Genomic DNA, 72,089 nt, shown 5'->3' with positions numbered 1-72,089 from the left:
TAGTTCTGTTCAGATTTGAATTAATTGTTAGTTTCTACATTACTCGGGACAACTAATGTATTAATTCAGGTCAATTGGGCATATTTTTATATTGATTTCAATATTTTCAATATTGCAATGCATCACAAACTTCTTGTGAATAAATAAATTGTATGTATGTAGGATAGGTGTGTACAAAGGTGGGATACTTTCTAGGTAGTTCACAGCAGGGGTGGGTTCCTGCCAGTTCTAACCTCTTCTATAGAAGAGGTTCCACAAATCTAAAGTGCTGTTTAGAACCGGTTCCAGCTCCCTTCCCCCGGCCGTTCACACATCATCAAGATGAAGAGCAAGAGGAGGAATTCTGGGAGTTGAAGTCCACAAGTCTTAAAGCTGTCAAGTTTGAACACCCCTGGGTTTTTTTTCTAAAGGGTTAGGGATGCAAGGGTCTTGTAACTTGACAGCTTTAAGACTTGTGTGCTTCACATGCCAGGGTTTCTGAGCCAACATTTTGGTTGCTAAGCAAGAGCGTTGGTAAGTGAGTTTCACCACATTTTACAAGTTGGCCACACCCACCCAGTCACATGGCTGGCAAGCCATTCCCACCCAGTCACATGGCCAGCAAGCCACTCCCACCCAGCCACATGGCTGGCAAGCCACTCCCACAAAGCAGGCCATACCTACAGAAGAGGTTCTAAAAAATTTTGAAACCCACCACTGGTTCACAGGGTTAACTGGCCATTGTGTATATTCACTGCAGTTCTCATTATTTATAACATATTGCTCAGTGGTGGGATTCAACTGGTGGTAACAACTGGTTTGCTGACCACATGTAGTACATTTACCTTCTACTGCAGCAGCGGTGCAAAACAGCTGAGGCACAGCAATCCACTCTGCCACGCCTATCAGCTGGGCTTCAGAAAAGGGAATATAGGTTAGTATAGTGCAGGATCAGGTGGGCGAGCCCAGCTGAAAGTCGGAGTGAACGGATCCACTCCCAGCTGATCATCGGAGCTATTGGTTTGCCCAAACCTGTCCGAACCAGTAGAACCCAACTCCTGATATTGCTTTGCTTTTCAGTAACCAAGCACTGCCATATTTTTCCAACTAGGTTATTGTATGTTTTTAGAACTCATTTGCATATAAGTTATTTCTGTTCCATCCTTCAGATTATAATTAATTCTATTTTTTGATCATCATAGAAAAATCATTAATGGCAGTATTTCTTTTAGTTCCTGTAGGATTGTTTTTGAAATGCACCATTTGTTGTTGTTAAAGGCGTACAATGATAGTTCAGCAACAATCTGGGATATGTGACAGAAGCAGTAAAAGCAATTCTAATGGAGTAAATTTGACCAAACACCTTCCCCCTTAATGGAGATTAGAAATGTAGTTATTTATGCAATACATTTTTTTGAGATCTAAACAAATCTGTTGGGGAAAAAAAATCATTGCCTTTTCACACAACTGAGTCTACTATCAGTGTGATAGGGTAAATGTGGCACAATAAATGTTTAATTGTTTAATTCAGCAATTAATTACAAGGGGAAACAGTTTTGCCCTGCTTAGCTACTGAAGCCAACACTTTAGTTGTGTGGATTGTCTCATAATGTCATAGAGCCAGCTGTTAATCTGTAAGATTTTTACCAATTTAACATGCAGATATGAAAAGTGAGAAATCAATATTACAGATGAATGCTATTGCTAAAAACTGTTCTTCTACACAAATGTTTCCCAACTATGACAACACCTGGATGTATGGCTTCTGGTGCCTAGAATTCTCCAATCAGAATAGTCATTGCTGAGAATTGGGTGTATTTAGATCTAATGTGAAAGTTGACAATCTTGGCCCAAAGATGCTTTTTCTTGCATCATTGAGAGGTTGGAGCTATGCTTTCTGCAGGATATTTTCTCCCCTATGTCCCTTCCCTGTGGAACAGAGGTACAGGCCATTGGAGATGAGTCTCTGCTATCTGCCTCTCAAACCGAAGTGCAAATGGTTCCTGCAGTATGCAATTTTTCTGGAAATCTTGGTACTCCTGCACCATTTGAGTGGGTTAATCCAAAGTGCATAGCCAAATGTCTATGGAGATTCTCAGTCATCTGGGTCATGGTTGCCCCAAAGGTGATTTTTTTCAACAGGCATCATGACCTGGATGACTGAAAATCTCTGTAGACATTGACAATGTTGGGAAAAAGTGCTCTTCATATATACTGCTTTATATAAGGGAGTAGGATACCCTGTGGCAGAGGTGTCAAACTCAATTTCATTGAGGGTCACAAGTGTGTTGTGTTTGACCTTGGGCATGCCGGGGTGGGCTTGGCCAGTTCAATATCACTCATGTTGGCGGTATGTTTGGTGGCCGGGCATGGGTAGGTGCTTACTCCTTCTCCACGCAAGGAGACTGGTTTTATAACCAAAGCATCCTCAGCTATAGGATGGGAGACCACCAGGAGAGGTCAGGAGTAAATAAGGGGATAGCAAAAGGGCATCAGGACTGCTGGTGGCCAAGTACTAAGGGAGGACTTAACTGAGACCCTTCCTTCCTCTCATAATTTATTTCCTTCCTGCCTGCCTGCTTCTGTCCCTTCCTTTTTCCTGTACTTCTTTTTCCTTCCCTCTTCATTCTCCTTTCTCCTTCCTTTGCATCTTCCCTTCTTTTTCTTTTTCTTTTTCTTTTTCTTTTTCTTTTTCTTTTTCTTTTTCTTTTTCTTTTTCTTTTTCTTTTTCTTTTTCTTTTTCTTTTTCTTTTTCTTTTTCTTTTTCTTTTTCTTTCTCCTTTCCCTTTCTCCTTTCCTGTCCCTTCCTGGATGCTCAAATGCAAAAGGGGAAATATTTCTTGATGTCTCCTTGCCTTGTGATCAAATACCATTTTTGCTAGTAGTTTCTTTTGCTAGCACTCTGCCAGTGAAAACAGAGCTCGGGGGGGATGTGACCCTCTCGGTCTCCATTTTCAGCCCGATGGCCTCCTGCATCCCTCCACCAGTGAAAACAAAGCTGTTTTTGCTGGCAAAGGGCAACAGGAAGTAGTCGTAGCTGAAAATGTTGCAGCCTCCCCCCAAACTCTGTTTTTGCTGGCAGAGGCACCACAGACCAGTCTTTCACTGTTTTCAGGGCAGCCCCACTGGCCAGATTTAAGCAGTCCGTGGGTCAGATCCAACCTTCAGGCCTTGAGTTTGACACCCCTGCCCCGTGAGGATAGCATGTCTAACATATTGTCATGTTTTTTTCCCCACAAGTGTTTCAATCTGCTGGAAGGGCAAGCATAGCTATTGCTTGGAAGTCTGTTTTAATGGCTAAGTAAAAGGGAGGCAGTCTTCTGATCCATGCTTTGAAGGAGAATGTCACTTCAATTTGGCATTTTTCTATGAAATGGTGCTTTACTATCTCTTTCATTGAAGTGAAGCTTTATTCAACTTTAATCTAACTCTAATCAACATAATGTTGTTATAATATTGAAGAGATTTGGGTCTTACACATAGGAAGACATTACATTCTGGTATTTAAAGTCTCCTTCCCCGTCACTTATTCAGTGAAACTGCATTAGCAATGAGGGTTTTAATATTCTTGGAACATGATACACTTTTCCCTTGTTCAGTTATTAATGGTGCTGAACTGGATACACTCCTGTACAGATTTAATCATATATATTCATCTCTATCTTGGTAAATTGGTACTATTCTATAATTTGAATGGAATGGTTGCCTTGTCTTCAAAACGTGTTTTTTTAAGGTCTTTACATTTTTACAGCTTTGATTTGTGGGAAAGAAATTGAACCTTTCCCTGACATTCAATCTTCTCTTGTTTCTCAAGCCCCAAACTCACAGCTACTTCCAGGGCGAAAGCTAAGAAATTACTGTAAAATAAAAGGTAACAAACTTGACAAAAGAGATTGAAATTGGTCAACAGTGGTAGCCTATTCAGGGAAAGTTTTTTATGATGCCAGAGATTCCACCCATGAATAAACAAAAGATCATTTCCTCCATGAGACTGCCACTTCTATCTTTAATGCTAATTGAGCAGGAAATGAATTGAAAACTACAATTAAACAGGATATCTGACCTTAGAGTGTCCCCTTTTAGGGAGCAGGTCAATTATATGTTCTATGTATTTCTAACGGGTTGCCTTTTTCTGGCATCTTTAGAAAACAAAGACAAGGTTTTTCCTATATAAGGGAATTGTGGGAAAGGGATCAGGGTGTCTAGCTTCAGTAGTTGATTTGGTACTGTGTCTGTATTGTACTCTAAGAAATAAACTTCTTTCTGCTTCAAGCAACTACCTATGTTCTGCATTCTTTTTATTGTCTCAGTTTGGAACAAACTGATTTCTTTCTAACAGATTGATTATGTTGTTTTTAAAATAGATGTTTTAAGTATTCTTAATTCCATTGTATCTCCACTGGGGGATTGCCAAGGAAAAAAAATGAAATATAATAGAAGTGGAAACAATATAAGGTGAGCGATATCAATTGGCAATTGCTATTAGAAAGAACAGGAAGCTCCTGTTCATATTGTATTGTGTAAATGTGCTGTACGTCTAAGTTTTGTGTGTGTGTGTGTGTGTATTTTACATGTTTGTAAATAAAATTTAAAACTATTGAAAAAATGAAAATATCAGAGGTGGTATTCAGCCAGTTCTGACAGGTTCTGGAGAACTGGGAGCAGAAATTTTGAGTAGTTCAGAGAACCAGCAAATACCACCCCTGGTTGGCCCCATCCCCAATCTAGTTGCTGCCTCCTGAGTCCCATCTGATTGGATGGGTCTTCTTTTGTTGCCCTGCACAGAAGAACGGAGCTGGAAAGCAGGTTGGTGGGGTGGGGAGGGAATGGAGATTTTGCAGTATCCTTCCCTTGCCACGCCCACCAAGCCATGCCCACAGAACCAGTAGTAATTGTTTTTGAATCCCACCACTGATGTATATGCAAAATCCTAATATTTTCACCCAGAACTTTCAGAGGAACTTTTTTTGTAGAACTGTTTGCAGAGTTGATCGTACTAGAATTGATGAACATTACCTATCCAAGTATAACTTTCAGAGTGAAACTTTTTGCCAAGTGCAATCTTGTGCTATCCTATTTACAGAAGAATACAAAGAGTGGTTTCTAAGCAGCTGAACTTAAGCCAAACTGGAAGAGAAAGCTGTGCTTTACAAAGAAGACAATTGTACTCTCATAAGTTGCTAAATTTAAGAAAAATTGGATACAGATGTTTTTAAACAATTATGTGCTGTTCCTATAGTCTGAATGTATAATTATACAGTAGCACACTAGGAAATAAATAACTGTTAAGACGTTTTTTGTAAATTTCTGTATTGACTTTGTTATATTAATTTTATTGCAGAACTATTTGTCTATAAATTGTGAAATGATTGTGCCTTTCCTTCTTTTCTCCCTCATTAGCTTTTGTCTCTATATGCACACACACACACGCACACACACACACACACACACACACACGGGAGAGAGAGGGAGTGTGAGAGAGAGAGGGAGGGAGTGAGGGAGGACAAAGGAATGAAGATTAAGTTCCTTCTTTAATTTTTACATTCATATGTAAAAATATCCATAAGTCTAAAGCTATCTATATATATAGGGACCACAACTTTGGCCATGCTGGCTGAAGGGGAGTCGAAGTTGTTTATATATGTATTTAGAAAAGATATATGGCTTCCCAATTCACTCTGGATACTAATGGAAGAAGAACAAGTAAAGGAAACTGTGATAGTGTGGGCTAAAAACTTTGGCTAGTCAATAGAATTAGACAAATGGAAAAAGCTGTGAGGGAGAAATTATACATTAACAATGTCAACAGCATACAAAGAAAACCTATATAAAATGTTTTACAGATGCAACTTTCCACCAGCAAGACTAGCCAAGATGTTTAAGGACAGGTCAGCTAAGTGCTGGAAATGTAACCTGATACCGAGCTCGTATTACCACATGTGGTGGATGTGTCCTAAGGCAAAAAAATACTGGACAAAAATATACACTTGGATAGAAAAAAATGACAAAAGAACACACAGACTTAAAACCGGAAATATTTCTGTTGAGTATTATACCAGAAAGGAAGCATGTATTTAATATTACATGTATTAATGGTGGCTAAAATTACATTTTCACAACACTGAAAGAGTATATAGATCCTTACAGAAGAGAATATTAGTATTAGAATGTGCATAAATTAATAGACTAACACTTAAAGACAAGGAAGACACTAAATATTTCTTAATTTGGGATTCATTTTACCAATGGTTAATGAGTAAAAACAGAAGTTAGGGGTGTTTTTTTTTTTAAAAAGGAAGTGAATGACTAAATTTGTAAAAATGGTTTATCAAATGTATAATTAAGCATTACTGTCATTATATGTTTATTATTAAAGTTATGATGAGACATTACTGCAATGATATGATTATGACTAATATGAATACTATTGTTATTCTGATGACTATTATTACTCAAAATATCTGTACCCAGACAACATACTGTTTATATAGCCATTGAAATTTTTGCTCTTTCTATATTTAAGAAAAATAAAAAACATTTACAAAAAAAATCCACTCTGGAAACTTACCAACATGTAACTAAAACAATACCCAATAAATCTAAATCCCCTTGGAAATAAAAATCAACCAAATCACTTAATGGACTCCCTAATACCTGGGACCCCTACACCAAATGGCAAAATCCTGCCTTCAGAACTTCTTGAAAGGGTATCATGGTGTGGTTGAGAGCAGTATTATCTCTGCAAGGATTATGTTCTATCATATGTTTCACCAGGTTACCACAATGTAGAAGTTCCTTCATCTTGATTCCACTAGATGAATCTCTTTATTAGAGGGGACCCATAACATACCCTGCCTCCTCACTCTGATGGGTCAGGTAGGTATAACTAGGAAAGTTCTTTGGATAATCTGGTTTTAGGCCATGTAGAGGTGACAAATAATACTTTAAATTCAACCCAGAAGCAAAGTGGCAACCAATGCAGACTACACAAGAGAGGTAACATGCAAATCTAGACTTGCACAAAACCATGTGAGTCACCATATTTTGAACTAATTAAAGTTTCCTGACATTTTTAAATGTTAGCTACATATATATAGAGCATTATCTAATCAATAAGCCATCGTGTATGGTGAAGACAGTTTGTTGATCTAGAAAAGCTCATAACTTGTGCATATTCTACAGTTGCACAAAGACCCTCCTAGCCATGATTGATACCTGTTCATTGAGAAGGAATAGGCTAGAAGAATCTCGAGATTATGCCCTGGGTCTCTATATGGCAGTACAATCCCATTCAAGAAAAAGATGGCAATTTCCCATGGACTAAAATCCCCCAAATATGAACTTTTTCATCTTGTTGGAGTTCAGCTTCAACCCATTGCTTCTCATCAAATTCTTAACAGTATCACTGTGGGATGGAGGTCACTCACCATAGACTAAGACATACAACTGGGTACCATCAGCATATTTATGATATCTCAGCCTATGGTTACAAATGATCTCACCCATTGGCTTCATGCAAATGTTATACAGAAGCAGAGAAACTACCAACTCCTGTGGGACCAAAAAAAAAGATGTGTGGAAGGAATGAACCTCTTGATTCCTGTCAATACCAACTGAGAAAGGTAGCATAAAAAGGAGATAAATAAGGACAACACAGCACCACCCCCATTCTCAACCCCCAAAACCATTCTAGATACCATAGTCAATTGCATTGAAGACCACCAGGAAGTCAAGTAGAGCAGGGATGGATGCAATACCCCTATCCCACTCCTACCAAAGATCAGTGAAAAGCGCAACCAAAGCTGTTTCCATCCTATATCCAAGCCTGAACGTCTACAGATAATATTTTAATCCAGGAATCTTGGAGGCTCACCACAACCATCTTCTCAACCACTTTCCCCAGAAAGTGAATGTTGGAAACAGGACAAAATATTTAGTAAGGTGGAAACTAGCTATGGCCTCTTAAGAAGAGGGTAGGGGCTGGGATGCAATGCAACTGATGTAGGTATAAGCTGCTCTCTCTTTCCTTTCTTGCAAACAATAGAAGTGTAGGCTAATATGTAAGAATTGCTTAATTTATCAAATGAGTCTTATTAGAATTGGATTGGATAGATTCTTTTATTTTAAAATTGGATTATTCCATAAAGGTAATGTTTAATTTACTGGCAGACATTTTGAATAAAATAATAACATAAGGTCTATATAACACGACTATATTCATAATTAGCATGGCAAGGTGAATGGCAGCACAATCATAAATTACTAGTCAGGATATTAACAGGATGAATACTTTTGTCACAAATAGTCTTTCCCCATAAATTCAGTACAGCATATAGGAGAGAGGGAGGAGGAGGAGGAGGAAGAGGAGGAGGAGGAGGAGGAGGAGGAGGAGGAGGAGGAGGAGGAGGAGGAGGAGGAGGAGGAGGAGGGAGATGAGGGGAAGGGGAAGGAAGGAAGGAAGGAAGTAATTGAGAAAACCAATAAGCATAGTTGCAAGTGACTAAAGTGCATATGTGATTGAAGTGTCATGTATCTGCACTGCCTGCAATTATGGCCATCCACCATCAAAGAAAGGAAGTACATTCTGAGATACATTTTCCCACATATTTTTAATTCCCATGCATTTGAACTTCTGGAACTTAGGAAAAATATCTGTTGTGATTATACTTCTAAATGTCTTTATTCTTATGATGAAGCACCAGCTGCAAATATGTAGACTGTATAAAAATATTGCGTAGGAGGTTATCTAACAAACATTTACCAGAAGCAAATTGCTTTTCAAGGGAACAAATTAAGTGTACTGCAGGGATGTCAACGATTTATATGGCAGGTTCAGAGTATTGGGGAGCTGCCACCCATTAAACATTGAAGGAAATTACATTTTTAGAGAAACATTAGACATTAACCTTCAAACGCTAAAATAAATGTTGTAGAAAACATTTTTAGTCTCTTCATTTTATTTTATTTTAATTTGTAGACAACAATATAAAGGTGCTTAATGGCTTTGTTCATGAAAAGGTTAGCAGAGTAATAAATATCAGGGCTTGAGTCAATGGTTAATTAATACCACATAAATAGAGGCTGATACCTAAGCAACCTTGTTTAATTCCATTCTTGGGAGAAAATGAGACAAATGCCTTTCAATGCAGGCTGCCATTTGACTAAATTCAAGGGTCATTAATACTCATGTCTATGAAAAGAAGAGTCATTACATACATAGGTTAGCAAATGATAGCTTCGGTGTCTATTGGAATTATGGATGCCATTACTTTATTACTTAACACTTGTCATATTGTCTTTAGTAAGGTTATATTTTGAGTACTCTAAGTCAAGTGATAACATAATTCTATTTATTTAGAATTCCAACCTTTTCAAGTTAGTCTTAAGTCAAGTAAAAATGTGCTAAAGCAGATCTGTTCACTCAAACATGCAGATTTTCCCATTTATGTGTGTACAGACATGCTGCGACAATTCTCTACTTGAAGTTTCATGGGATCATATTTGATTTATGCACTATATTTCAGTGAATGAGCTAAGACGTACAACAAATGCCAAAAATGGGGGGGGGGGTCTTTTAATATTGAAAGAACAAGAGGAAAATCAAGATAATAGTTGGTCCACTAGTGGGGGAAGATGGCAAGAAGGTGACAGGCAGCAGGGGGAAAGCAGAATTGCTAATTCGTTTTCTGCATCCGTCTTCACACAAAAGGAAAATATTGTCAAAAGCAGCTCCATGGGAGACTGAAGGGCAATGCATGACAAAATAGGGAGGAATTGGTTAGAGAACATCTAGCTCCTCTGAATGAGTTCAAGTTTCCTGGATCATATGGTCTACTGAAGGAGCTGGCAGATGTGATTTTTTTAATTGCATGCCACGCAGAGCCACATACTTGAGATGGACTGCTAAATAAACAATAGTGTTTTGTAATACTACAGCAATGTAATAATCCAATGCCACTTTCTAAAATCATCCACATAGATGGGAGTTGAACTACTGAAGTACAGTGCTCGACAAATATTGTCCATGAGAATAACCACGGTTGCTTCTTTATCATAGCATTGATAGTTACAAATTTTGGCTCCAGCTACACAATTGTCAGTCTTATCTTCTTTCTGTGAGTACCAGAGACATCAGTTGCTGTGCTTTATGAAAAACAGCAATGAAAAATAGCAAATAGAAGCTGGATAATGAAGCTATCACCTTAGCCTACTGGAAAGTGACCTTGGTTTTCGAATGTCTTTTTAGTCTGCTCAGGTTCATGATAGGCAGCCCTACCTTCTATCACTCACTGTAATAAAATCATTAATGAAGAAAATTGCTAAACTACCGTGATTACCCAAAAATAAGACAGGGATATTCTGTTTTGACCCCTGAAATAAGCACTTGGCCTTATTTTGGGGGCGGTCTTATTTTTGAGGTGCAGGAGGCAGGGAGAGTGGTCACCTCATGGCTGCTGCTGTGTTGCAATATTTTCAGGGAGGGCTTATTTTGGCGGGAGGGCTTATTTTAGTGCATGGGCTCAAAAGCCCGATTGGGCTTATTCTCTGGGGAGGTCTTATTTTCTGGAAAACAGGGTAGTAGTATGGGAGGTTTTTTTGTCTTTTTGGGTCCTGGGTAGGCAAGCCAGAGCACCCAGAGTCCACCAAGTTTATAATAAAAAGATTTGGCAAAAATTAGCAGCACAATTTCTCACTGTAGAAATAAAGTGTATAAGTTAAGCCTTTTGTGGGGTTTTATTTGTGATACAAAAGAAACAAAATCCAAGTAGCCAAATGGGAAAAGTAGGTTGGAAAATCTTGTCTTCTTCCTCCTGGGAGGTATGCTTGTTGCCTTGAGTTATTCCTAAACATAGTAAAAGTGAGATAAAAATAAGAATAAATAAAACAAAAATAAATAAATACATCTCAGAAATAGAACTGACTACTTTCATGTGTGTGTGCATGCACGTGTGCGGCTGTGTACACATAGGGAGGGGGGATCTTTCCACAGTCAACTCTGCCCTCAGTTATTTTTTCATGATTCAGATCTCTTTTGATTTTGCTTTGTTGTCCAGCAGCTGGTTCTACTTGTGGATTTAATGTCTGGAAAAGTATTGTTTTCCCAGCTTTGAATCCAGTTGCATATGCCAACATAGGAGGGAAAATTATATTCATAGCACACAAGAAAGAAATCAATGCTATTAAAGGTGTTTAGAATTGTTACACTGCACTGGCAGCACTGAATAGGGATAAATCAGTCTGATTTCAGTCCCAGGGAAAGGAAAGTTTGGGTGGGGTTTTGCGCTGAGTACATCTAACAGTTTAGTAGTTTGTTTTGCACTGGATTATAGGATGCCACCCTTTCCCTTATGGTTAGGGTTTATAATCTTCCTGGATATGTTTTTGTGTAGAAGGAGCTTCAATGAGCAATAAAGCTGCAGTTATGGTTGCATCCCTAATGTCAAGAATACTGTTGTTCCTGACAGTTTAGAGTCAGTTGTCAAGAAAGAAAGAAAGAGAGAGAGAGAGAGAGAGAGAGAGAGAGAGAGAGAGAGGGAGAGAGAGAAAGAAAGAAAGAAAGAAAGAAAGAAAGAAAGAAAGAAAGAAAGAAAGAATGAATGAATATAAGGAGGAAGGGAGGGAAGGCAGGCAGGCAGGCAGGCTGAATATCTATTCTAATATAGGCTTCATAGTATATTGGATCAAGTGAGCTGGATGTCCAAATCATATAAAAACTGATGTCCATAGACATACTCATACATCTGGTTTTCTTCAACAAGAAGACAATATCTGATGCATTATACATTCTTATGGTGATGAATAACATGTAATAGCTCCCAATGACTTCATAAAATTGCTGGGAATAAGACATTATTGAATAGCATTAATGTGCATTGATTTGTCTCAGATATGTTTATCTTTTCAATCTTTAAATTACCACCCTACTATGTCTTTCAAATATTAAAAAATTGCAGGTAGTGTGCTATTTTTCAAATTAAAATGTCCAAATCAGGCCAGTTAAAGATACAATTTAGATGGTAGGAGGAAACATACAGTACATAAACTTAGGAAGGGATATCTATTAGGAGAAAATATATATTAGCAATCATATATTAACAAACATATCTTAGTTCTGCTGTCTTGATTGAGACTACCAGAGCTACTTCTCTGATTACTATTTTGTGCCTGGTACCAGTGACACTATTAGAAGGTTAGAATGAGAGTAGCCAGTAGTTTATATTGAAGTTTTGGTTACAGAAAACACTAAAAATCATCTGGAATCTGGAATTTGAGGGTGGAGGATGTGTTTCTGAAGTAAAAGGTGTTCCCAAAGTAAATGGTAGATACTATATCTAAGATATTAAAGCAATATGATTTAATGATAACTCTTGCAGAAAATATTTTTATGTCTATAACAAAGAGCATATAAATAGTCTTAAAGAAGACATTAGAACTTCTTAAGGTCATATATTTTTTAAAGATGTCTACTTGCTTGGGCTAAATCAAAAGTCCACCTCCATTTTCCTTCCCTAGTCTGACATGAATAAATGGATGTTCAAATACCTTCTTTAATTCTATAACAGGAAGGAAGGAAGGAAGGGAGGGAGGGAGGGAGGGAGGGAGGGAGGGAGGGAGGGAGGGAGGAAGGAAGGAAGATTTTTCAATATTTGGCTGCTGGCAGCCATTATATTCTTCCAGAAGCCACTGATGCACAGCACAATGTGCCAAGTCAAAGATTAATTTCACACATGACAGTAAGTATGATTATGTATGTAATAATGCATATTAAATAAGTTACAGTACCAAGGTTCAATCAGGCTAAACATTAAACCAGATTTTACCAACCCTAATTGCAATGCACTGAGGAGGGGACCCTACATTTTGCTTAGAATTCAAAGAAAAAAAGAGCAGGTTTTAACTTGACCAGCAAGAAATCATGGTCAATAAGACAGTTATATTAAATGGGAAATAACCCCAAAAGGTTTTTATCCACCTCAATTCTGTATCTATCTGTCTGTCTATCTGTCTGTCTGTCTACCTATCTATCCCAAATTACCTCCAATTATGGTGCCTTTTCTTGTCATTTAAACTAATGTTCAGCACAACCCATCTCTAGTAGCTCTTACAGAAACCAACAAAGGGAGAATCTAAAGTATCTATCTATTTTATCCCTGCCAATCTTCCTTATGTGAATTTCATCAGCAATTACTGAATTTCAGAACTTATTAAGCATCAGAGCTGAATATTTTCATATTCACGTTGTCCTCTTATACAAATATCTCCTTGTCCTGTCACAAAATGAATTAAATTAGAACTGGTTAAGGGGAATCTTCAAATCCTCCTGACTTCTCAAGTAGTAAATCCTTTAGAAGCCTTCCTGAGAAATAAGGCATGTATAGAATTCTATTGTGAAGAGTTTTAAAAGAACATTACAGTAAGGGAATTGACTTCCTCTGAAGGCTGTCTGACCAATGAAGTTTCTTTTTCTTATGGTTAGCCACTCTGACAACAGACTCCTGGCTAAATGGGCCAAGGATCTGATCCAGCAGGACACTATTTATATTCTTATGATATTTATATAATGAACGTAATTTTGTGTAAAGCACAAAATATCCCCCCGTTTAAAAAATAAATACATTGATATTAATTTTAGAAAGTTATTTAAAATAAAAAACAACCTCCTGAAATTGAACATTATCTCCCCATTTTCTAAATCTATATACCGTGTTTCAAAACAGCCTAATTTGATCAGTAGAGAAATAAAATATAACTATCATATAAAACCTATATAATAGGTCAAATGATCAATTCTCAAAATGCCTTTCAGCCTCCTGGCTCACTTTCTAGAAAAGCCAATGTGGTTTCAGTCATTCTACCCAGTGTTTTGCCTAAACAACAGAAAGTTAAACAGTAAAAACTCAACATTTGGCTGCTAAAATATGCAATGAAATCTGTCTACAGCAACTGCTCAGGAGATTAACAAAAATAACATTTGAAGGCATATCGCCTCCTATTGTGGTTGGAACTGAAATGCAGCCAGTAATCTTGGGGCTATATAAAACAGCAGATTGTTAAGGTTGGAATATTATAGGTTTCATTAGTTTTAAAATAAATCATTTAAAAGTTTTGTCTACAATTTCCTTTCATCCTCAAAGCAGCAAATCTCATATATGTTTATTAATTTATTCAAAAGTCGCAAGGGGACTGTGGCCTAAAGCCACTCATTATCTCCCATTATTAAATTGAGACAACAAGATTATCAAATTAACAGACATTGGTTGTGTGTACAATAAACACATCTTAAAAACTGCAAGCTACAAAAATGGAAAGATATAAGGCTGAAGATATCAGTACACATTTTTAGATTCAAGTAAAGTTGGTTGATGGACGTAGGGGAAAATCTGGAGAGGTATAGCTGAACAATAGTCAGATTATTAATCAGGAGAAGTGATAAATGGAAATCAAGCTCTCTGCTGGGTTTTCTTGAATTTCTGTTATGTCTTAAATATAGAGTGAGTAAAAGTCATCTGGGATTCCCTATAGAAAAGCTACAGGATTATGTTACTCAAGGACTATCTCCATGTATATATAGAGGTAGGGAAGCAATCCACCTTGTGATGGATTGTGGGTATGGGGACAAAATCATGGCCTTTTAACTGGGTAGAATTCTGATGTCATTTCCAGTATTGGGATTCCATAGCATGATGCCAACAAGTCTGTCTTATTAAATTGGAACTTTAAGGATAGTTTTGCCTTGGTCTCTGATTTAATTCTGCATGATATTTGGAACGCTGACAAGTGGCTTCCCCTGACAATGTTGGTCTGTATTGGTAAGTAAACAATACCCCAATTTCTCTCCTCACACACACACACACATTTAATAAAACACACACACACACACACACACACACACACACACACACACACACACACATATCACTCCATGCAATTGAATTCCCTTCTTTTGTCTATTTACATAAGGACAGTCAAAGAATTGCAAAACCAGAAAGTTCATTCAAATCTTTGAATTGTTTTAGAACTCAATTTGACACTTTGGATTTGTTTGAAGACTTGAGTCAAAGATTTGAATCAGAAAGCAATTACCCCTTTGAATTAAATCAACATTTTTTTTTGGCTTTGCACACTCATAGAAAATATATTAAAAGCAAAGGAGTAATTGAGTCCCATGTCTTCTACCACATTCATCCAATGGTGTTAGGTATATTCTCTTTAAACATATTAAAGAAAAGTAGAGTTTAGGAAGAGTCAGATAATATGAGATGTACAAATCTTCATGCAAGTTGATCTAATTTGCATGTCTTGTACTAAACATAAACTGTGTCATTAGTATCATTGGATTTCATAATTCTATAACATTTTAAAACTTCATTATCTCTTCATTATTTATAATTTGAGTTAAATATATTTGGAAGTACAGTTTATCTTTAAATCGGTATCTTTACATACCTCCTTTCCCTAAGTCACACATTAAAGTGAAAATGGGAAAAATGTCAAGCACTTTTTAAAAAAACTCCCAGGAAACATCAGAGTCAATCTATGGAGAGGCAGAATTTTCAATTTTAGCTACTGTATCCTGACAACTAAGAAATGATTTAAAATAAATTATTTTGTGTAAGACTATAGTTATAAAAAGGAAAAAAAATAATTATGTTCCTGCTCTGAGTAACAAGCTGAACAAACAAATCAATGTAGTAACATTAATAATTTTGATTATGTTTCTCTTTTATTGAACTGTACATTAACATGAAAGCATATGTGCTTTGATTAACCTTATAAATATAGAAAGACATTGATTATTTAAATGAAACTGTTTGATATTTTTCCCCCATGTTGGGCCAATGCTTCTTGTACAATATATATTTTCTACTACTGACATGCCAATGAATCCAGATATGTACTGGTTGTACATGTGCCCGCTATTGAGACTATATTGGTGGAAATTTACAGATATGAGCATAATTATCAGCTGCTCCCATTACTCTGTGAGAAAGTGGAAATGAACTAAAAGCATAAGCGACATTTAAAGTCCTAAACCTTGGGAAATTCTACAAGGTTAGAATAAATTCTTATACTAAACTAGATTTTTAAATTTTTTTTATCTTTTCTTCCCTTTAATCTGAAAAGTTATTTCTCTTGGAAATTTTATTACTCCCCTTTGGGTCATGTGAATCTACTTCCAGTCACAGATATCTTCTAAACCTTAAAAGTCCTACCTCTTTGGCTTTTAAACTTAAACCTGGAAAATTGCTAAATGATGAACCCACCTTATAACTCCCCTGGAAATGTTCACTGCAGAGAATCCTTTACAAATAATGTATTTTTTTTATTATTCATTGCTGACCCAGGATATTTTTCATCTCTTAGGAATATAGTAAGGAATTGCTGGAAATAAAATGTGGTATTAGCAAAACTGCACTCTCTAATACTTAAATAAGATTGCCATTAAATTCCATGATTGCCACATATTCATTTAATATTGGAATTTGACATTCAATCCCTTAAGAAAACATAACAGAAAAAACAGATGCTTTAGAATTATATTTCTTGGAAATTGAATGCATAGATATATCATAGATGTTCTTTCACCTTAGAGGAAAGAGATGGTGCTCATCATACACTGGGTAATATTTTTGGATATTATAGAAAATGTATAAGAGAGTATAATGTTTTCTGCTTATAATATTTTTATTTTGCTTTGCTTTTTTGTTGGAGAAAGCAGTGGGTTTTCAGCTATAGAGAGTCCTAAGGGAAACATATTTTCTAGATACCCTTTAGTTGAGATAAAAATTCCATTAGTTCAAAGGTATCTGATCTTTGTTAGGATCTGGGTGAAAGAAGTATACTACGTACAATGCTACTAGGCCTGTAATCAATATTTGATATCATTGATCATGGTATCCTTCTAGGCAATGTATAAGGAAAGAGAACTGGAAATACTGTTCTTCAGTAGCCTTTTGTTTTCTTAAGGGTCACCTGTTGTGACTCAGCAGAAGTTTGCTGTGAGTTGAGTCGGGATGCAGGAATAACAATGCAGCTGGGGCTCGTTAGTGTGGTCTTCTGGAGATAAAAGGACTGATGGTGCCACGCCCTGGTTGCAGAAGTCAACGTTCGTCGTTCGTTCGTGGTTCATGGTTCATCGGTCGTGGTTTGTTTGTGAGAGGCACTTGGATAAGTGATTTGCTTTCTGTAACCCTGATTCAAAGAGACACTTGGAGAAGTGCTTTGCTTTCTTTCTGTACACCTGGTTTTGCTGTAAGAGATCTTTGTTTTCCATTCTGTTATCTTCTTGCCAGAGACTTTATTTATGTTTATTTTGGGCTTACAGCCAGCGGGAGCCAGGATTGATAAAGTTATTTCCTTTTAAGTCTGTCTGACTGTCATCTTTGAACCAGTGAAGAAGGGGGGTCAGAACAGATACCTATGGTATAATTGGGGCTTCAGTTCTTTTTTCCATGCTGTTGAACATCTACATGAAAATATATAGGAAAGGTCAAAAATTGGTTTGACTGAGGTTTTTCAGTATATGATATCACTTAGTTATAGATTACACCCCAAAGTATGCCAGAGATGGTATACAACTCATGACCTGGGATTGTAAACTGAATAAATCAAAATAAGCCCAGCTAAAAACCCTCTCAAACTACCATCTCTTTGAGATAGTTGAGACAGATCAGGAAAACTATGAGCACTAATAGCATTTTTTTTGTAAAGTTACAGGAACAGAATTTTGAAAATCTGAAAGCACATCCTCCTTTCTTCTACCCCTTTGAGACCATTCCTGGATACCCCATTCTCCTTTGGATTGTTGTCTAAGCTGTATCTATTCCTATTGTTCCCAAGGTAATTCTCACAGCCCATTACAAGGACATACTGTTGGAGATAAATCTAGCTTGATCCCAGGTCTAGTTTTAGCTGTGGATGAGACCTCATTCTCTTATAGGAACTAATCTATGATTTACAGGTCTTCTTTTACTCAGAGGTTCTTTTGTGAAAGTTATGCTCTATTTTCAAGCTCCTGTTGAAAGAAATGTCCTTCTGGGTTTGGCTCCAAGTGGGGAAAAAGACACTGGAGACATGGAGGCTTCTTGGAAAGATGGTTTAATGGTGGACAGGACCACATGGCTTGAACAGAAAAGTTGATCACATGCTTCAATGTTGATGGAGAAAAGAGAAGGGTCGAGGGAGGGGCTTGCTAGGCTTTTTATAACCTGTTCAGTCCCACTTCTCTGTTTCCTGTTCCTGTGTAAGAAATGTATTCTGATTGGTTGTCAGACTCCCTTGGGACCATGCAGAGGCAATTCTCTAGACTGCGTTTTGAATCCAGGTTTGGTTGAGTTTTCAGATGCCATGTGGTGAGTTGGGTAAAGGGCCAATATTATCATGCCTTACTGAAGGGGAGAACTCTTTATTATGTAAAGGGGCTTTGCCATCTTAATGGCCCATTGACAAAGTGGGTGGGGGCAGGAAGCTGCAGGGAGCTACTCTGTCTTTTTTTAAAACATGTTGCTTCCTTTTCACATCCAGGGAAATGTAATATTCTGCCTTTTCAATATTTTCTAGGATATTTCATTTTTCTGGGAGAGGGCTTGGTGATAACTTCCCATAATAAACCTGATAAAAGTGATTGATGCCTTCATCACCTCACAATTAAATTCTTGCAGTACACTCTACATGGTTCTGCTAGTTTCAGATGACCCAAAATGGATGGCAGATTCAGAAATGTATCATTAATTCTGTAATCAGTGATTTTGTTGTTAATTGTGTCCTGGACTAATGCAAAAAGCTGATTCTTTCAATAGATAGTTTGGCTCCTGGGTATCTTCAGGACTATATTTCCTAAAATATCTGGCCCAACCACTGAGTTTTTGAAAAGTGGGTTTGCTGTGGATTCTTACTCCAAGGAGTAAGAATTTAATCTCACTCAAAAAGACAGTCAAATATACACTGGCTTATATAGTTTAGCATATGGATATAGCACATACTTTGAAGTTACAAGTTTTAAGATTCAGTCTCTTGCGTCTCCAGTTTAAATAAGTCATGGGTAACAGTTATATATATGAAAACATATACTAGATGGTCAAATTATAGGAGGCCAGTGTGAACCCTGAAGCTGGCTTGACGGAGGCCATTTTGAAACTTCAGTGCCAACACACTGGAGACGAGAGATAGGGAGGGGGGATAGAAATAGTTGGGGTGTTGTAGTCAAAACAACATACTTTCTCTTGGGAACCAAGGACATTCCTGTAAGTACTCGGAAGGAGGGGACGGGAGTCACCTAGCAACTGGACAGTATCCTGATTGGACCATGTGACTGATTGTTTTGAGAAAGTGAAAAACTTTTATTTTTAATTAAGTGAAAACTGTGGGAATAATCAGAGTCAGTTTTTACCAGCCTATGCCAATATGACATATCCAATAAACCTATGCTTTGAGAAATCTACCTCCCTTTGAGTCTTGTTTGCTATAGGTATGTTACTTGGAACCCTGACAGCCAGGATATTTTGCCATCAATTATGATCTCTATATTATGACAACATATAAAATACTTTTTATGCATTTTCAGTCCTTTATCAGGACTGCAAGTCTATGTCGATTTTCATTAGAAGCCAATCTTTAAGATGAAAACTACAATTCTAATATAAATCTTGGCCAACTTTTTCCAGTGACAAATTTAAGCTAATGAGATTTACATCCATGTCAACAGTGACAAAAATAAGTTCTGATTATACTTTTCCTGAAAAAGAAATTGAAAGCATTTAATTTAGCAGCATTGGTGAGAGCAATGGATTTATTACTATTATAATTGATTGACTTCTATAAAATTCATGGGATTTTCTATCTTGCCTGCTCCAAGACCGTCTATGTAAATACCGTCAAATACTTATGAGTGAGTATTCTTCAAATTGTCAGCTTGATACATACAAAACTGAGTCTCCCATCTTAGTCAAACTCTTATATGTGATTTATCTTCCATTGGAATCATATTGTGAAGTTCTTAAGATCTTTTCCTACAACTTAAACTTAATCTACGTAGTACAGTAGTTCCCAAAGTGGAGCCCAGGCGCACAGGGGGGCAATTTGATTTTTAATGGGGACAATTTGAACCTTGTTTAAACCAAGTTAATGATCTTTTAGGCTTCCTCTGCATGAATAGAGTTCACTTTTTGACTAAATTAAGAATTATTTTCAGAGGGGGCGCATCAGCATTTTATAAATGCTTAGGTGGGACATGGCCAAAAAAAGGTGTATTCTGTACACCTTTATAAACTGTATTCTTCATTACTCAATCAAACCTCTTTTTAAGTGATTGTTTCATATGAGTTTTGGCAGCTTGAATAATTTAATTTTCATATAAAGTTTGGTGTTGAAGTCAGCATTTTAATTAACACAACAGACCTTTAAGATATTTCCCCAAATTTTAGAATGTTTGCTAATTATCTGAAAGGTTATCAGGATTTTTTAATAATAAATCTGGAACATTAACTGCTTTCAGTATTTAAGTATTTCAAAACACTCTGCTAGTTGGCTTGGGTTATACCACTAAGGTTAAATGAAAACTTACCCCAATGACTAATCTATAAATTACCAAAGCATATTAAGAAGAAAAAACAACAATGGAAAACTAGTTAGAATCAAGTGGATTAAATATTTGACAGAATGTACAATCATCAACAACAGTTTAGAAATGTGTGTAATTTTTACTTCTCAATACTCAATGCTCCATTAATCTTGGACAGTGGGTATGCATGCATGTATGTATGTATGTATATGTGTATGCACATACATACAAACATTTAAAACTTAGTTTAGGGTTGCCTTTTTTTTACAAAAAACAGAGCTAACAAATGTCCCTATTGTTGGCACTTTTTCAATTGCTAATTTCCACGCCAGTTTTACTTATCAAATATTTCAATGCCCACTGCCAAAGAAAGAAGTTATCTTATGAAAAAACATTTTGACCTACCAAATGTCAGGATGAAGCGAGAAATGGTCCTGAATTAATTTGACTGATCTATAGCGTATATAGTTACCAAAAGCATGACAAAATGTGATAGTATATCTTATTTTATTTATTTGTTAGAAACAGTATTAATAAAAAATAGGATGCAGAGTTCAGAATCAGGAATGTGTAGTTGCTTATGGTGAAGAAACAGATAATGCAGTTTTATTAATTCTCTTCTTAATTCTAGTGAGATGAAGGATTCTCTAGGAATCTGTGGTGAAGGAGAACTTCAAGGGAATCAGATAATAAATTATTCACTTTGTTCCACTAGAAGCCTCAGCTTGATCCCAGCTCTTTTCTGTAAACAGCCCCTCCCTTTACAAAGGAAGAAACCTGGATTCATTCAAGTTTTCATTAGTTTGTACACTGCTGATCTGGCCCTATTTTTAAAAGCTTAGGATGCACGAGTTTCCCATTTTATAATGTGGAGAAAATAGGTTCATAAAATAGCCATGTTTGGAAGATACATTTCTAAATCAGCAAATTGGAATTGGACTTAAAAAACAATCCTAAACAGACATACTGTAGCCACAAAGAAATGTAAGGTATCATACCTTAAAATTAATAGAACTGTTAACATTTTATTGCTTTGCTGACTATTGACATATTTTTCCAGTGATGCATCCATTTTATGCTGTAGAATAGTGAAATATGTATTAGTTCATAAAGAGGCAACTCTAGCATTTCTACAATAAATAAAGTCATGCTAGTGATACACTGGAACTGATGGATGGAAGATCTAGATACAATTAAAATGAGAGTTCAGTAATACATTAAAAAGAAGTTTAAATTTTATTTTGGCTTTACAACCCTTAAATCTGGTATCAATTTAAATTGAACATCTCATATTTTTAAACCAACTTTAGCTTTCCTTGTTTCAAATAAAATAAAGCTACAATTTTGATAAATCAAAGGACAAATAAAAGAAACAAAGAGTGATTGGGTCAGAATGCTTTTTCATATTTAATAGTTCAGTAAATATAAATCTGCTAGTCATATTGTATAGGAAGATAATTACATTGAAGGTTCCTTTCTTTTCCTCGAAACTACTTTTTTTGTGTTCTTCTAGATTTTCTGCCTATCTAGAATATTTTTGGGTAGAATACTATGAGCACTCTCACAAGATAAAATGTGGAAGGATACATATATAACCTGATCGGATTTGAGACAGTATCCATGTTAGAGCAGAAAATGATATTTGAACCAATTAACAATGTTTATTTATTACTTTATTTATTTATCATAGTTGTATAGTTGCCTATTTAAAAGTGATTCTAAGTGGTGTACGACATTTAATTTAAAAAATTCCAAGTAAATATATAAAATAATATACAGTTATTTACCCTGTAAATGATAACACTGATCTACAATATTTTTTTTGGAAATTATTGACCTCCAAGATAAATGTGTTAATTTTACATATTTTTATTAGATGAATTAGAAAACAAAGTGATAAAGGTGCTGGTTGGTTAAAGTTTTCAAGATATTTCACAATAAAGATTTATACACAGGCCTCCAAGGAGGGAGGCGTATAATGATCATGATGCCTTGGAACTTCTCGACAAAATACAGTAGAACAATGAAAATGGTACCATATGGAAGTATATAAATTTATCTTCACTTTGAGAACAGCAAGGAAGATGACTATGAAAAACATGTGGAAAATTTGCTTTTTACACTTGCATTTAGACTGTTTCCATTTGAACTGTGAAGCAGTGAGTGTTGAGCATGGGAGAGATTCCACCAGGATATTGCAGGCATGGAGAAAAAAATGGAGTCTGTCCATGCTTGCCAATTACTGCTGGAATCTCAGGGATGATCCTACTGCAGTTCACAAGAGACAAGCCAAAAAATGCAGTTTAGATACTTAATAAATATGGAACCTTGTCGTTTAATCCAATGTTAGAGCTTATCGGTTTTTCATGCAAAAAGCATGAAAACATTACATGAAAAACAAATAAATGAATGGAAAGTTATTTTATCAGTATCAATAAAAAGATACATTTATGATGATTGGTGTGGCATCATTCTCATTGCTATGTCACAGTTTGCAGAAACATTATGGAGCATAAGCATACTTTCCCCTCGTAATTTTGAATTATTTTGCTGCAATTTCGAACTGAAGCTGTACTTTGGAAAGTGGAGCCAATTAATACTCAGGACTTAAATTTCCTTTCTTAGTGACCTAATTCTGGTAAAATTAAGCTTCTTTCATTTCCTTGTAAACCAGTATAACCAATCATGAAAAAATAATGCTAGAAGAATTTGTTTGGAAACATGACTAATGAAAAAAATCATGCCAGAGGGAGCAAAAACTATTCTCCAGCTATTAACATCTTCTCATCACTTTATGTCATAGCAGGGAGCAGCTGGCGTGCCCCCCAGCTTTCTTACACCTGAACCTGAGAAAAAATTACCCAACACTATCTAATCCTTCTTGAATAGAAGTAATTAGGCAGGAAAATCAGGATTATAAATCTGATTTTATTTATAGATATAGCCTATAACAAAAGTAACTATTATAAAGATTGTGTCACTATAAGCAAATTTGAGAGTAGCAGTAATATCAATTATTATTTTAAATCAAGCTGAGAGCTTCCTTCCCTGTAGCTTGATCCTCCCAAAAAATCTGTAGGGTAACTATGGTTTTGAGACCATATTTGATATAGAAAGAACTTAAGAAAAAAGATGGTGGCAATTCCATTAGCCATAATAGAAAATTATAGAGAGATCATAGACTAAAAGGTGTGATTAATTGTAATAATTATAATAATAATAGAGAATGCATACCCCATTGTATACATCATTTTAGACATTTTTTTTACCTAAACAGAGAAAAAGAAAATCAATGGGTGGGCAAAAAAGCAGTGAGAGCAGGATTAACTTCCAATTTCCTACCAGCTTCCCCATTGAATTCCTTGTAGTAAGTAGCAGAGAGTATTGGAAATCAATCTTCCTTCCTTCCTTCCTTCCTTCCTTCCTTCCTTCCTTCCTTCCTTCCTTATTTCCTCCCTCCCTCCTTTCTTCCTTCCATTATCTTATTAGCCATTATGATAAACACAAATAAATATATTTCTTAACAATGTAAGTAACCTAGAATCATGAAAGTGAGTGGGTAGCCATCTAAATTCTCTAAATGAAAATAAAACAAAGAACATTCTTTAATACTGATCTTTTTTAATACTTCACAAATATAATTTGTGCACATACAACTTCATTATTTAAAAAAGGATAAAATGAAAAGAAAAAAAATAGAATGATCTGAATTTGCATCCAAGGCAAGTAAAACAGTAGTCAATTTATAACAATAGGAACTGGAAAAGGTGGTTGTTAAGCAAAACATTGTGTGACTGCAACTTGTGTCCACCACTAATACCTTCCCCTTGACTTTGCTTGTAAGAAGTTAGCTGGGAATGTTACAAATGGCAATCCTGTGACTGCAGGATACTGTAGCTATTATAAATGCAAACTAGTTGTGAATCCCAACCTTTGGTCATTGGAATTCTGTGATGGTAAATTTGAGGACCACGTGTCCCCTTTTTCAGCTGATGTAACTTTGAACAGTTGCTAAATGAAATTTGTAAGTCGTAGACTACCTATGATTAGGGTAATATCTGGTCTACAGTAGAAGACCTGAAACTTCTTTCATGTGTGGTGATCTATTCTTCTCCAAATCTGATTCTGAGAATTCAGTTTTCAGTCTTGATATTCCTCTCTGACAGCATCATATTTGCCTTGGTTCTTGCTCTGACATTACACAGGTATAGAGATGGCATGTTTGCAGCATTGAAATTTCTACACAAGTTTTTGGCTTTGATCCGTTGACCTCATAAACTCCAGTTACTTGTGTTTGCTCTGTGCTCTTCCTTAGGAATTATTTGGATGCCTTCAGACCCAGATGGTTTATCTTTCAGTAATGTGTTGTCATTGTCCTCATTTCACAATGTTATTTGGGTTTGAGTGGGCCTTGATGCTGTCCAAGCTGGTGGTTTTCTTACAGATGGTCCATTACCCAAGCTAAGTGACATCATAAGCACTTCTAACAAACAGAAGTATTTTTCATGAAATGAGTCTGGTTATATTTATAGACTTTTAACATGGGAGTCTGCTTATATGATCTACAATCTTATAAACTTTTAAGCAATTTTAATAAACATAATTCAGGATCAAGTGTAATGTACAGCCCTAATAACCCAGTATTAAATATTTCTATTTCAGCTAGGAGGTCCCAGTGAATTAATGGAAAAGAAGCACATTTATAGTTGTAGCCAAGGCCATAAAAATATATTAGAAGGTAATTTAAGCATATATTACCTGTGACCTCCAAGGCTGCATACAATGCCCTTGGGAACATCTCCCAAGGCCATTCAAAAACTTGCCAAATTGAAAATGCTTGTTTGGTGGAATTGGAAAATTATTAAGTACATTGAAATAAATTATAATTAACAGCTCTCTGAAGATACCATCCACAGTTTCTGGTAACTTTGGATATGTATCCCCTCCAAATAAAATCATGTTTAAAGGAAGAATATGTGCAGTTGAAGAATCTCGTAGCATTCAAAGAATTATCCATTTATATGTCTAGATGAAACTACAGCCATCCATTTATCTGTCAAACTCTTGGTATCACTAGATATTTTGCAATGAAATTATAAGAATGACAGTCATATTCACAATTTTATTTAGGATATTAGCATGTGGTACATTCCCTTTAGGAATATCACTAATCAAATTAATTCAGTGAGCTTGAACATGAACTGTCACATGAGCCAAAGACTTGCTAATATAAATAAAAAGAATAATCTCTTGGGAGCAATTTCAGTAGACTGAGAATGAAGAACAAGCTGTAGTATATTTCAAATTTTGCCATTACACAAATGCAAAATTCAAAAAAGAGGGTTCAAAAATGTGATAATTCTATTTACTGAATATTACCAATGAAATGGGATAAATATTAAAGCCAAATTCTCACAATTATGGTTTGACTCTTTTTGGACAATAATATTTTTGAAACAAATGGAGGCTCCACCAAATATTTTCTATGTTCTAGCAAAGGGAAGCATCCTTGCATCTAGAACAAGCACGGAAGGAGAAACACATATGATTGCATATAACTATATGCAACTACATGGTGTAACAAGTAGGAATGTGTGACACTTCAGATTCAGTTTCCAAAAGCTACTTTGAAGGACATCAAGATGTATGTCCATTTTTTTTACAAATTATTATGTAATCTCATTTTTTTTCCAAGACCATGGTGACATATTCCTGTTCCTCAAAGCCCTTTCTGGAATCATATCTGAAGCCCTGCAAGCTTATCTACTGATATTTTAGAACCTCATTCCATCACAATTTGTTGCAATGAAAGTGTTTCAAGAGATTTCTAGGGATACGGAAGCACTAAATGAGGTTTCCAAGTTGGAACAAATTGCATCTAGAATCAGGAACAACAATGAGGAATAGCTATTGTTTTCTAGCTCTGGTTGAGAACAATTGCACTTGAGGTTTACCTCTTCAAGGAGACAACCCGATAACCTAGAACTAAGGAGAAGTTTCTTGACAGTGAGAACAAGTAACCTGTGCAACAACTTGCTTCCAGAAGTTGTATGTGCTCCAACACTAGAAGTTTTTAAGAAGAAATTGGACAACCATTTGCCTGAAATGGTATAGGGTCTGAGAAAGGGTCCAACTCTGTTATTCTGTTATAATGTCTCTTGTATTTATGCTTCGTACAGCCTGGCTAACCCTCACAGTGACCTATATCAGTGCTTATATAATTACTTTGCCTTGAGTAATCCTGACTCACAGCCAAATGGTATTGATTTGCTGTAGCTAAAGCTACTGTATAGAAGTCCTGGACTGTGCTGCTATAAAAAATACAGCATGACTACTACATGGCTGTCTAACTCAGCTCTTTTGATTAACAAAAGTTCTCACTTGATTTCCAGGTGAAATCAAGGGAGATATTTTTTAAAAAAATATTGCATATTTGTTTCTGTCCCAGCTTTCTTCCCTGATATTAGCCTGTTGTACCAAAATCAAGCAGTAGCTGAAAAAGGATATCTTCGAATGACACTGGAGTTAAGAAAAGGGTCAACAATTGATTGTTGACATTTGTTTTGCCAATATTATTCATTTAAATAAAGTAAATGGTAACAAATTGGAAAATAGAGACTGCGATATTTATATTAGTGTGTTCGTGTATGCAGATGAATATTTCTATATAAGGGACAAGTGCATTTTTTATTTTATAAAAATCAACTTATATTTTGGATATGAACAAAGAACAGTTGCAGGAACTGGATATTCTAGTCTTATGAAAAGAAGGACTAGTGGATATATGATAGCAGTGTTCCAATATTTAGGAGGGCCTACAAAGTTCAGTAACACCAAAAGACAAGACAAGAAACAATGGATAGAAACTATCTAAGGACAGAAGCATCCTAGAACTAAGGAGTTCTCTCATCTAATAATGAGAGCAATCAACCAATGGACCAGCTTGCCTTCAGGAGATGTGGGTGCTCCATCACTGGAGGCTTTCAAAAAGAGACTGGACAATCATATATCTGAAATGGTATAGCATCTCCTGCTCAAGCAGAGGATTGGCCTAGAAGACCTCCAAGGTCCTTCCAACTCTATTATTCTATGCTTCAATGTTTTTTCAATGCATGTGCACTCTCACTCTTTCAGACAGCCTTGTTAAGAGCATGGTTTACCCAAAACACTTGACCGCAAATAGATCAGTTGTGTTAAAAATAATTATTGCTATTTTCTTGTGAATTCTAGAGCTATTACAGCCTGCCCACCCACCCTTGTTTACCATCACTAGTCTAAATCGCTGGCATTAATCTTCAAGTGCAAAGCAAATATATGAGGCAAAAGTGACGGCTATTTCCAGCAAAGCAGAGGGAAGTTCAAAACTGCTTCAAGGAAAAGAGTCAATGGAGCAGCAGACCTGAAAGATACAGTAATATTCTTAAAAAGCTCACTTAATCACATGAAATTATTCACTTCAGCAAATGATTACTTTGGCATGTGAGGTCAGCTTGAAAGCAGCTTGATACATGTCACTAAAAGACACTCAGACCTTACAGGAGTTTGTGATAAGTTTATGGTGGTAAAAAACAACAACAGAGCTCTGGTTTTCCAAATAGCACATTTCATTAAAAGAAATCAGCTTTCGTGAACTGCAATTCAGTACATCAAATGGGACTGGATCATTTTTTTAGAAGCCTAAGGGCCCCTCATAGCAACCTAGGTAAGAGAACTAAATAAATTATCTGCTAGGATCTGATTGAGGCTTTTAAGCAAAGGGACAGTAGGAGGGATGTGAATAAATCATACAATAGTCACAATTTATTACTGACATAATAGAACATTCAGTTTCAAAATTAAACTTCTTCATTTTTGCCCTATCGATATAATTCATTCACCTTCTATATTTAAGATCATAGTTAATTGGGATCTTGACAGTCATCTGCCATTGCAACCATGTTACTGCAGTTCCTAGGCACCCAAAAATTTGTTGATCGTATCCTCACTGCTGGGTCTGCAGGTGCCATGGTCCCTGATGTCCACATTGACTGCTAGTCCTCCATATGATATGCAGGCCCTGCTGGAGTTGGAGTTACACAAGATATACAATCATATCAGTAGATTCAGCCCTCAGCTCCTCCATTTCACAGAAGGAGTCTAACCCCAGCTCTATCTTCAGGCCCGTTTTAGGGTACCACAACATAATAAACACAAAAATATACACAAAAAAACAGCAGTCTCACCAAGTCCCTCAGTAACGTCCAATTGTTATGTTATTTGTAAAGTATATTTGTCTATTCGCAACATTGTTTTTAAAATATTCACTATGAATAGACAGCATGCTAGATCAGATAACCCATACTGAATTTACCTGAATTTAACCCATACTGAATTTATAATTGGTTTTAATAATTACAGCTTAACTATAGTGTTGTACAGTATCAATTTATGTCTTATCCACATGGTTATTCTGTCATTAATCTTTGTTTTGCTTTCAAAACTCCTGGTTAGAGTATGGTAGTTTAAAAAAAGATTTTAAAAATCTATATTTGTTTTCTTTGCAACTTTCCTTATTCATCTTGCCCTCATCTACATAACTTGTGTGATGCATTCAAACCATTTCTATTGTAATGAAATCCATGTTGATTTTTTTCTCATCCTTATTCATAAATTGGCTACTGTTGAAAATGGGATAATCCAGGCTGAAAACCTTCCTTACAGGCCTAATAAAATATATTTCAAGTTCAAGATAATATTATTTTGATGGCAATTTGATTCAGTCAATTGTGTGACACATTATCCTACAATTATTGTGGATAATAGAATAAAATAAACAACAGAATAAACATAATCTAGAAAAGAGTTGCACATGCTTTAATTCACTATAAAGTATTCTTTTATATCCTTAATATTTGATTGTGTCCACCAGAGATGAAAACTAATTTCCACCACAATAGATAGTCTTGGCTTACCAACTCCTTCATTTAATAATTGTTGAAAGTTGGGGTGGTGTAAAATCCTCGCATTTATGACCATCACACCATCCCATGGTCACGTTATTACCATTTGGGTGCTTGCAAACTATCTTGTGACAAGCAGAGTTAATAGAGAAGACAGAAGTAAAATTGTAATTCATATTGCTTAAAAATGGTGGTCATTTCCTCAGCAACTGAAGCATTTATCAAAGATAAATTAAATGAAATAATTAAGATGAGTCTTAGATCCCAGGGCTTCATATATGCTACAGTTGGGTCACAGTTCTTTGTGGTTTTTTGTTTGTTTGTTTGAACTACTGTTGCTTGTCCAGGTTTAATGGGAGCACTGTTAAAGTTTCCTCTGAGATTTGCTTCCTACTTTGGCCAATCAGAGCAGCTCTCGGCTTTCCCAGGGTAAATGGAAGCCAAGTTTTGACAGCGCTCCCCTTTTGCCTGTGCTAGCCTACAGCAAGCAACAATAATTATGCAAAGTTGGAGAAATCCTGTGAGAGATACATTGCAATTTAATGATTAAATGTAAGGGGTATATTTCTTTCCTGCCCGACTCTAGGTTTATTCCTTTGGGAAAGAATGTCACATAAATTTATTTATCACTTTAGAAGGTCACAACGACCATGTTAAGATATATGTTCCTGCCCCAGAAGCAAATTAGTAGTCTTCAGGCAATCAAATGATAACAATACTTTATTTTTTTATCTATTCTTTATAAGACCTAGTTCACAGGCTCATTTTTATATTAGTTGGCTTTAATGAGAAAGCGTATGACAGCATACCTGAAAAAAAGCCATGCAAATCTGCTTAACAAGAGGACTGACCTTCAAAACTTGAGCATTGGACATTCTATGCAGTAATCAAAATGTTCAAGATACATTTTCTCCACTGAGATACTTTAATGGGAAAAGCATCTCTTTCTCTCTCTCTCTCTCTCTCTCTCTCTCTCTCTCCCTCTCTCTCTCTCTCTCTCTCTCCCTGTCTCCCTGTCTCCCTGTCTCCCCCCTCTGTGTGTGTGTGTGTTGTGAGTTTGTGTGTGTGTTACTTTATAATATATAAAGTAATATATACAATTATAATGAATAATGCATATACATTATTTTATGTATCAATCAAAATACTCTATGGAAAGACAAATATTCTGGTGCGGAATTTATATATACATATATTCTGCATCAGAATATTTATCTTCCATGTAGTATTTTGATTGATAGATAAAGTAATGCATATACATTATTCAAACCATTTCCTAACTACTTTTGAAATCATTAAGAGGCTAATAATATTACTTTTACTAATACCATTCTATACATTAAACTTTCATCTCAGGATACATACAAACGATAGATATAATATGGTGTAATCCACAGTTTATTGAAAGGGGCAATGCTTGGCTCTTTTATAATCTCTGTACTCCTGAACAATCATAACAAATGTTGTGACACTACAGGCAGGGATGTTAATGTGGCTGACAGATGGGATGGGGATCAGACAAAAGGAAAAAAAATGGAATTGGGATTTGTATCTTTGGGGCAGTACGGTACATGTGAGTGAGAAAATGAAAGAGAAAATAATTTCTGAAAGTTACAGAAATGAGTGACTAGTTTCATTGCATCTACTGTGCTGGTACATTCATCTATGATGGAAATGTGACATAAAAGTGACAGAATTCCATGCTCACATTCCTCTCTTACCAACTTATATTCCTGAACAAAAAACATGTCCTAACTGAATAGATGGATCTGAGATATTTTCTATCAATCAAATTAAACTGAATCATTGATATTTCATGGGGCTACAGACTTAAAGGCATGCTCTGCAGCATGCTGGGAGTGAATGGGACACATTGGCACAGCCAATTCACTTCAGCCAACTCACCACAACCAACTCACTATGGGATAACTAACCATGGCCAACTCGCCACAGACAAAGGTGGGTTGCTCCCGATTTGGCCCAGATTGGTAGAAGTAGCAGCGGGAGAAGTAGCAGCGGGAGACTCCACCCACCCATCCGTATCCTTCTGTGCATGCGCAGAAGCATTGCAATCATGTGCGAGTACACCCAAACAGTAGTAAAAAAATTGGCAACCCACCACTGACCACAGGACAACTCACCGTAGGGCAATTCAACAATTCAATTTAATTATTTAAAATAATTAAAAGGTTATTTTAAAGTTTGTCATTCACATTTCATTTTATTTCTCCTTTTGCATCTTTTCTTTAATTATACTATTCCACCATTTTTCCAATATTAGTATAACCCTTGTCCCAGGCAAAACCGGGAGCAACCCACCTTTGTCTGTGGTGAGTTGGCCATGGCAAGCTGTCCTAGACCCTGATGAGAATGTGAAAGTATCTGATTACAGTTCCTGCAAACCAACATGTCTCCTGTTGAATTCACAAAAAGGCTGCAGATTCAGAAACAAATCTCCAAACCACATTTGGAATTGGAAGTGTGATATGGTCCTAGGATCTCTTTTAAGATTAAAGCTAAAATTCATTGGGCTATTGCCTTTTCCTAATATGAGTGCTTATCAATGAAAATAAATTTTGTAGATGGATAATCTATGATGTTTTTATAGTCATGAGCAACAAATCATATTATCTGTATCCATGATTTAAAACAAATACAAGAGTATCTATTTTGAGCTTTTGCCTGTTTTATTAAAATCAGACTATTACATTTTTTTTAGTATTGTTTGGGAACATTTGCTCTCCCATCTTGACTGTTAAATGGTATCAAATTCCTTATTTTCATCTGAGGACAAATTCCCTTCCCTCTCATTGGCCCCTATTCTCTGTACAGCCACTTTTGGCTCAAATGCTCCACTTCCTAAATGAAATTAATTCCCAGAATCTATTCCTCAAGGACATTCTTGAGATGCATAACCTGAAATAAAATAATATCTGCTCTACAAACTGTATTCCCTGAGAAAAGATAAGTACTTTCTAATCAATGTAACTGAGGTTTTAATCATACTAACAAGTATCTTAATGTATACTAATTGTTGCAATACAGTAGTAATACTACATTAGTCCTACAGTGTTCTGAAATACCCTTTTCTCCCATTCCATTCAATTGTGTCTGATTCTTGCAGACTGCCTGGACAAGTCCATGAAGTTGGTTCCTGACCTTTGGAACATTTGGAACATCTTGGTCTCCAGGGAGAGATCAACATCCACTGCCCTGAACTTCTTTAAGGGCTTGAAGATCTGGCTCTGTTGGTTGTCTTGGAGCCCTAACAGAGAAATATTCCACTGGAGATGATTGATGGACCAAAAGCAGATTTCATCTCACCTCCTGCATGCCCTATTCCCTTCTGATCATCTTTTTAATCACAATCTATATTTTTATTGCAACTAGAAATATGTGTGTGTGTGTGTGTGTGTGTGTGTGTATGTGTATGTGTGTGTGTGTGTGTGTGTTTTAATTTGTGCTGATAAATAAATAAAGGGAGACTAGTATAGATCTATTTCAAGCTATTTAGCTCTCATCAGCTAGCCATACCCTTATTGGGATTCGAACCTGTGCTGTATTGCATCTTAGGCAAACGTCTTAGCCATCAAGCCACAGGTCTCCTCCTTATCAGCTGAAGCCAGGGAAGAAGGTATATATTAGTGTTACAACCCCTGGTAAGCCCCAATCATGGGAGGAAGCTAACTGCTTCCAACATCTGTCAATCGGCTCGTCACAAGAGTCCATCACGACAGAAACCCAATATTTTTACTGTTGCCTTTTGTTATATTTGTGTTTTTTTATTTGTGCTGATAAATAAATAAAGGGAGACTAGTATAGATCTATTTCAAGCTATTTAGCTCTCATCAGCTAAATGTATATATATGGATGTGGTGGTTCAGTAGTTAAGATACTGAACTTGTCAATCAGAATGTTGGCAGTTCAGCGGTTCAAATCCCTAGTGCTGCATAACAGAGTGAGCTCCTATTATTTGTCCCAGCTTTTGTCAACCTAGCAGTTTGAAAGCATGTAAAAAATTGAAGCATAAAAATAGGGACCACTTTGTGGGAAGGTTACAGAGCTCCGTGCACCTTCAGCATTAATCATGCTGGCTACATGACCATGGAGATGTCTTTGGACAGCACTGGCTCTTCAGCTTAGAAACAGTGATGAGGCAACCTCTACAGCTGGAAGCAACCAATACACATGTGCGGTGGAACCTTTACCTTTATATGTATTAGTTTTATTGCTTTTAAACTTGTAAATTGCCCAAATTCATCTTGTGGCAGGACAAGCAGAAAATAAATGCATGAAATGATACGTTTCTTTGGCAAGATTTTTTTTTCAAAAGTGATTTGCCCTTGCTTTCTTCCTAGGACTGAAAGAAAATGCCCAAGTCCATCCCACTGGCTTTCTGCCTAACATGGGACTAGAACTGGTGGTTTTCCAGTTTCTAGCTCAGTGTGCTAACCAGTAGACCAACTGATGATCTTTCAGCTTAATATTATAAAGCAAACATATCTAAATTACATTGTTACAGTATAATAAATCTAGCTCAGTTTGCTATACTTAACCAAGAAATCTGTGGTTGCTTTAAATCTCTGGCTTTTCTATTCCATGGAAAGAAAGCTATTTATTTTAGAGCTCTATTCATTAGTTTTTCATGATTTCTTTTTTCAAGCAACCCTGAATTTAAAAGAACCTTCTCAAAAAAGCAATGACTGGATGAGGATAAAATTACACCTCCAATATTATCTTCAGTGAACCTGTTTTTACAGGTAAATTATTAAAGAAAGAACTATTTTAGGTAAATATAGAATGAATGTCTTAAGAAGACATACAAAACTTGTATGAAGACCATCTAAAGATCCCTTAGAAATGACAACACTTCTGCATTTGTTGAAAACGTATCTCAAACTAGAAGCTCCCTCCTCCCCCCCCCCCAACTCCCAGATATGTCATATAAAATTTGTGTGCTATTATTGCTTTTGCTGGAAATGAAACTCAAAATGATACAATTTGTTTTAGCTATATATTTAGAAAATCCTCAAATACAGAGACCTATAGCTTTTTAATTCCTGAATTCCTCAAAATGAATTCTCCAAAATTGCTACCTTGGAACTAATGAAATTGCTTTTTCTTTCCATTTCCTATGGTAGTAAAACTAAGTATAAACTGAAGGGAAGGGGGATAAGGAAAAAGGCAGACAGCTTTTGCTCTGACTATAGAAAGACATTTGAGTCCTCACTTCTTATTATTGCTTTTCCAATTGTTCTCTTATTATTCCTAAACTATTTTTAATTTTCAAATTAATGTACAGGTAGCCCTCGACTTACAACAGTTTGTTTAGTGACAATTAAAAGTTACAATGGCAGTGAAAAAAGTGACTTACGACTGTGGCGGTATCCCTATGATCATGTGATCAAAATCCATACTCTTGGCAACTGACTCATATTTATGGCGGTTGCAGAGACCTGAGATTATGTGATCACCTTTTACAACCTTCTGACAAGAAAAGCCAATAGGGAAGCCAGATTCACTTAACAACCATGTTACTAATTTAACAACTGCAGTGATTCTCTTAACAGCTGTGGCAGGAAAGGTCATGAAATGTGGCAAAAACCGCTTAGCAACAGAAAATTTGGGTTCAATTGTAGCGTAAATCAGGACTACCTATATATTAATGACTTATTTTTGACTGACAGACAACTGTTAAGCCTTGCATCTTTTAAGACCATCAAGCAAACAAATAAGCAGAACTTAAAGGTGGCTTTAAGCGTTAAGAGGTTTGGTTTGGTTTGGTTTGGTTTATTAGATTTATAAGCCACCCTTCTCCCAAGGACTCAGGGCGGCATACAACATTAAAAGAAACACATAATACAAAAGTTAAAAAAGAAATTAAATAGAATATCTCAAACCCAAGAGGTACATTTAGACCTAAACAATAGCAGGGGTGGTTTTAGGCTCCTTTCCTGCAGTGTCTTATTCACATACTAGGAGAATATGGTACCTAGTGTTTCAGTATAAACTAGTCTTGCTTTCTCTCATTACCTACAACCTACAGAATAAGGCAAAACTGCCTTTCCGTAATAAGGCTAAGTACTACAATAGATCATTGTAGCCATCACTTATTAATAAGTTAGAAATTGTAATTAAACTTTCCAGATTTACTTTGCCAAATAAAAAATGAAACTGTATCTTAGGTGGAAAGGAAGAGAATTGTGAATCCAGGCATAAATCCAGGATATATATTGAAACAACATATTAGTGGAAAATATGTATCTCTAGCCTTCACATGTTTTGATTTATTTTTGTGCAGTTTGGAGGAGAAGGAGGAGGAGGTGGGATAGAAGGAGTTGTGCTTTGGTAGCTCTAATAGGGGGAGAAACTGTACTCTGATATTTTATGTAGAGAAAGCAAAGCCTGTAGAATTGAAAGGAAGTCACTATTTTTAATAGTATAGGGAGACACTGACAGATGCAATATGAAGAATGGACTTTGATGTCAAAAAGAAATAGTTGCATGTCTTTTGCTTGTAAAATTCTGTAATGTTTTATCATCCAAACTGATCAGTGAGAGAGAGACGAGGGAGGAAAAAGCTTCAGATAATCTTTCCATAGATTTGGTGGAGTTACAACTACCAGAATTCCTAACCAGCATTGGGAATGGTGCCAACTATCAACTCCCAATTATTACTATTGAGGCCACTAGTGTGAAGTTTGGAACTGACAATGAAAGAAATACAGAACCTGCAATCCGCAAGACATATACCAAGGATGCCATCAACAGCTGAGCATTGTGGCTGCCAGGCAGTCATTAAAAAAAAAAACACTAAAAATGCAATTAAAAGATATTTAAAAGACAGATCCAAAGTCTGAGAAAATAAAAAGATCTTCACCTGGTGCTCAAACAATACTAATGTGGATGCCAGGAAAGTTACTCTGGGGAGTGAATTCCATCCATAGGGTGTCACCAGTGGTGAGATTCAAATAATTTAACAACCAGTTATCTGCCCTAATGACTAGCTGGGTAGTCATGGCTCAGTGGTCATGTAACTGGGTGGGCGTGGCCAACTCAACATCAGTCACATCAATGGGCGCGTCACCTTAGCTGTTACAATGTAATAAGGGTTAACCGGAGAGGCAGTTTCCGTAAGCAGGGCAATAAAGATTAGGCTAGAAACAATACCAGAATGTTTCCTTCCTGCTTTCATTACAAGATTAGCCATGTAAAGTGGAAAAAAACAAAATGAGATTTCTTTCAACAACCAGTTCTCTGAATACTTAGAAAGTTAACAACCGGTTCTCCCGAATAGGTGCGAAATGGCTGAATCCCACCACTCAATGCCACCACAGAAACACCTCTTTCCTTATTCAAGTTCACCTCACTTCCATTTCTGGTAAAACAAAAATGAATTTATGCTAGAGTATTTCTGTTTACATAAATGTATTAGAACAGGAATCTGTAGAGTGGGTCTACTGTAGTGTCCTTTTTATCTGTATATACTGTGGTACAATATTGTAAAGTTAGAAATTGCTTCTAAAATACAATATTCTTATTTTTATATTTCTGCAATGTGCAGAGTAAAAATCTGTGACCCAAAGAAGGCATTGTGTTTGAATTTATTACATTAATTACTGCTGCTGAGCCTAGGTTAAAACTTGATTCAATGAATCAGATTGGGTTGTTTTGGAGAACTGTTAAAGTGGCCACTTCACCTAAATTCTCTAACAATCGGAAGACATCTGTAAGATATAACCAGGCTGACCCTGAGGTCAAATGAATCATCAGTCATGCCCACAAGAGATGTAAGTCCAACACACCTTGAATGATTTTCTTAACTTCTACTAAATGTCTGTGGAGATTCTCAGTCATCCAGGTCATGGTTGTCCCAAGATGCTTTTTTTTCAAGAAACAACTAGACTTTCTGGTTTTTCTTTGAAGATATTTGTTGGATGAGAAGCAAAACATTTTCAAAGAATATCCAAAAACTCTAGTTGCCTCTTGAAAAAAGCACCTTTGGGTTAACTCCTGCTAATTTCCTTTGACCATTATTAGCTCAAATTCTTGTAGAGAGCTTAATCTTGCTTAAGCTTTAGACTCATTTGAACTGTCTGAATCTCCTGATTTCCCCAGTACTTTACAACATCTTGCTAAATGATGACACTTTATGTTAAAATGCACATTCAGTGTGTAAACTGAAAACTAGGTTGCCTACTAATTCACTTTTGGTGGCATCAAAGTTATTTAATTTATTGAGCAATGAATTCAGTTCAATTAGCAGTTCCCTATTGCCTTTTCTTCTGCTCTTTGACTGAACCTCATCTTGGAGCACAAAATGATAGCAGAAAGACAATTAGGGCATCTAACTCCAGCTTGTGACTTTTCCTATTCAGATATTAGAAGTGGGCTTTAAATCTCAAAAAGACACTTTGCAGGTCAGGTGTGCCTTCTGCATATTGCTGGCAAAGTCTAATGGAGTAGTTCTAGAGAACTGCACATTTCCTAAACATCTGTTAAAGCTTAAAAGCACAGGATTTTTTTTAAAAAAACATCCTAATAATTGTATTCCTTTATATTGTCATCTTGAATTGGTTTATATTGCCAGAATGTATTGCCACTCTGCTGATTAGAGCCAAATAAGGTTAAATGAATGAATTGCAAAAATTACTGCCCCTGACCTAGTGAAAACATCATAAATCATAGATCTGAAGTCATATCTCTGAAATGTTACAGCTGTTAGGAAAATACATGTTTTGTTGATAACTATCTCAGCACAGATATTCTGGACCAGAGTAGCAAAAATTGCCTATATATTGACATGCACATATTGGATTTACATTTTAGCCTTAATGGGTTCCTGAGGAAAGAAGTGATTCATTGAATTAGACCATTTAATAGTATTAAAAACAACAACAAACAAGGAAGGTGCCTAAAACTGAATAATCAGGAGCTATAGTCTTTCCAATGCAAAATCAACTCTTGCCCCTGAAACAGTGCCTTTAAATCCTGGAATTTTAAAGGGATGCAAAGCTCTATTTTTGGAATTTCTACTGTTCAAGGGGGGGAAGCAAGATTTTGCTTTCTTTGCCCCCACTCCATATCATTTGCTATTCATTTTCATGGGTATTTGTTTCTGAAATTTCCTTCAAGAAAAGAATTTCACATGATTAAAAAATGGTATCCTTGAGTATGGGGAAGGGAAAGGAAATATGTGACAAACTGAGTTTCATTGTACAGTCATCAACTCTAGTGGCCTGTATTTCACTTAGATCTCACAAAAGAACATCTGGAAGCAAGCTCTTTCCATGTAATTTTTTTTCTGATTGGGAAATTGGTCAGTAAGCAAGACTTCAGAGAATGCCAATAATTGCAGCTTCTCTCATCTCTACCAATAAAGCTTAAAAACATAGGTCAAACTTTAAAATAATTTCTCAAGTACCCTGATGATAAAACTGAAGTCTCTTTGGGTTTAGGATAGAGCAGAAATGAAAAGGCAGATTTCAGCACAACTTTACTTGAAAGCAGTGGTAGGATTCATTTACCTTCCCTACCTGTTTGCAAATGTGAGTATATGTGCCACATCTGTGCATACACGCCACCTTCTGCACATGCACAGTGCTCACACTTTATGATGGAGTGGGTGGGCGGAGCCTCCCGCAGCCGCCGCTACTGGTTTGCCCGAACCAGAGAGTGAAAACCACCTCTGCTTGAAATGGTGGATCTCAATTTTGCACTTTCTTACACGAAACCATCTGCGACCAGTTATACCTGATGATTCTTGTATAAATTGAACATAAACAGAACTATGACAAAGCTAAACTTATGTCTGATATCCTGGAAATTTTGCAAATATATTTATTCTGAGATTCTTCTACTACTTAAGTCAGAAGTAGCAAAAAATATATGTTTGCAGAAATTTCAAATGGTTGACCTCACTGATCTGCTGAGAGATTTCTCTTAATAGTTTATTTACTACTGAAAAGAGTTTCCCCCTGTGTTGATGTTTCATTGCAGATTTTGATCAAAAGATCAGATTAATGTTTTCATCCTTTCAAATCACTCAGTAAAAAGTTAGTGAGTCAGTATATTTTTGTATTATAGATGATAAAAAACATAATAAAAAGTAACAGATATCTAGGCAGGCTGAATTGTGCAAAATCAATATGCTTGCAAAAGTTTTATCTTCCTGTATTGCTTCCTATTTTGCTGATGCCCAATAGAGGTGCCTGTTTGCTTTAGCTGGGCAGATGTAATGGTATGGAGGAATGATGGTCTACACTGGTCTACACCATTGAGGTATTTTGCTTATCTTCCTAGGGAAACCACCGTCACCACCATGAAGCAGCATAGCAGAACTTGATAGGTGGGAGGAATGATAAAGAAATGGGATTAAAATTAAATATAAAAAAGGACAAACTAATGACAATTGGCAGATCTGATAAAGTCTTAGAACTGACAGGGAAGATATTGAAGTGCTTCATAATTTCTTCCTTTTAGGATTAAGCAGCAATAGTAATGGAAAAAGTAGTCGAGACATACAACACAGGCTAGCAAGTAATAGAGCAGCCATGAAGGCTCTGGAAAAGATAGCCAATTGCTGTTCTGTATTTATACCTAAAAAATTAAAATCATGCAAACTATGGTATAGCATGTGACCCTGTATGAAAGTGAAAGTTAGACTTTAAAGTTAGACTATAAAGAAGCAGAAAAGGAAGAGTAGTGATGCCTTTGAACTATTGTGTTGGAGAATAACCAAGAGAAGAAATTAATGGGTCAATGAACAAATCACCAAGTTCACTCTTGAAGCACAAATAACCAGGCTCAAACTATCCTACTTTGACTGTATTATGCAAAGACCAGCTATTTGGAAAATGCTGGAAAGGTGGAAAGAAAAGGAAGATGATGACCAGCAGCAAGGTGGATGAATTTAATTACCCTGAGGATGAGTGCACTCTTGGGAGACTTAAATGAATAGGTTAGGGATAGAAAATCTATCTACAGGATAGATTATAATACAACATCTAGGAGTTGAAAATTACTAAATGGCACAAAATCAAATAATCAATTATAATTGTGTTTGGTTTCAACTCATACCCAACAAGTTAATTAGCAACAGCAAGTTTGCAGTATATTGAATATCCAGTAGAACAAACCTTTTTGATGTGGTTTGCTTCAAATAAAAGCTTTTGGTTATCTTTTAAGTAACCAATGTGTACAATATAAAGAAACTAAAAATATAGCTCCTAGATGTTATATTATAAATCATTTATAAGTTTGAAGTATTGGTCCACCTGATAATTTCAAATACTGATCCAAATTTTGGATGGATCCTATTCTGTATAAAAGGTTCAAGCAATTTCCTCCATTGTTTCCTAAAAAGGCCTTTTGTGTACTAGAACTGGAATCTTGAAAGAGAATGGGGCCCACTATCATGACTCGCTCCAAGTGTCTACAATAATTGGAATGAAGAGATGTGAAATAAATGTGAATCATTCAATTTAAAAAGAAAGAAGCTTGTTAGAAAAGCAAAATGATAAATTGCTTGACACCTGAAGGCAGATGACAATGTACCAAACTGTCAAAATCCTGTTACTAGCTTTGATTTTGATTGTGCTTCATCCCACAATTTGAATTTGCAATTACAGATATTTTTCGCAACTTGGTTTCCATTTCAACCCAAAATCTGCACTTAGGTTGCAGGTAGAGTCAGACCTTTTCTACTCTTTATTCAAGCAAGATTATACCTCTAATGCTCACATATTTGCCACATTCATGCACAGAGATATACACACATACTGTGTGTGTGCGTGTGTGTATATGTGTGTGTGTGTAGAGAGAGGGGGGGAGGAAGATTATATCTCTCTGAATAAATATTCAGAAGAATCTATCCACTATAGATGATTGCTCTTTGCAGAATTACTATACCATTGTGTCTAAGCATAGTTAGTTTATCACTGTTTTGATAAGGCCTAAAAAGTGGAACTTGAATACACTTAGGATTGTAGATATAAAACAAAGGGAAAAGAATGAACTTTCAGTTTTGTTCAAATAGTTGCACATACTATGATAGAAAGACATGAACACTTTCAAGGACAAAGTTAGCCTATGGAATGTTGGCAAACAATGGAAGGATGCTGAGGTTTCCTTACATCTTAATTAGTACAATGAATCATATTTCCATAGACATTAGAACATTATAAACAGATATATAGTATCAGTGCAGGGTGATCCAGCTCATATACTTAGTGTGACAGCTTTATTATTATAGCAGACTAGCACTGCAACTAAATTAGTAACCAGAATAAGGGGAAGCAAATTGTAGTTTCAAGGGTCAAAGCATCAAATGTAAACCAATTGCAGTTTTCATCAACCAGGTTATAATATGCTACTATCTTTGTTGTTGTTGTTGACACCAGGAATCCAAAATTCCTGATTTTTGCATATGAGGTATTTGTTTATAAACATTTGTGCATCTATCCTGTATAAATGTCAAATAAGTGCTCTGATTTTGTATAGCATGCATGGTATAAGTATTATGTGCCCTCCTTGTTAACACTATTTGAAATGAAATGAAGGACTATGCTTTATCCCTTAGGAATGAATATCAGCCACTCATTTTTGTATGAGAAAATAAAAGTAGATAAAGGAACTTGCACCATATGTAAGCTTCCAAACACATATGGCGATATATGCGGAAATACATTGGCCCAATTGCATGTTCTTGCTACTGTCTTTAAGATTAATTTTTCATTGATACCGAATTCTGAATGATAAATTGGTTTCTCTGCTGACTTAGCCAGTGATAAAGGCCTGCTTTATATTCTCGGACTTACAGCACTTCAGCTATATGGTTTCTACTTTGTAGATGCAAATTTGTGGAAGCTGAATACAAAGACTCTTGCACTATTCCACCATTTGGCATACTTCTTGCTATTCCTTGCAATAGTTGTAGTTTCCACAGATTTTGTCTCTTGAACACAGTGAGACAATAAAAGCCATTCTTAATCCCCTCCCAATATGTAATGAGTTCCCTTGAATAGATCTTATAACTTGCTTTATAGGTCAGTGCATGGAGCTCTGGCTGGCTGGAGAGGGGGTTTGCCGGGCGGTTGCTCGTGAGCATGGTCACCTCATGTCTGCTTCACCCCTGAGGCTGTGCTCGGCTCTTCGGGAGCCCGCTTGCAAGGGATCAGCTGCCCAGCTACCCCAAAACAATAAGTCCTCCCCCTATAATAAGCCCAAGGCCATATTTTATGGGGCGACAGGAAATTAGACCCTGTCTTATTTTCGGGGAAACTCAGTATCTTCTATAAGTTTCACAGAGAACTGTAGAGCCACACAATGAAACTACACAATTACTTTATCTTGACTTTATGAAGCAACTTTGGGGAGGGTGCACTTCTTGAAAGCCAAGCATTCTTCCAAGATTTGCACAGTCTCTTGATATCACCTTAAAATGCAATTATATTATCTTACTTGTTTTTCTTTAAAACTTACATTTGCTTGTATGGTTCCCACACTAGTTGGAAAAAAACATGATGTTTCAGGTTTCCACTTTTAGATTTGGATTTTAGACTTGATTCAAATTGGTTATGGAAAGAACATATAGGAGAGAGGGTGGGCAGGCAGGCAGGCAAACAAGCAATAAAAAAACTGGGTAGAAGTTCTTGTTGTTAAGAAATTATCCTTGTCATTAAGCCAAACTACAAGACAGGATTACGCTGAAAATTTTATTTCCATGAAAGACAGTGAAGGGAGTAAAATGGTTAAGAATTTCTCATCATGGGATTTTCTGACATGATCAATACATAAGAGATCTGGTATGAATTTGATACCAAGACAGTTTTTGGCAGATAGAATCAATCATCCTTAGAACATTTCTCTGTTCATGATTTAAACTGTTTCAGATACTGCAGGAAATTTAGTACAGTGTTTTTCCTTTCAATTTTATGTCACACACATTAATAATCCATTAGAGGTTGGTTAAAAATTTGTTATGGGAAAATATTTGATCTAACAAGAGAGAGAGAGAGAAAGAGAGAGAGAGAGAGAGAGACAGACAGAGAGAGAGACTTTTTTCAACCTTACCTTCTACCCAGTGGCACTTCATGTCCTTGAACATATGCGGAGGACAATTCTTAGCTAAATATGAATTGGTCATTCTTTTTTCAAATTGTGTTCTAAAAGGGTAAAGGTTATCTTGGTGTTTTATTATTGGCAGTCTCCGTCTATCTTTTTTCTCGTTTCACATTTTGTTGCTTCACTTTGAAGTAAAGTAAGGGAATAAGAACATTTGCAAAAGTAAGTCATTTGCAAGTGCTCTTAGCTCTCAGTCAGCTAAGTCCATATGACTAATCTATTACAAATGAAAAATCCAGAAATTATGAAACTTTACTCTATCATCAGCACAATGAACATTATTCCTAACATGTTACATGTGTTCCAGATGCAAATTGCCCCTCAGACACAAGAGCTATCTAGGCTAAGTCAATCTCTTTGTATTGCTTGTTCAGCCATCTGTATTTGGAATTGTTCAACAAGATGGGGCAGGAGATAGCTTTCATGATACCACCCACAGCTTTTCCCACAAGTACACTCGCTGTGGGGAATTGGATTGAATCCAGATGTGGGCGATTACAAAGTGACATCTGCAAAACATAAAATAAAACAAAAGCTTAATTCTGTATCTTAGACATTCGTGTGGAGGAAAAGTTTCACTACAATTGAATAGGATGTGATCCTATTGAATAATATCCACAAAGTGGATATTGAATTATATCCATAAAGTGCATCAATATGCCACTCATCTGCTAGATCTACCCACATTCAAAATTGAAGCCAGCAATTTCACACGATACGTGACTTTAAATATCCTTTTGACTGTATACTAAGGCTGACCTTTAAATCAAAAGCTATCTTAACTCTGCTTTGTTTCTATTGTTCATGAAGACAAATTACTTCATAATGGAGGGGTAGTTATTATTCTTGTTCTTCGGTAAGCTTCCTGTGCACCTTCTTGAGATTCTGTTTTGATTCCATGTTCATTTTCTTTCTGTCAGTTTGCAAAGAAACAAATCGCAAGATATCATTGCTTAGCATTTTTTTAAATAAAAAGTTTTTTAAACCTTTGTATACAAAGCTGACTAAGTTTTCCCTAATGCTCTCAGCACATGCTGTACTTCATTAACAATGTACCTTTTCAATTTTTCTTTCTGCTACTTGACTGCTCCCAGGTACATACAATAGTTCTCTTCTTCAGAAGTGGCAGACTTAGCACATTATCTTTTGATTCCATTAATCCTCCCTAGGTAAAAGAGCCTACAGTTAAAATATTACCTATGGCCTTAGGATGCATCTCAAAGGCAAGAAACAATTAAACAAAACTTTGATATTTCTTGGAGTTAAAGTAGAGTTAAGTGCAAACAAAGGTTGACTATAATGATATATGCAAAGAAACAGAATAAACCTACGATTGTAGCTCAGGGTTGAAATCAGTGGTGGGATTCAAATTTTTTACTACTGGTTAGTTATACTTGTGTTTTTTTATTTGTGCTGATAAATATTGAGTTTCTGTCGTGATGGACTCTTGTGACGAGCCGATTGACAGATGATGGAAGCAGTTAGCTTCCTCCCATAATTAGGGCTTACCAGGGGTTGTGACACTATATATATATATATATATATATATATATATATATATATATATATATATATATATATATATATATATATATATATATATATATATATATATATATATATATATATATATATATATATATATATATATATATATATATATATATATATATATATAGTGTATGGAGTGCTGGCTTTGTTTCAGTAAGTGGAATGTTGTATCATGTTTGGTAGATTGGTGCTGGCTGTGTGTCTATTGGTGTTTCATGTTGTAACAGCCTGGGTGATGGGTGGGGCTCATTTGTTGACTCATTTCCAGATGTCTGCTGGCGGGAGGTATCGTGACATTTATTCATATTGTGTGGGTGTTTCTCTTTTGATAGCTTCCATAATTATTCTCTTGTTGAAGTGTTCACATGATAAAGAGTACTCAACCAGTCATATCTCTATTAATCCTGACTCTTGCTCCCAGTCAAATGAAAGTCTATGGTTTTATAGTGGACATGTAAACACATTCAATTAATCTAGATGATGATGGTGATGGTGATGGTGATAGTGGAGGAGGAGAAGGAGGAAGAAAGAAGGAAGAAGAAGAGGAGGAGGAGGAGGAGGAAGAAGAAGAAGAAGAAGAAGAAGAAGAAGAAGAAGAAGAAGAAGAAGAAGAAGAAGAAGAAGAAGAAGAAAACAACAACAACAACAACAAGATTGTTTGCTTCTACTGGATCTGTGGAAGGATAATGGTCCATAGGAATGAAGTCTTGCTATCTCTCATCTTTTTTTTCAAAAATATAAGGCTTACTGTGAAAATACATGAAGAGGTTTGGATTCTTTGGTTGTTTCTTTATTTTCAATGAAAAAAAAAAGCTCATAAATTCAACAGTAGATGGCTTTTCCTTCACAGTGCTATTTTGATTTACATTGCAACTGTAAGAAGCAGAACCTATTGGGTGAATTTGTTAATAGAAGCCATTTTAATGTGGTTTTTAACTACACTGTAGATAAATATCTGAGCAACATTAAAGAGCACTTGTGTGAAAACTATATTTAATACCTATGAAAAGTAGACAGTGAATCCACTTTACGAAGGAGGTTATCCATACTAAATTCAATATTAATAGGACAGATTGTATCAGTTTTACAAAAAATAGAATGTTCATGTTTTATAGCAGAACATCGGAATTATATTCACCAGCTGTATAATTAGAATGAACAGAAAAAGAAATGCTTGTAGACATTTATCTGATTCAAATTACATTTAAATGTGCTGAATCCTAAAGGCTGAATGTGCATGGCTGTTTTCACTGACAGAATGAGAAATAGAAAAGAAAAGGATTTTGAAAAACTTGCAAATTAGGATGAAGCAATGCTAGATGAATGTCAAATAGTAAAGCACAGTACAAATTTCAGATTCTAGACAAGCCAACAAGATTTTTTGTTATATATATATATATTCCTGTGGTGAAGAAGCCATATTTTTACTGAAACAAAAAGCCATTCAAATCTTTAAACTATTGAGCTTCTTTCTGTTGTGCTGCATTGTCATGTAGAGACAGCTTGCTGAAATGTAATGCCACAGTTGAACTTTCCTTCTACGTTCAAAAAGATGGAAAATAATGTTTCACCTGACATAACAAACACAACTGGAATCATTCAGATAGCTAATTAAAATATACATGAAGTTTGCATTCATCATAATTCATAATTGCACTGTTTTAGGACAATGATTAATACATTTGAAATTCTTCAGCTCCTTCTTGATACTGACGCTAAGATGGTAAGTAAAGAAAGAACCATGGAGTTAAGAAAGCAGCTAAAAACAGTTATAGCCAGTTCACATGTGTTAACATGCCAGCAACAACTTATATAGAACTGCTATTATATTTTGTATGGCAAGTGGACTTATGTCATTGAACCAATAGGACTGAAAAAAGTGACTCCTTTGCTTAAACTTTAAAGAACTGCAGCCCTCTTTATCAAATGATTAGACTGATGCAAGGTTGAAACTGGGATGAAGCTGTCTGGGAAGGGAAGGGAAAACAAGCTGTTATAAGGAAGTAAGTGACACCTGAGACAGATTGTCACTACCTTATCAGTTAACAGCATGCAATGTGTCACTGGTTCAGTGTCAATGAACTTGCTTAAACCCACTCTGCCAGATGTAGTACAACATTAAAAATAGAATCCATGACTAAAATATATAGTGGAATATTCTGTGCAACTATTGATTTTCTCCAACAAAGCAATCCTGTAAAATATTTTTGAAAATAACTTCATTGAATTTTGAACAGAACTGAGCTAAAATCCCAGTCCCAATTTCATCCTTCACAACTTGCCTAATGTGCAGTGGTGGGTTGCAGGGAGTACGCCCCGGTACGGGAATACCGGAACCTGCTCGGAGCACCAGGTACCATTTGAGCTCCTTACCTGTCCTTTAAAGCCTTCGGTGCTTCTGTGCATGCACATGGCACGTATAGCACCTGTGCGGCGCTCCACCGAGCACCTGGAGTGTCACGGAGGCTTGCAGAGGTGTTGCTGGCAGGTACAACGCATCCACGCGCTGCACAAATCCATGTGGATGACGCCAGGCCCATTCCAACCATACCGTTTGGAATGGGATCTGAAACCCACCACTGCTAAGGTGTGTGTGTGTGTGTGTGTTTGTGTGTGTGTGTGTGTGTGTGTGTGTGTGAGAGAGAGAGAGAGAGAGAGAGAGAGAGAGAGAGAGAAAGAAAGAGAGAAAGAGAGAGAACCACTTATTGTAGTGAATAACTTTTTGAATATTGTAACTTATAGTAGATTTCTAATATTGGGATGTTTTCATGATAGCACTATAAAAATTTTTTAGGCCTATCCTTGTGTCTTCCTTTCCTATCCAACCCATGTATCACTTGCCCTCCATGAGTTCAGCTGAGAGGCTTAAAAAGTAATTTTCTGCTTAGAAAAAGAATTTTTTGTTCAGACTGCTTAAATTAAGGATGCTGGATTGCTTTGTTTTCAATAGCAATATCGTTAAATCAGTGCCATCCGCATTCTCTAATTAGAGAATGAATATTGCTAAATTCTTCCAAGGCTTTACTGCATTTCTGCCATTTTTACTCTGAGTGGTGGTAAGGAATACCATGTCCACACTTAATGAAATTTATCCTTGGATTTTACTGCTGGATTTGTTTGTTTTTCTACATGCATTTATTCATTCAAAATATATTTTTTAATTTTCTTTGAAAAAGTTATGTGAAGCAATGCATACTTACTAGCACTATAACTGAATCTGTAATTTTCTTGCTTGTCAATTATTCCACAGAAACGTAGATAATTAACATCCTAGCATAACATGAATTTCAAATGATAGGTTCTATTGTTAAAGTCAGGGCAAAAGCAATTTATGCAAATAGACTAATCAGCTGGTAGTTTGAGCAAATTTTAGCAAATATGTGCATGCGAGTTTAAAGACTTTGTTATGAAGAATAACAATTTACTTGTGGAAAAACAAATGAAGACAAAAACTTTTTAATAAAGTTTATGCTGGCAAAAGTATAAAAGACCAGCCATTGGACAAGTTGTCAGTGGAACTATTTTGTTTTTTTGAAAAGTGACACTTGTGGTATTGTATATGATTACAGTTTATTGTGATGTAAGTATGCATAGGTTACAGCCTATTTCATTGTATGCATGAAATTTGATCCTTGCTTGGCAAAGACAGCTGAAGAGGAAGTTTTTCTTATTTTAAATGTGTATGCCATTTGTCAATTCTGACACCTCCAGCTGTTGTATGAGGTTAGAATGTCTTCAACACCCTATAAAATACAATAAAAATGTAAATCAAAATGATAGAACAGTTAACAAATAAAAGAAGTGCCTGTGAGTAGCAGAACAGTAGAGTCATAAACTGCTGAATGTCCACATGAATAACAGTTCTGTCTGCAAGAACCTATATTGTAATAAAGTTGGTGTGAATTTCAGGTCTGGGGAGAGCAGTTAACAAACTGGGTTTTAGAACAGAAATATCCTTCTTTCTTTTAAAGTCTAGAAGCAAAGCACAAAGGGTTTTCAAAGTACAGACTAAAACATATAAAGCATATGTAGATGGCATCCATAACAGCAACATCTGTTTATTTGGACATCAATAGATGGGTGTTATTAAATATTATCTTTTGGGAAATGTATATTATTCCCAGGTTAATTTATATTCTGAAAGGAATTCCTGTTCAAATATCTGGAAAATACATTCTTTGTTTAGGAAAAAAATTATGTAGTCCTTTGATTCTGAGAATATATTTACAGAAAATACAACTGCCTATTAAGGTGGGAGGATTCATTTTCTGAATCTGGAGCTACATTATCAACCTTATCTAGTGTCAAATATTAAATTCTGTAAGCCAATAATTAGTGTTAATTTTCCAATTTGGGCAATTATGGAATACAAACATGTAGCAGCTTTAGTTGGATGGACAATTTTAGTATCTAGCAAGCATAGCATTTAGACTTACTGTATATACCACTTCATAGGGCTTTACAGCCCTTTTTTAGTGGTTTTTCAGATCAGCATATTGCCCCAACAATCTAGGTCTTCATTTTACCAACCTCACAAGGATAGAAGGCTGAGTTAACCTTGAACAGGTCAGAATCAAACTCCTGGCAGTCAGTAGAATTAGTCTGTGATTCTGCATTCTAACCACTGTGCCAACACAGTTCTAAATACAATAGAAATCAATATCTGAAAACAATTACATCAGTTAGAAAGTTTGGTATATAATACCTAACAAATCCAATTAGGGAAAAGATGATAAAATGTAAAAATTGTAAGGAAGCTTTCATAAAAACCTTTGGACCATTTGATAGAAGATGACACTAGGATAACATATATTATGCTATGAGATTAATATTATTTAACATATGATGATAACATGACAAAGACAAATGAACACATACACACAATCCATGTAGGAGACAAACATCATCTATAAATATTGTGATATTTACAGTTAAAATATTTGTTAACAACAATGCATCTTACTAAAGGATGATTGGTGACAACAAAAATGTCTTGGCAATGTCAGAAAAGTTGTGGATTTCTACCAGCATTACTGCCAGTTCAGTGCATGCACAATTTTGAGAAAAGAAAGAAAGAAAGAAAGAAAGAAAGAAAGAAAGAAAGAAAGAAAGAAAGAACAAAGGGATCAAAAGTAAGAAAGAAAAAGACAAAGTGGAATAGTAACAGAATATGAATATGAAAAAGCGCTGCAAACTGGGTTGGCTGCTACCCAAAATCTGGTGGGAATAAATCAAAGACAAAAGTAGATAGCTTCTAAAGAAGTCTAAGGAACTTAGGAAGAAAGCTGGCATTATTTCAAGAGTTAAAAATATCTGGTGGTGGAGATGCTCCCAATAAAGGAGACAATGAAATAAGTATTTTCGAAAGAATATTAGAATCTCCTAGATTTAAATATACAATAGCTTTATTCCATCTTGAAGTCAAAAGGTGATCCTTTCATTTCTGTCACATTTAGTCATTTTTTAAAAGTGGGATAGTGATTGGACTCTGAGGGAAATACTCAACAGTTGGACTTGCTACTTGTTTATATTGAAATTCTAGTAAACTATGTTAATAAATCAGTCTTCTTTAATAGATTACACACACAGTATTTCCCATTCCCTCTTATCATAAGATATTTGCTGAATATCGTAACGTATAATGTATTATTTGACTTTGAAATTAACTTTGAAGATTAGAGATGTTTAGCCTTTTCTTGCTTTCATGGAAATAAAAAGCAAAAATCTCCAATGAATCTGTTTTTAAAACCATCTCAGTGCCTATAGGAACTAAGATTTTCCCTCCCTTCAATATATACAAATCTGCTTTAGCTCCAGGGGAGGATGGCAGGCTGAAAACAGTACTTTTTTCCTTTGCACTAATACATTCCAAGTATTCAAGGGAAATATTTTTGCTTTACATTCATTTCGAATCCATTATTTAACAGACACAAAACACATTTCTGCAACCCACTGATAGAGACATAGATAATCCTATATTAAATAAAGACAAAATCAAAGGTTTTTAATATTGTTTGCATAAGTTGGATTTAAAAGTTGATCCTAAGACAAATATATGTTGCAAAGGAAGGTGTGTGTGTGTGTGTGTGTGTGTGTGTGTGTGTGTGTGTGTGTGTGTAGAGTCCCACTTGCCATCCTCAGGCTGGTGTTTTCGGCTTCATGCTTGTGCGAGTAAGGTGTGGTTGGAGCTGTCGTCTTCCTATTACGGTGGCTTCCATAATTATTCTCTTGTTGAAGTGTTCTGTTTTGGAGATTAACTTGATTCCTTCAAAATCAATTTCATGTCCTGTTGCTTTAAGGTGCTGGAAAAGGGAGGATTTTTTTTCTTTTTTTCTGACTGAGTTCTTGTGTTCTGTGATGCATGCATTTATTTTCCTATTAATTTGTCCAATGTATGTGGCAGGGTAGATTTTGCATGGTATTTCGTAGACTGGGGTATAGGTGGATATACTATGGATATACTATGGATATACTATGGATATACTATGGAAATAGAAGCAAACAACCAAATTTCCTTTCTGGATGTCCTAATCTACAAAAACCCCAATGGCTCCCTAACACCTTAAAGCAACAGGACATGAAATGGATTTTGAAGGAACCAAATTAATCTCCAAAACAGAACACTTCAACAAGAGAATAATTATGGAAGCTATTGTTGGGGTAATGACCTTTCTTGGATCATTTACTTAAAATGCCTATCATTTTTGAAGAGGTTCACTCAAAAGTCCAGATGAACATCTTTTCACAGTAACCCTCATTTAAAAAAAAAACAATTTTATGAAATTAATGTTCTCACAGATGCATAGACTGTATGTGTAATTGTACTTCATTTCAGAATAAGACTTATTATTTTTGTGTGTCCTCCCTTTTCCAACATAGTGTAGTGTATTGGGTGGGTGGGTGATGAGCATGACCAAGCCACTGAAGCCCTGCACTTTTTTCCCCTGCATGTGCAATGTACACAAATGGTGGAGGAGAGCTTGGATCACCCATTCATACCTATAATGTGACATCCTGATCTTCTTCACATTTGGTCCTGTGTACTGGAATTACATCCCCAACCAGTTCAGTTAGCTTAGATATCAGGAATCACCTGATACATACCAGAAACCAGCTTTAGGCTGAAATATTCTATAACATCTTGGAAAGCCTTTCCTAGATGTGTATATTAGATCTAGGTGCAAACTACCATATTGTGATAAATATATCATCCTTTCTGAGTGATGAAAAAGATTTCAGTGTGCGGTAGTACAGTTCATCCAAATGATCATCCAAATGATCATCCAAATTGATCATTTCTAACTGTTGTCTGCAAATTTCAATTCAATGTTTTAATATTTGTTTATTCTTCAATGTAGAAGACCAAATCATGTGCTTTTGATAAGTCACTGTATATACAAAATGATTTTAGAACCAGTCTAAAATATGGTAAAGAAGAAACTACCAACTAAGAAATAAATTAAAAGATAAGAAATAAATTCTCCTAAGATGGAGAACAATATGTGTTAATACAACATATATACAATGTGGTAATTGTAAACACCAAGGGTTTTTGTTAAAAAAGAAATTGTGCAAAGGGAGTTTTTAGGGGAGATTTCTCACCTCATGTGAAAAGAAACCAATCTTTCAAGATGAAACATCTGCCAAAAAGGGAACGTAAAGCAACAGAAAATAATTTTCTTATTATAATAAATTAATGTGTATTAATGAAGTGATCAAGCTGATTTTGCCAACCTTCTCCCTTCCAAGAAACCATACCTGGTTTTTTGTAGATTAATTTTAATCATATTTCTTATGGTTTTAATATAATTAATTCAAGTGTTAGTTTAACTAATAACATATAATTTATTTCTTGGGAAGCTATTATTATATTCATTACACAGGTCTGCAAAAAAAATTGAGAGCTGTTTTGGTTATTCCATGTAATCTTTATGTTTTTTGGTGCACTGAATCTGAAAATGACCTCTATTTTGTCATAGGACATCACGTTTCCTGACAATTTAGGAATGTTAAATAAGGCAATACCTCAAAATAAATGGAAACATAAAATTAAAGTTTTATTATTGTAAGAGCCGAGGTGACGCAGTGGTTAGGATGCAGTACTGCAGGCCACTTCAGCTGACTGTTATCTGCAGTTCAGTGGTTCAAATCTCACCGGCTCAAAGTTGACTCAGCCTTCCATCCTTCCGAGGTGGGTGAAATGAAGACCCAGACTGTGGGGCAATATGATGACTCTGTAAACTGCTTAGAGAGGGCTGAAAGCCCTATGAAGCGATATATAAGTCTAACTGCTATTGCTATTGCTACAATATTTTCATGAAAATCCTTTTTTGAACTGAAATGAGCTTACCTACACACACTAAACTCGATTCTTCTTCCTTGTGAGGCTCCTCTTGATGCATTTATGCTTGTGAGTAGCATCTGGAATGTCTCTCTGAAGCATCCAACAGTAGTCTGTCATCATTGTAATGCTTCATTTTCCCTGGTATCTCCTTTCCATCTCTTTAATTTCTTGGTGGAATCATTCATCTTGTTCCTCACTCACAGCTCCCACATTTTCAGGAAAGTAGTCAAGGTGGGACTGGAGGAAATGCACTTTCAAACTCATCAGGCAACCTAAAGCTTGAAATGCTTTCAGCATTCTTCCAACAATCTTTTTATAGTGAGGATCTTTGTTGTTGCCTAAAAATTTCTGTACGACTTCTTTAAATGCAATCCATCCTTCTTTTTGAGGATCCGTCATGGTATTAACAAACTCTTGATCAATTCTAAGCCTTCTAATGTCTGGTCCGACAGGCATGGAAACTTGGTGACCAAATATTTGAAGCATTTTCCATCTCTTGGAAGTGATTGCTTCATCAATCCCAATTTTATGTAGAGAGGTGGTAGAAGAACTTTATAGGAAGGTACCAAAGTTTCTCGGAGGACATTTTTTTTCACCGACTCTTAACACCCAAGAGTTAGCACTGCCAACTCTTCTTGGTCCAGTGATTTTGTCGGTCTCGACTGTCCCATAGATACTGGTATTAGGTATACCCAGCTTGTTACCCAAGCAGCATGTACAAGACCTTCAAGTCCCCACACACTTGCCAACCATGGTCTTCATATTTAAGTTTACGAAAAACCAATTTCAAGTTCTCGTAGGTTTCCTTCAAGTGTACGGAATGACCTACAGGTAGGAAGCATAAAAACCGTTGTGGAGTAAAACTGCTTTGAGACTTATTTTTGAAGAATCTATAAAAAGACGCCATTGCTCTGCATCATATTGAATTTTAAATTGACCCATCATACCTTTGATATCGATGCAAAAAACCAACTTGTCTTCCTGGGCAAAGTAAGGAACAAACTCTTTTTCACGATATCAGAACCATGAAAATGACACTCCTGGAAACAATAAATTCCTGCTTTTCATCCCTGATCTGAATAAATCAGCAGCATCTTTGGGAAATTTCAAGTCTCTTACCAAATCATTCATCTCCTCCTGAGAAAATAATTTTGGTCTTGTATCATCTTCAAAGTCAGAACTTGATTCGTCATCTGGTTAAGGTATGACTTCATCTTCATCGAAACTAGGTATCTCTTCCAAGGTAGCAGAGGGCTTGGGTACTGGTATATCTGTGCCATGAAATGAATTGCTGAGTGAAGATTGGGGTATGAAATGGAATCCATTTGGAATTAAACCCTTTCACATCGCATGAATAAAAGTAACAGTCATCACTATGGTTCTTTTGCTCTTACCATACAATAGGAATCCCATAACGGAAAGATTTTTTTCTTACCTTTGAACCTGTTTCAGAGGTCCTCAACACACTGTTTGCACACTATGAGGTGCCCAAACTTTATCTTGATCTCCAATTTTTAGTCCAAAGTATGCAAAGTATACTTTTTTTACAAAGTCTGTAATATTCTGCTGTTGCTTCAACACTATATTCACCACAGATGAAACAGAAACTGGTGAATTAATACACTTTCGTGGAGCCATAACATAACGGTTGAAGAATGACAAGCTAATAAGAATTGCCATGAAAAAGTGTAAACAGCCTAGAACCAAGAACCTGGTGATCATTCGTGCACAAGTGTGACATGCAGAAGAGAGCAGCTCTGTGTCTGTACATGAGATGTCACAGTGCTGGCCATGCCCCCTGCACTGACCGGAGATGCTGATATCTGCCCTGTGTCTCACTCCCACTGGATTCTTCAGGAAAGATTAACCCCTTCTACCATTAGAAGCACAGACTTAAAACTCACTTAGCTTATGTATATATTGCGGACCATCAGATTTACAGTGCTATATTTTTTTTACATAACTCATACAAACCCTTTAAGGTTTTTTTTGGCATTTTATATCTTAAATGCACTTATGTGAATTAATTAATAGTAATTTGGACTTTAAATTTGGTTAAAAACCCATAATATAAAAAAAAATACCAAAAATTTTAAAAAATGATAAATTTGAAAACAATTTTGTATGTTATGGCAAATCATGGTGTCTAGGAGTTTTTTCAATATTTTATTTGTTTTCAGCACACCAAAATACATGGAAATTACATGAAAATAATCAAATAGCTTTTTAGTCACAGACCTGTGATTCCTTTGCCAGTTTATTCACACTTCCCACTGTTCATACTTTTTTGTTGAATTTCTATTTTTTGAAATAGCACAATAATGTCCATTAAAGCATTTGTTAATAAACACCTGACCCTGTATTAAGTAGGTTGAATAAATTGGATTCATATTTTCTTATACCCACATAGCTTTCCCCATTAATCCTCTTTATGCCATAGCATAATTGGTAAAGCTAGTCAGTGCATGTGCATTCTTTTTTTTTAAATGTTTTTTTTTCCCTGATCACAGAGATTTATTCAACTACCTATCTGAGTACTCTGTGGTAATATATTTTTTTAATGAACTTTTCATGTTATTCAAAAAAAGTTAAAGTACAAAATTCTAAAAAGATTTTTTTTTACAGAAACAAACAAAAAACAAGACATTTGAAACAAGATAGCAGTGTGCAGCAGCTGCCAAAAAAGCCAACGCATTTCTAGTCTGCATAAACAGAGGGATAGAATCAAGATCACATGAAGTGTTAATACCACTTTATAATGCCTTGGTAAGGCCACACTTGGAATACTGCGTTTAGTTTTGGTTGCCACGATATAAAAAAAGATGCCATGACTCTAGAAAGAGTGCAGAGAAGAGCAACAAAGGGGGACTGGAAGCTTAAATATATGAAGAACAGTTGCAGGAACTGGTTAGGTCTAGTTTAATGAAAAGAAGGAGTAAGGAAGACATGATAGCAGTGTTCCAATATCTCAGGGTTTGCCACAAAAAAGTGGGAGTCAAACTATTCTCCAAGGCACCTGAGGGTAGAACAAGAAGCAATGGGTGGAAACTAATCAAAGAGAGAAGCATACTTAGAACTGAGGAGAAATTTCCTGACAGTTAGAAAAATTAATCAGTGGAACAGCTTGCCTCCAGATGTTGTGAATGCCTCAACAATGGCAGTCTTTAAGAAGATGTTGGATAGCTTTTTGTTTAAAATAGTATAGGGTTTCTTGCCTAGGTAGGACTAGAAGACCTTCAAGGTCCTTCCAACTCTGCTATTGTATCTCAAAAAGTACATTAAAAATGGATACAAACACATATTTCACCCATTGAATACTAATAAGTAAGGTATAGGTAAAGGTAAAGGTTCCCCTCATACATAAGTGCTAGTCGTTCCCGAATTTAGGAGAATATATTGATAAGTATATTGCAAAAATATTATTTTTACAAACTTGAAAAACAGGCCCCGAAATTATTAAACTTCTAACTCTATTTTCAATCATTAACTTATCATATATTAAAAACTATATTTAAAAAGATTATTTTAAATATCTTTAAAATTGTTAAAATATAGAACAACAAAAAAGAAGAGAAAAAGGTGCTTTGATCAGTCAATGAAGAATTGTTAGGAAGGTTCAGTTGCTAAAAATGTTTTTAGAGTAGTCTTTATGTCATCAGAGAACTTATATATTTATTAATTGGCTAAATCAACAATAATTCAGAGACCGGCTTTTCCTAATCCTTCATATTTTATACAACTGAAGACAGCTTTGTGAAAGGAAGATGAAGAAAGGAATAGTAGTAGCAGGAAGAGCTATAGCCTGATTAACATTATCCAGCTAATAGATAGAATAACGTTCACTTTTATTTACAACTCCCCAGTGATTTGCTAGGTTATTACAAGATATGTATTCGATTTGTACAAAGAATAAATGCCATCAATGCAAAATCTTCAAATATAATTCCAGCACAGAAGCTGAAAGAAATTCCCCAGATCAATACTGTACTTGGCATTATGATCATGTAACTGTAATCAGATCCAGCACCAAGCATTCTTTCAAAACTAGGTAACCTGTTTCCAAAGTTAACCTATACATTTTGGAGATCATGGCTTAAGGGAGAAAATTTAGCTTTAATTATACAACATTTATAAATGAGTGATTTGTAATTATTCTCTTGTTGAAGTGTTCAGTTTTGGAGAATAATTTGGTTCCTTCAAAATCAATTTCATGTCCTGTTGCTTTAAGGTGCTGGAAAAGAGAGCAAGATTTTTTTTTCTGACTGCGATGCGTGCATTTATTGTCCTATTAGTTTGTCCAATGTATGTTGCTGGACAGATTTTGCATGGCATTTCATAGACTCCTTGGTTTTCTAGCTGGATCTTGTCTTTGGGGTTTCTTAAGATGTGGGCTATTTTTTGGTCAGTGCCGAAGGCTGTCTTGATATTGTGCTTGTGGAGAATTTTGCTGATTTTATCTGTGGTACCTTTGATGTAAGGGAGGAGGGTGATGCCATTGTCCTGTTCTGTGTCTCGGTTCTTGGGGGGAGTCTCCCTTTGGATTAGGTTGGTAATTATGTTTTTTGGGAATCCATTGGAAACAATACATTTGTGAGGGTGTGCAATTCAGTTTTCAGGTGGTCTTCGTCAGCTAGACATTTGGTTCTGGTGATGAGAGTCTTGGTTATGGAGTTGATCTGTGCAGGGTGGTGATGGGATTGTGCGTTTAAGTAGCGGTTGGTGTTTTTTTTTCTGGTAGATGGTGTAACCTAGGGAGCCATTTGGTTTTTTGTAGATTAGGACATCCAGAAAGGGAAATTGGTTGTTTGCTTCTATTTCCATAGTGAAAAGTATTTTGGGGTGTAGGCTGTTGAGATATGTGAGGAAGTTGTCCAGTTTTTATTTCCCATGTGGCCAAATTACGAAAGTGTCATCTACATATCTAAGTCAGAGTTTGGGTTTGTGTTCAGATTTATCTAAGGCGTTGGTTTCAAAGTGTTCCATGTATAGGTTTGCAATGACGGGTGAGAGGGGTGATCCCATAAGTGCTCCCTCCTGTGGATGAAGTTTGTGTTGGTTAGGCAGTGGTTGGTCAGATCTAGGATGTGCTTGGGGGGTTGTATTTGTTTTGAGTAGCTGTCAAGGCTTCTTTAATAGGCACTTGGATGAAGAGGGATATGACATCAAAGCTTACGAGTAGGTCACTGGGTTGTAGGTTTTGTTTCTTTATTGTTTCTATGTAGTGGATTGAGTTTTGTACGTGTAAGGTGATGGATTTTATATATATATTTATTATTTATATATAGTGAATTATCACTAAATAATCCTTTAAAGCAAAAATAGTCAAAAAAAGAGTGAAGGTACACAACAGTCTGCAAATTGCTTGCAAAAAGTCTATACAGAATAGACTCTGAACCAATTATATTTGTTCTTTTTTCCAATGTTGAAAGTGTTTTGTTCCAATCGTCTATAGAGATTCAGTGTGAACCATTATAGAAAGCGTTTTATTCTAATTTTGAAATGCAAGCTTCAAAATATTATATTTTTGACTTGTTTTTCCTCATATGCCAGGCCTGGCACGACACTGAATAATGTTTTAGTAAGATAATGTGCTTGACAGTTTCTGATTATTGAGTTTTCTGGTGTCAAGTGGATGGACATTTTTAACTTATCCCTGACCCCACCACCACCATCACCAAATAAAGAACCTTCTCATTACTGCCAGAAGGGACAGCAACATTGAGGAAACCTCTTAGATGGACTTAGAAGAACGACCACTAACAAAACCCTCATAGAAGCTGTGTGGCTTTCTTGTCCCTTGTCACTGTGGTGTCAGGAGGTTTGGCACAGCTAATTGGCAAGCTTGGTCCAGAAAATAAAACCCTCTTAACCCCAGCAGGACTCAGACATGTCTCACTTGTGGTTGTGTTAGTTTCAAAAGCTGTAAAACCTATCCCGATTTTGCAAAATGTAAAAAAGACAACAATGAGCCAAATTTAGAGTGCTGAGAGAGCTGAGTTGACCTAAGGTCTCAAGTTATATTGGCAAGGCCAACTAGAGATGCGACATTAAGTTACATGAGCAAGAGATTAAATTTGTGACAAAGTTACAGAAGTTAAAAACTGAAAAGGTGAATATAGCTGAAGCCTGGTGAGCCCAAAGCTCTCTTCTAAGCAGGAACTGAAACTCCATTTTATACTCTCTGCTTATGAGAAACATCCTTGAGGGGCTCAAGGGGGTAAATGAGGGCAAAAAGAACATTGCACGGTTGCGATACACATTTTGTCCCTTTTGTACTTTCAGCATGATGTGCAGGCATTTACAAAAGGGATACAGCTTATATCCTAAAGGCACGATACTGCTTTTGTTATTTTTAGTGGAAATATTAAATCCCACAGATATTTTTGGTAGCTACAGATGCCAATGTCTGGGATCTTGTCATATCATCCAATTCCTCTTTCATCAGTATTTTCCAACTAAGAAATAGAAGTTCCAGGCTTTATCTGTTATCTTTAATAACTGCTGAAACAGGGGGGAAAAAGCTGTGCCCCAAGACACTGCAAAGCATTTGATTTGTTGAATCAAAGTGCTTCTTCAAAACCATGCATAACCTTTTACCATACAAAACCATGTGTACCACTTTTACAGTTACTGCTTTCCCTTCTTTCTCTTACTCTTTTTTCTCCATTAAACTCCTACTTATAACTAGAAATTTGGTTTAATTGGTTTATTAAGTTAATTCTCATTACACTTTCCCCAGATAGGAGATTTATATGGTTACAATTAGTCCTTGTGTTTCTGAATTGGCAAAAGTTCTGACTAGTAGGAGTTATCATAGTTATTTTTACTGAGAATCTCTGAGAATAAAAGAGTTTTTCAATGAGCTTTTAAGTTACTACCTTACTACTTCATAATAATATTTGTTGTATTATTTTATGAATTTAATTATTTATACCAACCTAATCTGAACCTTAGTGTATTTATCCCAACCTATAATGAAATCTGAAAATGATTCCAGTGTGTTTTGTGTATGTGTATGAAAACTAATATGGAATAGTGGTTAGAGTGTTGGATTGTGACACTTAGGAGACTGAGATTCTAGATCGCTTTCGTTCACTGGGTGACCTTGACCAATCACTTCTTTTAGGTTAGTGCCCAGTTGTAGGAAAAAACAGAGTCCTGAATTCCTAGTGAATGTAGAGCTGTATGAATGATCAACAAACAACTAAAGGTTTAGGGTATGGATGCTCATTCTCTGGGCTTGGGGGTTCGTTTTTGAACATTTTGTTACCAGACCAGGCAACATCTTCAGCAGAATTTAAGGAATGACAGTGTTGGTTCTGCTTATAGGGGCTTCGTGTGGTCAGTAGGTCTTGTGATAGGAGGGTCATATCAGGCGAGGCTCTTGTGATTGGTCTTGTGATGAATCAGGCCTGGGTCATATCATCCACCCTCACCTCCATCCCACACCTGAGCTACAGATATTCCCCACTATTACAAACAAAAGTTTTATGTATCTCACTAGTAATCTGTTTTCTTTTTTGAAGAAGACTGTTAGAAGCACTTGTGAGGTCTGCTGACAGAATTCATCAATCTTCTGAACTGTTAGAATTGCAGAGTTCACCCATCTCAGGCTAATAATTCCCAGTTGAACAATTGCATCAGCAAGGAACTCTGACCTCATTTATATGTTTCTAGAAGAAGAGAAAGAAAGCTGTGTTAAATATCATCACACAGCACCATATTCCTATTGTGTATTCAACCAGTAAAAAAAATGAGTCATGTGCACCCTTTCAATGCCACATTTCCTTGAGGTTCAAATGCCAGTATTAATTATCTTCAATTATCTTTAGTTTTCCACTTCCTAGGAAATATTCATTAGAAATATGCATGGTTGTCAAAAATAATCATTGGAGCATATTAAACAATGAAGCACTATAATTATACCACAACTTGCAGAAGCCACATCCCTCACAAGACTCACATCAAGGAAACAATGTTAATGCCTCACTTCTGATGACTACATTGTGAAAATTAAGTTAAATCACCTTTAAAGTCTCAGAAAGAGCTACTCTGTCTCAGAAATAAACACTCTGATCAAAAGAAGGAATTTCCATCACTTCTCTTTATTGCATTCTCTTATTGTGCTTGACTAGGAAGTAAAGGTGTAAAAAAAATCCTACATTTAATGAGGAATGGTGGCAAGAGCTGGGGATTACTTGGAGATGAAGTGATTAAAGTGGGATATGGTAATTTTCCTCACAGGACTGATCCTAATATTAGACAGAGGACAGCTACTGTAGAGGCTGATTTTATGATTTAATGTATCAGATTCCCCCCCCTTCCCAATACTAAGTTAAGTCCCAGTAAGCATAAAACCAGTTTTGCAGGCTTCTAGAATGTAATATCAACAGTAAAGGAGCAACAATTAACAATTATCCTGCAGACTAGCATTTCATAAAAGGTAGCCATGAAAGCTTTTGGAAATATATTCACATTCTGGGATCTGATCTACAAAGTTCAGAACCATGCAGGCAGTGATTTCCCAACATGTATCACTCTGGAATAGGAAAATAGGGACTTTGAAAAAGCAGTACAGAAATGGAATTGAAACTTTTGAATGTTGGTGTTAGAGAAGATTCCTAAAAATCTCACTGAAAGTTAAGAAACAAAGAAATGGTTCTATCAATTCAGAGATCTCACTCAAAGCTTAAATGATCATATTCAAATTATCGTATTCAGTGGTAGGATTCAAATTATTTTACTACCAGTTCTGTGGCCGTGGCTTGGTGGGTGTGGCATGGCTTGGTGAGCATGGCAGGGGAAAGATACTGAAAAATCCCCATTTCCTCCCAGTCAGCTGTGACTCAGGAGGCAGAGAATATATGAGGGCAGGGCCAGTCAGACGTGGTATTTGCTGGTTCTCTGAAATACTCAAAATTTCTGCTACCGGTACTCCAGAACTGGTCAGAACCTGCTGAATACCACCTCTGATCATATTCTGTACACATAATGTGAAGAATCACGGGAAGTCCTTAATTCTGAGGAAGATAGGCCAAAACAAAAAAAGTGAATAGACAATTAGCAGCAGCAATATAGTTACTCCTTGACTTATTGTCACAATTGGGACCAGAATTACTGCAAACAGAAATGTTAGGTGAGTTATGCTTAATTTTACAATCTTTTCTGCCATGGTTGTTAAGTGAATCATGTTGTCATTAAGTGAATCTGGCTTTCCTCGGGAACTTTGCTAATCAGAAGCTGACCAGGAAGGTTGCAAATAGAGATCACATGACCTGGGGATGCTGCAAACATCAGAAATACATGCCGGTTGCCAATTGCCTGAAGTTTGGTTAGATGACTATCAGGATGCTATGATGGTCTTAAGTGCGAAGCAATTGTAAGCCACTTTTTTCAGTAAAGTTGTAATTTTGAAGTGTCACTAAATGAATGGTGTTAAGTCAAGGACTGCCCATAGAATTCTTCTTTGCTTATATGTTCTTACATCTATTCTTGTAGGCAACATTTCTCAGAACCTTCAAACAATTGGTTTTGTACACATTTCATACAGATGTTTCACCTTTCCAAAATTACTTAAAATTTTATATTTGGTAACATCTGGTGAAGTGGTAGGATTCAAAAACTTTTTACTACTGGTTCTGTGAGTGTGCCTTGGTGGGCATGGCATGGCTTGGTGGGCGTGGCAGGGGAAGAATACTGTAAAATATCCATTCTCTCCCCACTCCAGGAGAAAATTACTGCAAAAATATCCATTTCCTCCTGATCAGCTGGGACTCGGGAGGCAGAAAATAGATGGCGGCATTCTAAGAACTTCTCAACATTTCCCCTATCGGTTCTCCAGAATCTGGAGAGAATCTGGTCAGAATCTGCTGAATACCACTTCTGATTTGGTAGCAATTTTAAACTCAGTACATTTCAAAGCACTATGTTAGAACAATGCTTTGTACAAACCAGTCTTCTTTTAATGGTCCTAACATTGCTTCCCAATCTTGATGTTAGGATAATGCTGTTCCCCCCTTTGTGTCTAGGTATATTTTATAGTTATACTGTAACTAAAAAAAACAATATTTTTCCAGTTTTTGTCATATATTAGGACTGTTCTTTAACAGCAACATTGGTTAAGAAACATAAAAACAGAATAACAAATGTTCTGAAATTCAATTGATGTCTAAAGAATGCACAGTATTGCAATTTAAGCAACTTTTTAGAGTGAAATGTCACTGTAGGTCTTCCATTGTCATTATCTATTTTTATATATGTGAGGCATACATGTGCCATCACTTTTTTTCTCCCTTAAATTAAGTTTGAACCATAGCATCATTATAATAGACTGGCTAGTCTACAAAGAAAATAATACTATTTTTAATGCAATCTGAAGCTTGTTTTCATTCTTGTGACACCAGAAAAACATATTGCTATTGTGAAATATATTATATATTTCAATCCATTATTTCAGTTGAACATATCTTTACAAGTGTTTTCAGAGCAATGAAAAAGGGCCACTGAATTGTGTTCTTACAGTCCTGACAGAAACATTCATTACAGCAGTTTATAAGAATTTTTCCAACTTACATTTTTTAAAATGTCAGAAAAATAATAATCAGGGTAGATTAAAAAAATAAGAAAATGGTAATAATAATAATAATAATAATAATAATAATAATAATAATAATAATAATAAGTTAGGAAAATTTTGAAATCTAAATTGAATGGTGGAAATACAATCAAGGCCATAAATACCTGGGCAATACCAGTTATAAGATACACAGCTGGTATAGTTAACTGGACACAAACTGATTTGGACCTTTTGGACCGAAAAACCAGGAAACTAATGACAATGCACTACAGTTTACATCCACGTGGTGATACTGATAGACTATATCGGCCCCGAAAATCAGGTGGCAGAGGATTATTACAAGTGAAGCAAACAGTTGAAGAAGAAAAACATGCACTGGCTGATTATTTAAAAGAATGTCAAGAACACCTATTAATCGAAGTAAAGAACAAAAATCTAATGAAGGCCCAACAGACGAAAAAAGAATACAGAAAAGATGTGATAAAATCAAGAATGGAGAGTTGGCAGAACAAAGCACTGCATGGCCAATTTCTGGAAATAATAAAAGATAAAGTGGACAGTGAACAAACTTGGTTATGGTTAACAACAGGTACATTAAAGAAAGAAACAGAGTCACTAATCCTGGCTGCGCAAGAACAAGCTATCCGCACAAATGCCATTAAGGCCAAAATAGAAAAATCCTCTGATGATGCCAAATGCAGACTTTGCAAAGAAGCTGATGAAACTGTTGATCACATACTCAGCTGCTGTAAAAAAATCACGCAGACTGATTATAAATTGCGGCACAATTCAGTAGCACAAATGATCCATTGGAATTTGGGCAAAAATTATAATATTAAAACAGCAACAAACTGGTGGGAACATCATCCTGAAAAAGTCACCGAAAATCAGATGGTCAAGATCTTGTGGGATTTCCGTATACAAACCGACAAAATACTGGCGCATAATACACCAGACATCACACTGGTTGAGAAAAATAAGGTCACAATCATAGACATCGCAATACCAGGTGATAGCAGGGTCGCCGAGAAGGAACATGAAAAAATCGCAAGATACCAGGACTTAAAAATCGAAATTCAACGACTATGGCACAAACCAGCAGTGATAATTCCAGTGGTAATTGGCACACTGGGTGCTATTCCAAAAGCACTGGAATTACATTTAAAACAGTTAAAAATTGACAAAATCACCATCAGTCAAATGCAAAAAGCTGCACTGCTTGGATCTGCACACATATTACAAAAATACATTACGACGTCCTAGGCCCCTGGGTGGGGCCCGACTAGTAACCAATGCCAAATCCAGCAAAATAACTGGCCGCTGTGATACAATTGTATAATAATAATAATAATAATAATAATAATAATAATAATAATAATAATAATAACAACAACAACAACAACAACAACAACAACAACTCCGCCGTTGCCGGTCCCAAGCCCGGATGAGAAAGGAGGAGGGTTGGGGTCAGGTTGGCATCTGGTCCCGTAAAAAAAACCCGCCAACCCATACAATATGGTGAAAAAAACAAATAAGAATTCCATACCGCATCGGTCATCGCGCGGGTTAACAAGGGCCGCGGCGGATGTTGGGGTCCCTGGACATCCGTCGACAAGTGGGCTACAAGTGGACCAGCCAACAAAACGACAAAAATATAGTGCAGATGAAAACCGTGCCATAATGGCCTGTTACTACAACTCAGAGCCAGAAAAAAGAGGCTATTTAAAGCGAATGTATGAATTATGGAAACAACAATATCCAGATTCAAATGTTAGTGAACAACGACTAGCAGATCAAAGGCGATTTATTATACGGAATAAAGTGTTTGGTGAAGTTGAACATGAGGAAATTCAGGCAAATTGCAAAACCCAAAAAACAATATCACAAGCGGAAATAACTGATATTCAAGACACAACTAAAGACATTATAGTAGAACTCCCAGAAGAAGCTCTCGGGGAGGAAATAACATCACCACCACTAGAACCAGTTATCACTGAACCAACTGATGAACTAACTCAAAAACAAAAAGAATTGAAGGATAAGATCATGGAGCATTTTCTGCTTAATGAGGAAAGGCAACGTTTACCATCACTAAAAACTGTGCCTAAGAAAATTTTGGCCCCTATCATGAAAATGGTTAATGCAGTGTTTTCAACAATTGAACCGGGATCCATCTTGGAAACAAACCAGTTAATGTACAGCGCAGCTGTAATAGTCACTAATGAACTAGGCATTAAAATTAAAGTACCTAGTCACACAACAGAAAAAGCATCAAAGCCAAAGTGGAAAATCCGTTTAGAACAAAAAATCAAAAAATTAAGGGCAGATGCTAGTAACTTAAAGAACATGCATGAGCAACGGCTTAAAAACAACAAAATAATAGATCGGCTAATCAGAAGATATAGATTGGATACAAGAAACATCAATGAAGCTGTAGAGATTGTAAAACAGCAGATAACAGCAACAGCTAGAAAAATTGAAAGATATGAGGCACGAATCATCCAATATAAACAAAATCAGCAATTTCAATCAGACCAACGGCGTTTTTATCAAAGTCTTAATGTGAATGGTGACACCAAAAGTGAAAAACCAGAAAAACAGGCCACAGTTGAATTCTGGAAATAATTGTGGGAAAATGCAAAGGACTACAACAAGGAAGCAAAGTGGATACATGACTTTGAGAAAAGCATTGGCAACAAACAAATGCAAGTATTAGAAATAACAACTGAGATGGTCAAAAATCGAGTTAAAAAGGTAAAGAATTGGACATCACCTGGAAAGGACCAATTACATGGTTTCTGGCTCAAATATCTGACCAGTTTACATGCAATATTGGCCAGGCAACTGAATGAAATTTTACAAAAGGGCCAAATTGATGAATGGTTGACAACTGGAAAAACATACTTGATTCAGAAAGATGCAACTAAAGGAACAACACCTGAAAACTACAGACCAATAACATGCTTGCCAACAACCTTCAAATTACTCACAGGCATTATTGCAGATAACATGATGGATTATTTGGAAACAAACAACATCTTGCCAGTAGAGCAAAAAGGCAACAAAAGAAGGAGCAGGGGCACAAAAGATCAGCTTCTAATTGATAAAATGATATTAGAAAATTGTAAGAACAGAAAAACGAACTTGAATATGGTCTGGATTGATTACAAAAAGGCATTTGACTCACTGCCACATAGTTGGATCATAAAATGCTTAGAAACAACTGGCATCAGCAAAAATATTACATCCTTTATTGAAAAGGCGATGAAACAATGGAGAACTGAGTTGGCAGTAGGGAAGGAGATCTACGGAATGGTTAATATCAAGCGAGGAATTTTCCAGGGTGATTCACTTTCACCTCTTCTCTTCATCATCGCAATGATCCCACTATCAGTAATCTTTAAAAAAATGAAATTAGGCTACCAAACAGCCAAAGAAGCTGAAAAAAATTCGCATTTACTATATATGGATGATTTGAAACTCTATGGAAAGTCAGAAATAGAAATCCAATCATTGACAAACACAGTCCGAGCATTCAGCACCGATATTTCAATGCAGTTTGGCATGGAAAAATGCGCCACTGTATCCATAAAAAGGGGCAAAATCACTGCATGTGAGGGAATTGAAATGCCCAATGGCCAATTAATTAAATGCAAAGAAAATGAAGCCTACAAATACTTAGGCATTCTGCAGTTGGATAACATCAAGCATGGAGAAGTAAAAACTATTGTCAGGTGAGAGTACACCAACAGAGTTAGGAAAATTTTGAAATCTAAATTGAATGGTGGAAATACAATCAAGGCCATAAATACCTGGGCAATACCAGTTATAAGATACACAGCTGGTATAGTTAACTGGACACAAGCTGATTTGGACCTTTTGGACCGAAAAACCAGGAAACTAATGACAATGCACTACAGTTTACATCCACGTGGTGATACTGATAGACTATATCGGCCCCGAAAATCAGGTGGCAGAGGATTATTACAAGTGAAGCAAACAGTTGAAGAAGAAAAACATGCACTGGCTGATTATTTAAAAGAAAGTCAAGAACATCTATTAATTGAAGTAAAGAACAAAAATCTACTGAAGGTTCAACAGACGAAACAAGAATACAGAAAAGATGTGATAAAATCAAGAATGGAGAGTTGGCAGAACAAAGCACTGCATGGCCAATTTCTGGAAAAAATAAAAGATAAAGTAGACAGTGAACAAACTTGGTTATGGTTAACAACAGGTACATTAAAGAAAGAAACAGAGTCACTAATCCTGGCTGCGCAAGAACAAGCTATCCGCACAAATGCCATTAAGGCCAAAATAGAAAAATCCTCTGATGATGCCAAATGCAGACTTTGCAAAGAAGCTGATGAAACTGTTGATCACATACTCAGCTGCTGTAAAAAAATCACGCAGACTGATTATAAATTGCGGCACAATTCAGTAGCACAAATGATCCATTGGAATTTGGGCAAAAATTATAATAATAAAACAGCAATAAACTGGTGGGAACATCATCCTGAAAAAGTCACCGAAAATCAGATGGTCAAGATCTTGTGGGATTTCCGTATACAAACCGACAAAATACTGGCGCATAATACACCAGACATCACACTGGTTGAGAAAAATAAAGTCACAATCATAGACATCGCAATACCAGGTGATAGCAGGGTCGCCGAGAAGGAACATGAAAAAATCGCAAGATACCAGGACTTAAAAATCGAAATTCAACGACTATGGCACAAACCAGCAGTGATAATTCCAGTGGTAATTGGCACACTGGGTGCTATTCCAAAAGCACTGGAATTACATTTAAAACAGTTAAAAATTGACAAAATCACCATCAGTCAAATGCAAAAGGCCGCACTGCTTGGATCTGCACACATATTACGAAAATACGTTACGACGTCCTAGGCCCCTAGGTGGGGCCCGACTAGTAACCAATGCCAAATCCGGTGAAACAACTGGCCGCTGTGATACAATTGTATAATAATAATAATAATAAATGCCTGGGGTGCAATCCCAAAACAACTGTAGCACCACTTGAACACCATTGGCACAGACAAATTCACCACCAATCAATTGCATAAGGCAGCTTTACTTCATTGAATAGCATACATCCTACTATGATACCTCTAACACCATAAAACATCAACATCTGCCTATCCTACATCCTTAGGAATGACTTGATAGGTGAACAAAAAAGCCAAATCCAATCTGAACATCTGGTTGACTAATACATCATAGTATGTACTGTAATGCAAAGTAATTTTATAAGCATTATATAATTGTGATAAACAATGGTATTATTCCTTATGCTCCAATTGGGATAGGAGATAGGATACTATGTGTTAAAAAATGTGCTGTCTAAGGCCACCTATTGAGTTTATGTCCATAGAGAGATTTGAACTGTGATCTTCTAAATTTGTAATTCTGTTTCTTTATTTGCTATCGTTGTTTTCAATATCTCTTTGCTTTTGGGTTTCTCTCAACCTTATTTTGAAAAGTACAGATAAAAAATGCATTCCAATTTCCCTCTGGCAGAATAAACTAGTGTTGAACTTTCATGTAATCATCAAAAACTGAGTCATTTAAGCATGGAACTGGTTCATAAATTTCATAGATTGCATCTGCATGTGAATATCAATTCCTGTCTTCTTCTTTTATGTTGACGTTGCATGAATTTTGCCTTCAGAAAATTGATAATTTTCCACGCTTCCATTTGCTTCCACTTGAGGTATGTGTATAAGTTTCTCTCTGTTCAATAGTTCTAGTCAAAAAGAACTCCTTGAAGCAAATGACAACTCAGGCTATTGATTAGCTATGGTTTGTTTCCTTTGAAGCAGAAAATTTTAATACAGAAGAGGGAACATCTGACCTCTGTTAATTCATGAGACGAGTAAGAAAAAAAGTAAACATCTATCAAATAAAATTAACATACAATATCTACTCATAATATTGCAAATTATATTTATTTCCTTAAATGATTAAACATATATAATTAATATAAAGTTGACTATACAATAAAAGGTTGACCTGGCTTAATAGCATTGTCTAGATATAATTAATCCTATAAAGCAAAAAAAAAAGAATCTTTAATTGACAATAACTTGTGCATTGTGCAATTATATGCGTTTGTGCCTATGCTTTCAAAATTTCTTCAGATCTCATGAGAGGACAAATTATTTCTGCTGTTAATTAAAAGAACTCATCTTTTTTAGGCTACTAGTTTTGGCATGAAAATTTAGCTAACCCAATAATAATCCTTGCAGTATTTCAAATCAATCCTGCAGACAATCTTTGTTACTCACATAAGGAAGCTATTGTGTAGCAAGATGTTCCTGGCATTCCAAACCCCTAAGTTGACCTATTGTCAAACAGCACAATAATCCTCTTCGAAGTTTGGAATTATCTAACAAGTATGAAAATGTTATACTGTAGAGATGCATGGAGACTACTGATTGTGATGGTGATGACTTATGTGTCAATAATTATCAGCCCAACTGGGTAGACTAGACTAAGAAATCAATTCCACAAGAAGACTAGAATAATCTTTATTGAGATTGGCTATAATAACAGAACTTGCAAATCTGATTGTGCTGTACCTCGGTCCTTATACCCCAATTAATCAGGGAGACATTTGCCTGAGTTGTTCCTAATATTGGCTTTTCCCCAGGACTTAAATAATGTTTTAGCCTTTCATTTCTTTCAATGTCCTTTTCCTTATTCTTTGTAATAATAGAACCATGCTGTGTTATTTAATCTTAGTTTTATAATATTTAAACTCCTGATTAATCAGTGATATCCATTCCGGAGTGTTGAGCTGATTGTCCATGCTGTGGGATGTAATGTAAGTAGTGTTATTAGTCAGGCAGATCTATTAATTGCACTTTTCTAATTCATACTGCTTCTCTCAAATGAACTAATAGCACACTCAACAAAAATAATATAACATGTTTAAAATATCAAAGTGCACTCTGAAATACAAACAATAACCTTTACATTAATGTTTGTAGGTAAAGATTTAAAAGCCAACCAAGTCATAACTCTATGGGAGTGAAAATATTTGGGCTGCCAACTGAAACCATCAAAAACCTATTAATTCAGGACTATTAATTTTAATGCAATTAAATCAAATCAGAGTTTTGTTTCTGACAGTGAACCTAATTCCAGATGTGAGCATGTAAGGTACTTAAGATAAATATTTTCTAGGCTGATTGGCCTATTTCTGAAACCTCACCTAGCAAAAAATTATAATTTCCACTCCCATAAAAATGAAAAAGAATGCATTTTTATTTTTAATATTAATAATAAATGATAGCTTTATGTATAACTAGCTTTTTTAGCTCTTCAGAATATTGTGATGTGTTTCTCTATTACATTGCCTATAATGGTGTTTCTCTATTATATTGCCTGTTTTGGTGTTTATGAAGCAAAAGGTATTCAGTACATATTTTAATTGTACTGAAAAAAGTTAAAAACTATAATCTACTAACATAATTTACATTGGTTGCTTTAAATGAAGTAAATGTTTCTGTCCACATTTGAATAATTTTATTTCCCAACTGTATATAAGTAACAAGTAAAATAAGTAAAAATGGGTGTAATACGAGATCTCAAGAGAATGTACCAATAACTTTGCTACAAGGATAATTTCCACCGATGCAGAAATAAAGTTTTAAATCAGAATTATAGTACTTTCCCTGGTCAGGAATACTCACACAGCAAGAAGTTAATGAGATGGTCATGATTAACTTGCCTTATTGAATTTAATGGACCTGCTTCAGTAAGCTTGCTAAGCCGGGATTCATGCCAGCATATTGTGTAATAATAGAAAATAAAAAGTTTGTTGAAAAAGTTTTACCTATGTACTCATTCTATTGTGGTTTAATAATAAGGGATATCACATGTTAAAAACAAACATGTTTGTAATTATTAGTCATTTTCTGATCCCTGGAAAGTCATATTATATAAAATAAATAAATCCAAACATTTTGTCACTCTCTTCATATCACAAAA

This window comes from Thamnophis sirtalis, unplaced genomic scaffold, assembly GCF_051295495.1.
Source record: "Thamnophis sirtalis isolate CommonGarterSnake01/CBP01778 unplaced genomic scaffold, rThaSir2_p1.2 scaffold_5, whole genome shotgun sequence".
Classification (NCBI taxonomy): Eukaryota; Metazoa; Chordata; class Lepidosauria; order Squamata; family Natricidae; genus Thamnophis; species Thamnophis sirtalis.
The sequence above is the reverse complement of the archived record's forward strand: the minus strand, read 5'-3'. Positions refer to the sequence as shown.